Genomic DNA, 70,877 nt, shown 5'->3' on the forward strand with positions numbered 1-70,877 from the left:
GGTGTCAGCTCAGGTCAGGGTGGAGGTGTCAGCTCAGGTCAGGGAGGTGGTGTCATCTCAGGTCAGGGAGGTGGTGTCATCTCAGGTCAGGGAGGAGGTGTCAGCTCAGGTCAGGCTGGAGGTGTCAGCTCAGGTTAGGGTGGAGGTGTCAGCTCAGGTCAGGGTGGAGGTGTCAGCTCAGGTCAGGGTGGAGGTGTCAGCTCAGGTCAGGGAGGTGGTGTCATCTCAGGTCAGGGAGGTGGTGTCATCTCAGGTCAGGGAGGAGGTGTCAGCTCAGGTCAGGGTGGAGGTGTCAGCTCAGGTCAGGGTGGAGGTGTCAGCTCAGGTCAGGGAGGAGGTGTCAGCTCAGGTCGGAGTGGAGTTGTCAGGTCAGGGAGGAGGTGTCACCTCAGGTCAGGATGGAGGTGTCAGGTCAGGGTGGAGGTGTCAGCTCAGGTCAGGCTGGAGGTGTCAGCTCAGGTCAGAGTGGAGTTGTCAGGTCAGGGTGGAGGTGTCAGCTCAGGTCAGGGTGGAGGTGTCAGCTCAGGTCAGGGAGGAGGTGTCAGCTCATGTCAGGGTGGAGGTGTCAGCTCAGGTCAGGGTGGAGGTGTCAGCTCAGGTCAGGGTGGAGGTGTCAGCTCAGGTCAGGGTGGAGGTGTCAGCTCAGGTCAGGGAGGAGGTGTCAGCTCAGGTCAGGGTGGAGGTGTCAGCTCAGGTCAGGGTAGAGGTGTCAGCTCAGATCAGGGTGGAGGTGTCAGCTCAGATCAGGGTGGAGGTGTCAGCTCAGGTCAGGGTGGAGGTGTCAGCTCAGATCAGGGTGGAGGTGTCAGCTCAGGTCAGGGTGGAGGTGTCAGCTCAGATCAGGGTGGAGGTGTCAGCTCAGGTCAGGGAGGTGGTGTCATCTCAGGTCAGGGTGGAGGTGTCAGCTCAGGTCAGGGTGGAGGTGTCAGCTCAGGTCAGGGTGGAGGTGTCAGCTCAGGTCAGGGAGGAGGTGTCAGCTCAGGTCAGGGTGGAGGTGTCAGCTCAGGTCAGGGTAGAGGTGTCAGCTCAGATCAGGGTGGAGGTGTCAGCTCAGATCAGGGTGGAGGTGTCAGCTCAGGTCAGGGTGGAGGTGTCAGCTCAGATCAGGGTGGAGGTGTCAGCTCAGGTCAGGGAGGAGGTGTCAGGTCAGGGTGGAGGTGTCAGCTCAGATCAGGGTGGAGGTGTCAGCTCAGGTCAGGGAGGAGGTGTCAGCTCAGGTCAGGGTGGAGGTGTCAGCTCAGATCAGGGTGGAGGTGTCAGCTCAGGTCAGGGTGGAGGTGTCAGCTCAGATCAGGGTGGAGGTGTCAGCTCAGGTCAGGGAGGTGGTGTCATCTCAGGTCAGGGAGGTGGTGTCATCTCAGGTCAGGGAGGAGGTGTCAGCTCAGGTCAGGCTGGAGGTGTCAGCTCAGGTCAGGCTGGAGGTGTCAGCTCAGGTTAGGGTGGAGGTGTCAGCTCAGGTCAGGGTGGAGGTGTCAGCTCAGGTCAGGGTGGAGGTGTCAGCTCAGGTCAGGGAGGTGGTGTCATCTCAGGTCAGGGAGGAGGTGTCAGCTCAGGTCAGGGAGGAGGTGTCAGCTCAGGTCAGGGTGGAGGTGTCAGCTCAGGTCAGGGTGGAGGTGTCAGCTCAGGTCAGGGAGGAGGTGTCAGCTCAGGTCGGAGTGGAGTTGTCAGGTCAGGGAGGAGGTGTCACCTCAGGTCAGGATGGAGGTGTCAGGTCAGGGTGGAGGTGTCAGCTCAGGTCAGGCTGGAGGTGTCAGCTCAGGTCAGGCTGGAGGTGTCAGCTCAGGTCAGAGTGGAGTTGTCAGAGTGGAGTTGTCAGGTCAGAGTGGAGTTGTCAGCTCAGGTTAGAGTGAAGGTGTCAGCTCAGGTCAGGGTGGAGGTGTCAGCTCAGGTCAGGGTGGAAGTGTCAGCTCAGGTCAGGGTGGAGGTGTCAGCTCAGGTCAGGGTGGAGGTGTCAGCTCAGGTCAGGGAGGAGGTGTCAGCTCAGGTCAGAGTGGAGGTGTCAGCTCAGGTCAGGGTGGAGGTGTCAGCTCAGGTCAGGGTGGAGGTGTCAGATGAACCCTACAGATAGTCTCAGATAGCTCCAGCTCAGACCGTCTCAGGGTAAGGCTTAGTGGGGTGTGAAAGAGATCATACAGAGAGATAAGAAAAGGGTATGTGAGAAGGGGAGTGAGAGAGAGAGAGAGAGCGAGAGAGAGACACGCTGCCTGAAGTTCCTATTGGTCACTTCTCAGACCTGTCCACCCCCTCCTCTTTACAGTCACTCTGGATATAACCCCAGGTTAGACCAGGCTATGTTACAACAGGACTTCACCCCAGGTTAGACCAGGCTATGTTACAACAGGACTTCACCCCAGGTTAGACCAGGCTATGTTACAACAGGACTTCACCCCAGGTTAGACCAGGCTATGTTACAACAGGACTTCACCCCAGGTTAGACCAGGCTATGTTACAACAGGACTTCACCCCAGGTTAGACCAGGCTATGTTACAACAGGACTTCACCCCAGGTTAGACCAGGCTATGTTACAACAGGACTTCACCCCAGGTTAGACCAGGCTATGTTACAACAGGACTTCACCCCAGGTTAGACCAGGCTATGTTACAACAGGACTTCACCCCAGGTTAGACCAGGCTATGTTACAACAGGACTTCACCCCAGGTTAGACCAGGCTATGTTACAACAGGACTTCACCCCAGGTTAGACCAGGCTATGTTACAACAGGACTTCACCCCAGGTTAGACCAGGCTATGTTACAACAGGACTTCACCCCAGGTTAGACCAGGCTATGTTACAACAGGACTTCACCCCAGGTAAGACCAGGCTATGTTACAACAGGACTTCACCCCAGGTTAGACCAGGCTATGTTACAACAGGACTTCACCCCAGGTTAGACCAGGCTATGTTACAACAGGACTTCACCCCAGGTTAGACCAGGCTATGTTACAACAGGACTTCACCCCAGGTTAGACCAGGCTATGTTACAACAGGACTTCACCCCAGGTTAGACCAGGCTATGTTACAACAGGACTTCACCCCAGGTTAGACCAGGCTATGTTACAACAGGACTTCACCCCAGGTAAGACCAGGCTATGTTACAACAGGACTTCACCCCACGTTAGACCAGGCTATGTTACAACAGGACTTCACCCCAGGTTAGACCAGGCTATGTTACAACAGGACTTCACCCCAGGTTAGACCAGGCTATGTTACAACAGGACTTTGATGTTGCTGATGATCTTTTCAGCGTCTGTCTGTCTGTCTGTCTGTCTGTCTGTCTGTCTGTCTGTCTGTCTGTCTGTCTGTCTGTCTGTCTGTCTGTCTGTCTGTCTGTCTGTCTGTCTGTCTGTCTGTCTGTCTGTCTGTCTGTCTGTCTGTCTGTCTGTCTGTCTGTCTGTCTGTCTGTCTGTTTACATGAACACTGAGCTGGTTGTTTCACTGACTCTCCCTGGCTAGAAGAGATGTGTGGTCCATGCTTTGCTTGATATATCAGTGGGTTTTAGTAACTTCATAATGAAACATTACGGGTCCACGGGTCATGTTCCTATCAGGTATCAAAGTAAGACCCAGATGCAGACTGTCGAAGTAACAATGTTTAATGTTCCAACAAGGGCAAGCAGAAGACAGGTCAAGGCAGGCAGAGATCGGTAATCCAGAGGGAACAGAGGTACAGGTCGGCGGACAGGCTCAGGGGCAGGCAGAGTGGTCAGGCAGGCGGGCTCAGAGACAGGACAGGCAAGGCAAGGGTCAAAACTGGGAGGACGAGCAAAAAGAGAATAGAAGCAGGAGTACGGGAAAACACGCTGGTTGACTTGAAAAACATACAAAACGAACTGGCACAGAGAGACAGGAAACACAGGGATAAATACACTGGGGAAAATAAGCGACGCCTGGAGGGGGTGGAGACAATCACAAGGACAGGTGAAACAGATCAGGGCGTGACAGTTCCTCCACTTTGGTGTGTTTGCCTTATGATGGCTTCTCTTCCAAAGACGGTCTGAAAAGTATACTGTTGTCACGAAATAGAGACAGTCCACTTTCTGATAATACGGTACCCAGCGTTAACTGTTAATGTCTATATCTCTTCTCTCTCTTGACTAAACGTGTGAACTCACTGTACTGTAAGTCGCTTTAGCTACAGCGTCTGCTAAGTGGCGTATAACCTATTATATACTATGTGTCTTGTTAGGGAGTTGTGTAGTGTTGTAATGGGTCTAGTTAGTGGCTGGTGCAGAATGTGAACAGGTGTTGTGTCTCTCTCTGTGCTTGTGTCTCAAATTAAACACTACTCCCTATGTAGTGCACTACTTTTGATCAGGGCCCATAAGGCTCTGGTCAAAAGTATTGCACTACATGTGGAATAGTATTTAGGACGCAGCCTGTGTCTGGGGAAAACTCTGATCCACCTTAATACAGCAACAGCTGCTGGGGATCAGGTCTGCTCTATGGGAGAGCACTGCCTTGCCTTGCTTTGACAAACACACTATAGAGGGAGAGAGAGACATAGAGAGATCAAACAGAAAGAGAGAGACGGACAGAAAGAGAGACAGAGGATGAGAGGGAGAGAGAGAGCTGGCAGGCAGTGTTTTTAGGGGTTTAGGGGTACAAATCTCTCCTTCATCTGTGGCTCTGATCACAATTTAACTGAACAAGCTCTGGAAACCCTAACATCTGAGTTCCTGCCTGCCCACCTGTTAGAGTAGGTGTGTGTGGGTGGATGGGTGGGTGTGTGTGTGGGTATGTGTGTGTGTGTGGGTATGTGTGTGTGTGGGTGGGTGTGTGTGGGTATGTGCTTGCATCCATGTGTGTGTGTATGATATAAAGTTTCCTCTATAAAGGACACCATGTGTGTTTGTTTGATCCTAGTGTAGTGAGTGTTGGGGTTAGAAGTGGCGACATGGGGATTTGAACAGGGCCTGTCACACTGTGCAGCCATAAATCATCTGTCCAGTACTAATCTCGTTCCCAGACACTTTCACCCAAAGTCTGGTGGACCAAAGCATCAAACTCGGCCTTCGTTAGCCAATACAGAGAGCCGGGAGAAACTCCCGCCGCATAGACATTGGCTTAATCGGCATAATCTACCAACCAATCATCTTCTACAACGCCTTCCCCCTAACCCTATCCTGTACGCTAGCACACCATAAGCACAGAGCCACTCTTCGCAGTCGTGTGATTCGCTTAAATTAAATTATGACAAATACTTTACTCAGTAGGTCACTCCAGTAGGTCATTCCCACTAAAGCCAATTTTGAGTGGTTGACATCCCAGGCTTATATGTGCTGTGCACAATAGCCTGCAGGTGAGGTTAGTCCAGTGCCAACCTGATCCATAGATTTAGGGCAACATTTGTGTGCGAAGTGCAAAAAATACCATAAACCTCATTATAATTTTGCAGTGTGATTTCATCTGAAAATAATCTTCAACGATGTCCGTTATAAGGAGGATTATGTAAGGGATCATCAACGAGAGGCTGCGTGTTCTATGGAAAATAATAAACGACTTGGAAGGTGTGTTCCACGAACGCATAGAGCCCTGAGTTGATTATCTCTTATATACTGTACCATGGCTATAATTTAACACATTTGCCGCTCAAAATGTTTTCATTTGGCAGTAGAAATGTGTTCAATATCCACTGAAGTAGGAAGCAAGTTTACTAAATAGCCACAGTAGTTGCCTTGGTAACCAAACAGACTTGCTAATTTAGCTAACCAAACCATCAGTCCTAGCTTGCTATGATGAAAATCTAATTCAACAATACCAATGTTTTCAATTCGACTTTTGCTGCCAAAAGCAGCATGGAACATAAAAATGAACTATAGCCATTGAATTCTACCGTGCTGATATACCGTGCGTTATAGGGAAATAATGCACGCTCTAGAATGCCCTTCAATCCAATCAGGAACAACTATTTAACAATGCCATGGTATAAATGAAAAAACGGAGCAATACATAAATAGATTCCTCTTCAAAACGCACACTGTTGAAGAAAAGTTTCATTCAATTCCCATGATAATGAGGTTTATAGTAAGTTTTCCACTTTGCAGTGCACAATGCTTTTGCACCTATAGCCTAATCATGACTCTGGTGTTAACCATACCCACACTATACAATAATCACTCAGTGTGTGTGTGTGTGTGTGTGTGTGTGTGTGTGTGTGTGTGTGTGTGTGTAAGTCAGACCTGCAGATGGAGTTTGAAGAGCTGGTGTCCAGTGCCAGGAGACTAAGTCTCAGCAGCACAGAAAAGCAGAAGAGAGGAAGCATTGCCAATGCTGACTCCAGGATGGACCGCAAGAGAGAGGTAAGACAGCAATATGGTACACTACGTTGATTCAGAGAGAAGTAACACAATTACCCATTTCTACTGAGCTGGGTCTAGTCAAGCTAATCTGCACCAGGCTGGCCTGGTTATGCATCCACTGTAGTTGACAGAACCCTGCTGGAACTCTGGAAAGAAAATATCAGAGCCAGAACAGTACTGTTTGGGTCAGCACCATAGTGTGAAAATGGTAAAGGTGTCAAAGTGTGTGTGTAGTTATCATGTGTAGTTGTAATGTGTTGTGTGTTTAGTATTAGTTGTAATGTGTTGTGTGTTTAGTATTAGTTGTAATGTGTTGTGTGTTTAGTATTAGTTGTAATGTGTTGTGTGTTTAGTATTAGTTGTTGTGTGTTTAATATTAGTTGTAATGTGTTGTGTGTTTAGTATTAGTTGTAATGTGTTGTGTGTTTAGTATTAGTTGTTGTGTGTTTAGTATTAGTTGTAATGTGTTGTGTGTTTAGTATTAGTTGTAATGTGTTGTGTGTTTAGTATTAGTTGTAATGTGTTGTGTGTTTAGTATTAGTTGTAATGTGTTGTGTGTTTAGTATTAGTTGTAATGTGGTGTGTGTTTAGTATTAGTTGTAATGTGTTGTGTGTTTAGTATTAGTTGTAATGTGTTGTGTGTTTAATATTAGTTGTAATGTGTTGTGTGTTTAGTATTAGTTGTAATGTGTTGTGTGTTTAGTATTAGTTGTGTTGTGTGTTTAGTATTAGTTGTAATGTGTTGTGTGTTTAGTATTAGTTGTAATGTGTTGTGTGTTTAGTATTAGTTGTAATGTGTTGTGTGTTTAGTATTAGTTGTAATGTGTTGTGTGTTTAGTATTAGTTGTAATGTGTTGTGGGTTTAGTATTAGTTGTAATGTGTTGTGTGTTTAATATTAGTTGTAATGTGTTGTGTGTTTAGTATTCGTTGTAATGTGTTGTGTGTTTAGTATTAGTTGTAATGTGTTGTGTGTTTAGTATTAGTTGTAATGTGTTGTGTGTTTATTAATATTAGTTGTAATGTGTTGTGTGTTTAGTATTAGTTGTAATGTGTTGTGTGTTTAGTATTAGTTGTAATGTGTTGTGTGTTTAATATTAGTTGTAATGTGTTGTGTGTTTAGTATTAGTTGTAATGTGTTGTGTGTTTAGTATTAGTTGTAATGTGTTGTGTGTTTAGTATTAGTTGTAATGTGTTGTGTGTTTAGTATTGGTTGTAATGTGTTGTGTGTTTAGTATTAGTTGTAATGTGTTGTGTGTTTAGTATTAGTTGTAATGTGTTGTGTGTTTAGTATTAGTTGTAATGTGTTGTGTGTTTAGTATTAGTTGTTGTGTGTTTAGTATTAGTTGTAATGTGTTGTGTGTTTAGTATTAGTTGTAATGTGTTGTGGGTTTAGTATTAGTTGTAATGTGTTGTGTGTTTGGTATTAGTTGTAATGTGTTGTGTGTTTAATATTAGTTGTAATGTGGTGTGTGTTTAGTATTAGTTGTAATGTGTTGTGTGTTTAGTATTAGTTATAATGTGTTGTGTGTTTAGTATTAGTTGTTGTGTGTTTAATATTAGTTGTAATGTGTTGTGTGTTTAGTATTAGTTGTAATGTGTTGTGTGTTTAGTATTAGTTGTTGTGTGTTTAGTATTAGTTGTAATGTGTTGTGTGTTTAGTATTAGTTGTAATGTGTTGTGTGTTTAGTATTAGTTGTAATGTGTTGTGTGTTTAGTATTAGTTGTTGTGTGTTTAATATTAGTTGTAATGTGTTGTGTGTTTAGTATTAGTTGTAATGTGTTGTGTGTTTAGTATTAGTTGTTGTGTGTTTAGTATTAGTTGTAATGTGTTGTGTGTTTAGTATTAGTTGTAATGTGTTGTGTGTTTAGTATTAGTTGTAATGTGTTGTGTGTTTAGTATTAGTTGTAATGTGTTGTGTGTTTAGTATTAGTTGTAATGTGTTGTGTGTTTAGTATTAGTTGTTGTGTGTTTAGTATTAGTTGTAATGTGTTGTGTGTTTAGTATTAGTTGTAATGTGTTGTGTGTTTAGTATTAGTTGTAATGTGTTGTGTGTTTAGTAGTAGTTGTAATGTGTTGTGTGTTTAGTGATAGTTGTAATGTGTTGTGTGTTTAGTATTAGTTGTAATGTGTTGTGTGTTTAGTATTAGTTGTAATGTGTTGTGTGTTTAGTATTAGTTGTAATGTGTTGTGTGTTTAATATTAGTTGTAATGTGTTGTGTGTTTAATATTAGTTGTAATGTGTTGTGTGTTTAGTATTAGTTGTAATGTGTTGTGTGTTTAGTATTAGTTGTAATGTGTTTAGTATTAGTTGTAATGTGTTGTGTGTTTAATATTAGTTGTAATGTGTTGTGTGTTTAGTATTAGTTGTAATGTGTTGTGTGTTTAGTATTAGTTGTTGTGTGTTTAGTATTAGTTGTAATGTGTTGTGTGTTTAATATTAGTTGTAATGTGTTGTGTGTTTAGTATTAGTTGTAATGTGTTGTGTGTTTAGTATTAGTTGTAATGTGGTGTGTGTTTAGTATTAGTTGTAATGTGTTGTGTGTTTAGTATTAGTTGTAATGTGTTGTGTGTTTAGTATTAGTTGTTGTGTGTTTAGTATTAGTTGTTGTGTGTTTAGTATTAGTTGTAATGTGTTGTGTGTTTAGTATTAGTTGTTGTGTGTTTAGTATTAGTTGTAATGTGTTGTGTGTTTAGTATTAGTTGTAATGTGTTGTGGGTTTAGTATTAGTTGTAATGTGTTGTGTGTTTGGTATTAGTTGTAATGTGTTGTGTGTTTAATATTAGTTGTAATGTGGTGTGTGTTTAGTATTAGTTGTAATGTGTTGTGTGTTTAGTATTAGTTATAATGCGTTGTGTGTTTAGTATTAGTTGTTGTGTGTTTAATATTAGTTGTAATGTGTTGTGTGTTTAGTATTAGTTGTAATGTGTTGTGTGTTTAGTATTAGTTGTTGTGTGTTTAGTATTAGTTGTAATGTGTTGTGTGTTTAGTATTAGTTGTAATGTGTTGTGTGTTTAGTATTAGTTGTAATGTGTTGTGTGTTTAGTATTAGTTGTTGTGTGTTTAATATTAGTTGTAATGTGTTGTGTGTTTAGTATTAGTTGTAATGTGTTGTGTGTTTAGTATTAGTTGTTGTGTGTTTAGTATTAGTTGTAATGTGTTGTGTGTTTAGTATTAGTTGTAATGTGTTGTGTGTTTAGTATTAGTTGTAATGTGTTGTGTGTTTAGTATTAGTTGTAATGTGTTGTGTGTTTAGTATTAGTTGTAATGTGGTGTGTGTTTAGTATTAGTTGTAATGTGTTGTGTGTTTAGTATTAGTTGTAATGTGTTGTGTGTTTAGTACTAGTTGTAATGTGTTGTGTGTTTAGTATTAGTTGTAATGTGTTGTGTGTTTAGTATTAGTTGTAATGTGTTGTGTGTTTAGTATTAGTTGTAATGTGTTGTGTGTTTAGTATTAGTTGTAATGTGTTGTGTGTTTAATATTAGTTGTAATGTGTTGTGTGTTTAGTATTAGTTGTAATGTGTTGTGTGTTTAGTATTAGTTGTTGTGTGTTTAGTATTAGTTGTAATGTGTTGTGTGTTTAGTATTAGTTGTAATGTGTTGTGTGTTTAGTATTAGTTGTAATGTGGTGTGTGTTTAGTATTAGTTGTAATGTGTTGTGTGTTTAGTATTAGTTGTAATGTGTTGTGTGTTTAATATTAGTTGTAATGTGTTGTGTGTTTAGTATTAGTTGTAATGTGTTGTGTGTTTAGTATTAGTTGTAATGTGTTGTGTGTTTAGTATTAGTTGTAATGTGTTGTGTGTTTAGTATTAGTTGTAATGTGTTGTGTGTTTAGTATTAGTTGTAATGTGTTGTGTGTTTAGTATTAGTTGTAATGTGTTGTGTGTTTAGTATTAGTTGTAATGTGTTGTGTGTTTAGTATTAGTTGTAATGTGTTGTGTGTTTAGTATTAGTTGTAATGTGTTGTGTGTTTAGTATTAGTTGTAATGTGTTGTGTGTTTAGTATTAGTTGTAATGTGTTGTGTGTTTAGTATTAGTTGTAATGTGTTGTGTGTTTAGTATTAGTTGTAATGTGTTGTGTGTTTAGTATTAGTTGTAATGTGTTGTGTGTTTAGTATTAGTTGTAATGTGTTGTGTGTTTAGTATTAGTTGTAATGTGTTGTGTGTTTAGTATTAGTTGTAATGTGTTGTGTGTTTAGTATTAGTTGTAATGTGTTGTGTGTTTAGTATTAGTTGTAATGTGTTGTGTGTTTAGTATTAGTTGTAATGTGTTGTGTGTTTAGTATTAGTTGTAATGTGTTGTGTGTTTAGTATTAGTTGTAATGTGTTGTGTGTTTAGTATTAGTTGTAATGTGTTGTGTGTTTAGTATTAGTTGTAATGTGTTGTGTGTTTAGTATTAGTTGTAATGTGTTGTGTGTTTAGTATTAGTTGTAATGTGTTGTGTGTTTAGTATTAGTTGTAATGTGTTGTGTGTTTAGTATTAGTTGTAATGTGTTGTGTGTTTAGTATTAGTTGTAATGTGTTGTGTGTTTAGTATTAGTTGTAATGTGTTGTGTGTTTAGTATTAGTTGTAATGTGTTGTGTGTTTAGTATTAGTTGTAATGTGTTGTGTGTTTAGTATTAGTTGTAATGTGTTGTGTGTTTAGTATTAGTTGTAATGTGTTGTGTGTTTAGTATTAGTTGTAATGTGTTGTGTGTTTAGTATTAGTTGTAATGTGTTGTGTGTTTAGTATTAGTTGTAATGTGTTGTGTGTTTAGTATTAGTTGTAATGTGTTGTGTGTTTAGTATTAGTTGTAATGTGTTGTGTGTTTAGTATTAGTTGTAATGTGTTGTGTGTTTAGTATTAGTTGTAATGTGTTGTGTGTTTAGTATTAGTTGTAATGTGTTGTGTGTTTAGTATTAGTTGTAATGTGTTGTGTGTTTAGTATTAGTTGTAATGTGTTGTGTGTTTAGTATTAGTTGTAATGTGTTGTGTGTTTAGTATTAGTTGTAATGTGTTGTGTGTTTAGTATTAGTTGTAATGTGTTGTGTGTTTAGTATTAGTTGTAATGTGTTGTGTGTTTAGTATTAGTTGTAATGTGTTGTGTGTTTAGTATTAGTTGTAATGCGTTGTGTGTTTAGTATTAGTTGTAATGTGTTGTGTGTTTAGTATTAGTTGTAATGTGTTGTGTGTTTAGTATTAGTTGTAATGTGTTGTGTGTTTAGTATTAGTTGTAATGTGTTGTGTGTTTAGTATTAGTTGTAATGTGTTGTGTGTTTAGTATTAGTTGTAATGTGTTGTGTGTTTAGTATTAGTTGTAATGTGTTGTGTGTTTAGTATTAGTTGTAATGTGTTGTGTGTTTAGTATTAGTTGTAATGTGTTGTGTGTTTAGTATTAGTTGTAATGTGTTGTGTGTTTAGTATTAGTTGTAATGTGTTGTGTGTTTAGTATTAGTTGTAATGTGTTGTGTGTTTAATATTAGTTGTAATGTGTTGTGTGTTTAGTATTAGTTGTAATGTGTTGTGTGTTTAGTATTAGTTGTAATGTGTTGTGTGTTTAGTATTAGTTGTAATGTGTTGTGTGTTTAGTATTAGTTGTAATGTGTTGTGTGTTTAGTATTAGTTGTAATGTGTTGTGTGTTTAGTATTAGTTGTAATGTGTTGTGTGTTTAGTATTAGTTGTAATGTGTTGTGTGTTTAGTATTAGTTGTAATGTGTTGTGTGTTTAGTATTATTGTAATGTGTTGTGTGTTTAGTATTAGTTGTAATGTGTTGTGTGTTTAGTATTAGTTGTAATGTGTTGTGTGTTTAGTATTAGTTGTAATGTGTTGTGTGTTTAGTATTAGTTGTAATGTGTTGTGTGTTTAGTATTAGTTGTAATGTGGTGTGTGTTTAGTATTAGTTGTAATGTGTTGTGTGTTTAGTATTAGTTGTAATGTGTTGTGTGTTTAGTATTAGTTGTAATGTGTTGTGTGTTTAGTATTAGTTGTAATGTGTTGTGTGTTTAGTATTAGTTGTAATGTGTTGTGTGTTTAGTATTAGTTGTAATGTGTTGTGTGTTTAATATTAGTTGTAATGTGTTGTGTGTTTAGTATTAGTTGTAATGTGTTGTGTGTTTAGTATTAGTTGTAATGTGTGTGTGTTTAGTATTAGTTGTAATGTGTTGTGTGTTTAGTATTAGTTGTAATGTGTTGTGTGTTTAGTATTAGTTGTAATGTGTTGTGTGTTTAGTATTAGTTGTAATGGTTGTGTGTTTAGTATTAGTTGTAATGTGTTGTGTGTTTAGTATTAGTTGTAATGTGTTGTGTGTTTAGTATTAGTTGTAATGTGTTGTGTGTTTAGTATTAGTTGTAATGTGTTGTGTGTTTAGTATTAGTTGTAATGTGTTGTGTGTTTAGTATTAGTTGTAATGTGTTGTGTGTTTAGTATTAGTTGTAATGTGTTGTGTGTTTAGTATTAGTTGTAATGTGTTGTGTGTTTAGTATTAGTTGTTGTGTGTTTAGTATTAGTTGTAATGTGTTGTGTGTTTAGTATTAGTTGTAATGTGTTGTGTGTTTAGTATTAGTTGTAATGTGTTGTGTGTTAAATATTATTTGTAATGTGTTGTGTGTTTAGTATTAGTTGTAATGCGTTGTGTGTTTAGTATTAGTTGTAATGTGTTGTGTGTTTAGTATTAGTTGTAATGTGGTGTGTGTTTAGTATTAGTTGTAATGTGGTGTGTGTTTAGTATTAGTTGTAATGTGTTGTGTGTTTAGTATTAGTTGTAATGTGTTGTGTGTTTAGTATTAGTTGTAATGTGTTGTGTGTTTAGTATTAGTTGTAATGTGTTGTGTGTTTAGTATTAGTTGTAATGCGTTGTGTGTTTAGTATTAGTTGTAATGTGTTGTGTGTTTAATATTAGTTGTAATGCGTTGTGTGTTTAGTATTAGTTGTAATGCGTTGTGTGTTTAGTATTAGTTGCAATGTGTTGTGTGTTTAGTATTAGTTGTAATGTGTTGTGTGTTTAGTATTAGTTGTAATGTGTTGTGTGTTTAGTATTAGTTGTAATGTGTTGTGTGTTTAATATTAGTTTTAATGTGTTGTGTGTTTAGTATTAGTTGTAATGTGTTGTGTGTTTAGTATTAGTTGTAATGTGTTGTGTGTTTAGTATTATTTGTAATGTGTTGTGTGTTTAGTATTAGTTGTAATGTGTTGTGTGTTTAGTATTAGTTGTTGTGTGTTTAGTATTAGTTGTTGTGTGTTTAGTATTAGTTGTAATGTGTTGTGTGTTTAGTATTAGTTGTAATGTGTTGTGTGTTTAGTATTAGTTGTAATGTGTTGTGTGTTTAATATTAGTTGTAATGTGTTGTGTGTTTAGTATTAGTTGTAATGTGTTGTGTGTTTAGTATTAGTTGTAATGTGTTGTGTGTTTAGTATTAGTTGTAATGTGTTGTGTGTTTAGTATTTGTTGTAATGTGGTGTGTGTTTAGTATTAGTTGTAATGTGGTGTGTGTTTAGTATTAGTTGTAATGTGTTGTGTGTTTAGTATTAGTTGTAATGTGTTGTGTGTTTAGTATTAGTTGTAATGTGTTGTGTGTTTAGTATTAGTTGTAATGCTTTGTGTGTTTAGTATTAGTTGTAATGTGTTGTGTGTTTAATATTAGTTGTAATGCGTTGTGTGTTTAGTATTAGTTGTAATGTGTTGTGTGTTTAGTATTAGTTGTAATGCGTTGTGTGTTTAGTATTAGTTGTAATGTGTTGTGTGTTTAGTATTAGTTGTAATGTGTTGTGTGTTTAGTATTAGTTGTAATGTGTTGTGTGTTTAATATTAGTTGTAATGTGTTGTGTGTTTAGTATTAGTTGTAATGTGTTGTGTGTTTAGTATTAGTTGTAATGTGTTGTGTGTTTAGTATTAGTTGTTGTGTGTTTAGTATTAGTTGTTGTGTGTTTAGTATTAGTTGTAATGTGGTGTGTGTTTAGTATTAGTTGTTGTGTGTTTAGTATTCGTTGTAATGTGTTGTGTGTTTAGTATTAGTTGTAATGTGGTGTGTGTTTAGTATTAGTTGTAATGTGTTGTGTGTTTAGTATTATCTGTAATGTGTTGTGTGTTTAGTATTAGTTGTAATGTGTTGTGTGTTTAGTATTAGTTGTAATGTGTTGTGTGTTTAGTATTAGTTGTAATGTGTTGTGTGTTTAGTATTAGTTGTAATGTGTTGTGTGTTTAGTATTAGTTGTAATGTGTTGTGTGTTTAGTATTAGTTGTAATGCGTTGTGTGTTTAATATTAGTTGTAATGTGTTGTGTGTTTAGTATTAGTTGTAATGTGTTGTGTGTTTAATATTAGTTGTAATGTGTTGTGTGTTTAGTATTAGTTGTAATGTGTTGTGTGTTTAGTATTAGTTGTAATGTGTTTAGTATTAGTTGTAATGTGTTGTGTGTTTAATATTAGTTGTAATGTGTTGTGTGTTTAGTATTAGTTGTAATGTGTTGTGTGTTTAGTATTAGTTGTTGTGTGTTTAGTATTAGTTGTAATGTGTTGTGTGTTTAATATTAGTTGTAATGTGTTGTGTGTTTAGTATTAGTTGTAATGTGTTGTGTGTTTAGTATTAGTTGTAATGTGGTGTGTGTTTAGTATTAGTTGTAATGTGTTGTGTGTTTAGTATTAGTTGTAATGCGTTGTGTGTTTAGTATTAGTTGTAATGTGTTGTGTGTTTAATATTAGTTGTAATGCGTTGTGTGTTTAGTATTAGTTGTAATGCGTTGTGTGTTTAGTATTAGTTGTAATGCGTTGTGTGTTTAGTATTAGTTGTAATGTGTTGTGTGTTTAGTATTAGTTGTAATGTGTTGTGTGTTTAGTATTAGTTGTAATGTGTTGTGTGTTTAATATTAGTTGTAATGTGTTGTGTGTTTAGTATTAGTTGTAATGTGTTGTGTGTTTAGTATTAGTTGTTGTGTGTTTAGTATTAGTTATAATGTGTTGTGTGTTTAATATTAGTTGTAATGTGTTGTGTGTTTAGTATTAGTTGTAATGTGTTGTGTGTTTAGTATTAGTTGTAATGTGTTGTGTGTTTAGTATTAGTTGTTGTGTGTTTAGTATTAGTTGTTGTGTGTTTAGTATTAGTTGTAATGTGGTGTGTGTTTAGTATTAGTTGTTGTGTGTTTAGTATTCGTTGTAATGTGTTGTGTGTTTAGTATTAGTTGTAATGTGGTGTGTGTTTAGTATTAGTTGTAATGTGTTGTGTGTTTAGTATTAGTTGTAATGTGTTGTGTGTTTAGTATTAGTTGTAATGTGTTGTGTGTTTAGTATTAGTTGTAATGTGTTGTGTGTTTAGTATTAGTTGTAATGTGTTGTGTGTTTAGTATTAGTTGTAATGCGTTGTGTGTTTAATATTAGTTGTAATGTGTTGTGTGTTTAGTATTAGTTGTAATGTGTTGTGTGTTTAATATTAGTTGTAATGTGTTGTGTGTTTAGTATTAGTTGTAATGTGTTGTGTGTTTAGTATTAGTTGTAATGTGTTTAGTATTAGTTGTAATGTGTTGTGTGTTTAATATTAGTTGTAATGTGTTGTGTGTTTAGTATTAGTTGTAATGTGTTGTGTGTTTAGTATTAGTTGTTGTGTGTTTAGTATTAGTTGTAATGTGTTGTGTGTTTAATATTAGTTGTAATGTGTTGTGTGTTTAGTATTAGTTGTAATGTGTTGTGTGTTTAGTATTAGTTGTAATGTGGTGTGTGTTTAGTATTAGTTGTAATGTGTTGTGTGTTTAGTATTAGTTGTAATGTGTTGTGTGTTTAGTATTAGTTGTAATGTGTTGTGTGTTTAGTATTAGTTGTAATGTGTTGTGTGTTTAGTATTAGTTGTTGTGTGTTTAGTATTAGTTGTTGTGTGTTTAGTATTAGTTGTAATGTGTTGTGTGTTTAGTATTAGTTGTAATGTGTTGTGTGTTTAGTATTAGTTGTAATGTGTTGTGTGTTTAGTATTAGTTGTAATGTGTTGTGTGTTTAGTATTAGTTGTAATGTGTTGTGTGTTTAGTATTAGTTGTAATGTGTTGTGTGTTTAGTATTAGTTGTAATGTGGTGTGTGTTTAGTATTAGTTGTTGTGTGTTTAGTATTAGTTGTAATGTGGTGTGTGTTTAGTATTAGTTGTTGTGTGTTTAGTATTCGTTGTAATGTGTTGTGTGTTTAGTATTAGTTGTAATGTGGTGTGTGTTTAGTATTAGTTGTAATGTGTTGTGTGTTTAGTATTAGTTGTAATGTGTTGTGTGTTTAGTATTAGTTGTAATGTGTTGTGTGTTTAGTATTAGTTGTAATGTGTTGTGTGTTTAGTATTAGTTGTAATGTGTTGTGTGTTTAGTATTAGTTGTAATGTGTTGTGTGTTTAGTATTAGTTGTAATGTGTTGTGTGTTTAGTATTAGTTGTAATGTGTTGTGTGTTTAGTATTAGTTGTAATGCGTTGTGTGTTTAATATTAGTTGTAATGTGTTGTGTGTTTAGTATTAGTTGTAATGTGTTGTGTGTTTAGTATTAGTTGTAATGTGTTGTGTGTTTAGTATTAGTTGTAATGTGTTGTGTGTTTAGTATTAGTTGTAATGTGTTTAGTATTAGTTGTAATGTGTTGTGTGTTTAATATTAGTTGTAATGTGTTGTGTGTTTAGTATTAGTTGTAATGTGTTGTGTGTTTAGTATTAGTTGTTGTGTGTTTAGTATTAGTTGTAATGTGTTGTGTGTTTAGTATTAGTTGTAATGTGTTGTGTGTTTAGTATTAGTTGTAATGTGTTGTGTGTTTAGTATTAGTTGTAATGTGTTGTGTGTTTAGTATTAGTTGTAATGTGTTGTGTGTTTAGTATTAGTTGTAATGTGTTGTGTGTTTAGTATTAGTTGTAATGTGGTGTGTGTTTAGTATTAGTTGTAATGTGTTGTGTGTTTAGTATTAGTTGTAATGTGTTGTGTGTTTAGTATTAGTTGTAATGTGTTGTGTGTTTAGTATTAGTTGTAATGTGTTGTGTGTTTAGTATTAGTTGTAATGCGTTGTGTGTTTAGTATTAGTTGTAATGTGTTGTGTGTTTAATATTAGTTGTAATGCGTTGTGTGTTTAGTATTAGTTGTAATGCGTTGTGTGTTTAGTATTAGTTGCAATGTGTTGTGTGTTTAGTATTAGTTGTAATGTGTTGTGTGTTTAGTATTAGTTGTAATGTGTTGTGTGTTTAATATTAGTTGTAATGTGTTGTGTGTTTAATATTAGTTGTAATGTGTTGTGTGTTTAGTATTAGTTGTAATGTGTTGTGTGTTTAGTATTATTTGTAATGTGTTGTGTGTTTAGTATTAGTTGTAATGTGTTGTGCGTTTAGTATTAGTTGTTGTGTGTTTAGTATTAGTTGTTGTGTGTTTAGTATTAGTTGTAATGTGTTGTGTGTTTAGTATTAGTTGTAATGTGTTGTGTGTTTAGTATTAGTTGTAATGTGTTGTGTGTTTAATATTAGTTGTAATGTGTTGTGTGTTTAGTATTAGTTGTAATGTGTTGTGTGTTTAGTATTAGTTGTAATGTGTTGTGTGTTTAGTATTAGTTGTAATGTGTTGTGTGTTTAGTATTAGTTGTAATGTGGTGTGTGTTTAGTATTAGTTGTAATGTGGTGTTTGTTTAGTATTAGTTGTAATGTGTTGTGTGTTTAGTATTAGTTGTAATGTGTTGTGTGTTTAGTATTAGTTGTAATGTGTTGTGTGTTTAGTATTAGTTGTAATGCGTTGTGTGTTTAGTATTAGTTGTAATGTGTTGTGTGTTTAATATTAGTTGTAATGCGTTGTGTGTTTAGTATTAGTTGTAATGTGTTGTGTGTTTAGTATTAGTTGTAATGCGTTGTGTGTTTAGTATTAGTTGTAATGTGTTGTGTGTTTAGTATTAGTTGTAATGTGTTGTGTGTTTAGTATTAGTTGTAATGTGTTGTGTGTTTAATATTAGTTGTAATGTGTTGTGTGTTTAGTATTAGTTGTAATGTGTTGTGTGTTTAGTATTAGTTGTAATGTGTTGTGTGTTTAGTATTAGTTGTTGTGTGTTTAGTATTAGTTATAATGTGTTGTGTGTTTAATATTAGTTGTAATGTGTTGTGTGTTTAGTATTAGTTGTAATGTGTTGTGTGTTTAGTATTAGTTGTAATGTGTTGTGTGTTTAGTATTAGTTGTTGTGTGTTTAGTATTAGTTGTTGTGTGTTTAGTATTAGTTGTAATGTGGTGTGTGTTTAGTATTAGTTGTTGTGTGTTTAGTATTCGTTGTAATGTGTTGTGTGTTTAGTATTAGTTGTAATGTGGTGTGTGTTTAGTATTAGTTGTAATGTGTTGTGTGTTTAGTATTATCTGTAATGTGTTGTGTGTTTAGTATTAGTTGTAATGTGTTGTGTGTTTAGTATTAGTTGTAATGTGTTGTGTGTTTAGTATTAGTTGTAATGTGTTGTGTGTTTAGTATTAGTTGTAATGTGTTGTGTGTTTAGTATTAGTTGTAATGTGTTGTGTGTTTAGTATTAGTTGTAATGTGTTGTGTGTTTAGTATTAGTTGTAATGTGTTGTGTGTTTAGTATTAGTTGTAATGTGTTGTGTGTTTAGTATTAGTTGTAATGTGGTGTGTGTTTAGTATTAGTTGTAATGTGGTGTTTGTTTAGTATTAGTTGTAATGTGTTGTGTGTTTAGTATTAGTTGTAATGTGTTGTGTGTTTAGTATTAGTTGTAATGTGTTGTGTGTTTAGTATTAGTTGTAATGCGTTGTGTGTTTAGTATTAGTTGTAATGTGTTGTGTGTTTAATATTAGTTGTAATGTGTTGTGTGTTTAGTATTAGTTGTAATGTGTTGTGTGTTTAAGTATTAGTTGTAATGTGTTGTGTGTTTAGTATTAGTTGTAATGTGTTGTGTGTTTAGTATTAGTTGTAATGTGTTGTGTGTTTAGTATTAGTTAGTAATGTGTTGTGTGTTTAGATATTAGTTGTAATGTGTTGTGTGTTTAGTATTAGTTGTAATGTGTTGTGTGTTTAGTATTAGTTGTAATGTGTTGTGTGTTTAGTATTAGTTGTAATGTGTTGTGTGTTTAGTATTAGTTGTGGAGTATGTTGTTGTGTGTTTAGTATTAGTTGTAATGTGGTGTGTGTTTAGTATTAGTTGTTGTGTGTTTAGTATTCGTTGTAATGTGTTGTGTGTTTAGTATTAGTTGTAATGTGGTGTGTGTTTAGTATTAGTTGTAATGTGTTGTGTGTTTAGTATTATCTGTAATGTGTTGTGTGTTTAGTATTAGTTGTAATGTGTTGTGTGTTTAGTATTAGTTGTAATGTGTTGTGTGTTTAGTATTAGTTGTAATGTGTTGTGTGTTTAGTATTAGTTGTAATGTGTTGTGTGTTTAGTATTAGTTGTAATGTGTTGTGTGTTTAGTATTAGTTGTAATGTGTTGTGTGTTTCGTATTAGTTGTAATGCGTTGTGTGTTTAATATTAGTTGTAATGTGTTGTGTGTTTAGTATTAGTTGTAATGTGTTGTGTGTTTAATATTAGTTGTAATGTGTTGTGTGTTTAGTATTAGTTGTAATGTGTTGTGTGTTTAGTATTAGTTGTAATGTGTTTAGTATTAGTTGTAATGTGTTGTGTGTTTAATATTAGTTGTAATGTGTTGTGTGTTTAGTATTAGTTGTAATGTGTTGTGTGTTTAGTATTAGTTGTTGTGTGTTTAGTATTAGTTGTAATGTGTTGTGTGTTTAATATTAGTTGTAATGTGTTGTGTGTTTAGTATTAGTTGTAATGTGTTGTGTGTTTAGTATTAGTTGTAATGTGGTGTGTGTTTAGTATTAGTTGTAATGTGTTGTGTGTTTAGTATTAGTTGTAATGTGTTGTGTGTTTAGTATTAGTTGTAATGTGTTGTGTGTTTAGTATTAGTTGTTGTGTGTTTAGTATTAGTTGTTGTGTGTTTATTATTAGTTGTAATGTGTTGTGTGTTTAGTATTAGTTGTAATGTGTTGTGTGTTTAGTATTAGTTGTAATGTGTTGTGTGTTTAATATTAGTTGTAATGTGTTGTGTGTTTAGTATTAGTTGTAATGTGTTGTGTGTTTAGTATTAGTTGTAATGTGTTGTGTGTTTAGTATTAGTTGTAATGTGTTGTGTGTTTAGTATTAGTTGTAATGTGGTGTGTGTTTAGTATTAGTTGTAATGTGTTGTGTGTTTAGTATTAGTTGTAATGTATTGTGTGTTTAGTATTAGTTGTAATGTGTTGTGTGTTTAGTATTAGTTGTAATGTGTTGTGTGTTTAGTATTAGTTGTAATGCGTTGTGTGTTTAGTATTAGTTGTAATGTGTTGTGTGTTTAATATTAGTTGTAATGCGTTGTGTGTTTAGTATTAGTTGTAATGCGTTGTGTGTTTAGTATTAGTTGTAATGTGTTGTGTGTTTAGTATTAGTTGTAATGTGTTGTGTGTTTAGTATTAGTTGTAATGTGTTGTGTGTTTAATATTAGTTGTAATGTGTTGTGTGTTTAGTATTAGTTGTAATGTGTTGTGTGTTTAATATTAGTTGTAATGTGTTGTGTGTTTAGTATTAGTTGTAATGTGTTGTGTGTTTAGTATTAGTTGTAATGTGTTGTGTGTTTAGTATTAGTTGTAATGTGTTGTGTGTTTAGTATTAGTTGTGTGTTTAGTATTAGTTATAATGTGTTGTGTGTTTAATATTAGTTGTAATGTGTTGTGTGTTTAGTATTAGTTGTAATGTGGTGTGTGTTTAGTATTAGTTGTAATGTGTTGTGGGTTTAGTATTAGTTGTAATGCGTTGTGTGTTTAATATTAGTTGTAATGTGTTGTGTGTTTAGTATTAGTTGTAATGTGTTGTGTGTTTAGTATTAGTTGTAATGTGGTGTGTGTTTAGTATTAGTTGTAATGTGTTGTGTGTTTAGTATTAGTTGTAATGTGTTGTGTGTTTAGTATTAGTTGTAATGTGTTGTGTGTTTAGTATTAGTTGTAATGTGTTGTGGGTTTAGTATTAGTTGTAATGTGTTGTGTGTTTAGTATTAGTTGTAATGTGTTGTGTGTTTAGTATTATTTGTAATGTGTTGTGTGTTTAGTATTAGTTGTAATGTGTTGTGTGTTTAGTATTAGTTGTGTTTAGTATTAGTTGTAATGTGGTGTGTGTTTAGTATTAGTTGTAATGTGTTGTGTGTTTAGTATTAGTTGTACTGTGGTGTGTGTTTAGTATTAGTTGTAATGTGGTGTGTGTTTAGTATTAGTTGTTGTGTGTTTAGTATTAGTTGTAATGTGGTGTGTGTTTAGTATTAGTTGTAATGTGTTGTGTGTTTAGTATTAGTTGTAATGTGTTGTGTGTTTAGTATTAGTTGTTGTGTGTTTAGTATTAGTTGTAATGTGGTGTGTGTTTAGTATTAGTTGTAATGTGTTGTGTGTTTAGTATTAGTTGTAATGTGTTGTGTGTTTAGTATTAGTTGTAATGTGTTGTGGGTTTAGTATTAGTTGTAATGTGTTGTGTGTTTAATATTAGTTGTAATGTGTTGTGTGTTTAGTATTAGTTGTAATGTGTTGTGTGTTTAATATTAGTTGTAATGTGGTGTGTGTTTAGTATTAGTTGTAATGTGTTGTGTGTTTAGTATTAGTTGTAATGTGTTGTGTGTTTAGTATTAGTTGTTGTGTGTTTAGTATTAGTTGTAATGTGTTGTGTTTTTAGTATTAGTTGTAATGTGTTGTGTGTTTAGTATTAGTTGTAATGCGTTGTGTGTTTAATATTAGTTGTAATGTGTTGTGTGTTTAGTATTAGTTGTAATGTGTTGTGTGTTTAGTATTAGTTGTAATGTGGTGTGTGTTTAGTATTAGTTGTAATGTGTTGTGTGTTTAGTATTAGTTGTAATGTGTTGTGTGTTTAGTATTAGTTGTAATGTGTTGTGTGTTTAGTATTAGTTGTAATGTGTTGTGTGTTTAGTATTAGTTGTAATGTGTTGTGTGTTTAGTATTAGTTGTAATGTGTTGTGTGTTTAGTATTAGTTGTAATGTGTTGTGTGTTTAGTATTAGTTGTAATGTGTTGTGTGTTTAGTATTAGTTGTAATGTGTTGTGTGTTTAGTATTAGTTGTAATGTGTTGTGTGTTTAGTATTAGTTGTAATGTGTTGTGGGTTTAGTATTAGTTGTAATGTGTTGTGTGTTTAGTATTAGTTGTAATGTGTTGTGTGCTCCAGTCCCACTACATCGGAGCAGGTCCAGAGTTCCAGCATGTCCGTTTCAAGCCCTGTGGTCAGAGTCCTCTGGTGTCTCGCTACCTGCACCTCCAAGACATCCCTACACCTGCTGGATCTGACACACGCAGGATCAGACGCACTGAGATCACCAACCTGACATATCCTTGCACACACACACACACAAAACACACACACACACACACACACACACACACACACACACACACACACACACACACACACACACACACACACACACACACACACACACACACACACACACACACACACACACGCACAAACACAGCACAAACACACACACACATACACACACAGCACAAACACACACACACACACACACATACACAGCACAAACACACACAAACGGACGCCGGGAAAAGTTAAGACGATTCTAAGGGCCTGTGACTGACAGGGGCCCAAAAAATTATTAGAACATTAGGTAAAAAAATGTAAATATTAAATTATTAACATATCATCATTAATAGAGTATTTTATTTACAATGTAAATAAAACTAACGGTTTCTTTTTCTTTTCTTGTTTTTGGCTAAAAGTATACAGAGCCTCTGTATTGCCTAACCCCTCCCCTCTATTTACATGAAATGGTTCGGTCCTGCCCCCAAACCAGGTGCAAATGGTACTTGCTAGCAGTGAATTGTGAGTGAGGAGTACCGGTGGAGCATCATGTCTCAGCTTCTTAAAGAAAAATCTGGCTTACAAAAACAAAAAGAAAGACAGAAGAGAGAAAAGAAAGGGCAACAATATGTCACCTAATTTTTCACAAAGGAAGGTGGGTGTAGTCTGTGAGTGGTAGAAATTAACCTGTTAGCTTAGTCCATAGTGAAATAGGCTACTTTTGCACCCCTAACATTAGTTACTTAATATCCCCACAGAAAATTCTGAGTGTTTATATTTCGCTCTTTTAGCCCTTTAATCAATGCAGGCAAACTTTTAGCAAGCTATTCATACTAAATCAGTTGTCCCTGCCCCTGCCTGGTGCCAGGCCCAACAGATGCAGCTTCAGGCTCAGCAGCTCTGTCTCCCCATCCCCATACCCCTGAACCAGCCCTGTCTCCCCATCCCCATACCCCTGAACCAGCCCTGTCTCCCCATCCCCATACCCCTGAACCAGCCCTGTCTCCCCATCCCCATACCCCTGAACCAGCCCTGTCTCCCCATACCCCTGAACCAGCCCTGTCTCCCCATCCCCATACCCCTGAACCAGCCCTGTCTCCCCATCCCCATACCCCTGAACCAGCCCTGTCTCCCCATCCCTATACCCCTGAACCAGCCCTGTCTCCCCATCCCCATCCCCCTGAACCAGCCCTGTCTCCCCATCCCCATAACCCTGAACCAGCCCTGTCTCCCCATCCCCATACCCCTGAACCAGCCCTGTCTCCCCATCCCCATACCCCTGACCTAGCCCTGTCTCCCCATCCCTATACCCCTGAACCAGCCCTGTCTCCCCATACCCCTGAACCAGCCCTGTCTCCCCATCCCCATACCCCTGAACCAGCCCTGTCTCCCCATCCCCATACCCCTGAACCAGCCCTGTCTCCCCATCCCCATACCCCTGAACCAGCCCTGTCTCCCCATCCCCATACCCCTGAACCAGCCCTGTCTCCCCATCCCCATACCCCTGAACCAGCCCTGTCTCCCCATCCCCATCCCCCCAAACCAGCCCTGTCTCCCCATCCCCATACCCCTGAACCAGCCCTGTCTCCCCATACCCCTGAACCAGCCCTGTCTCCCCATCCCCGTACCCCTGAACCAGCCCTGTCTCCCCATCCCCGTACCCCTGACCCAGCCCTGTCTCCCCATCCCCATACCCCTGAACCAGCCCTGTCTCCCCATCCCCATCCCCCTGAACCAGCCCTGTCTCCCCATCCCCATCCCCCTGAACCAGCCCTGTCTCCCCATCCCCATCCCCCTGAACCAGCCCTGTCTCCCCATCCCCATACCCCTGAACCAGCCCTGTCTCCCCATCCCCATACCCCTGAACCAGCCCTGTCTCCCCATCCCCATACCCCTGAACCAGCCCTGTCTCCCCATCCCCATACACCTGAACCAGCCCTGTCTCCCCATCCCCATATCCCTGAACCAGCCCTGTCTCCCCATCCCCATACCCCTGAACCAGCCCTGTCTCCCCATCCCCATATCCCTGAACCAGCCCTGTCTCCCCATCCCCATACCCCTGAACCAGCCCTGTCTCCCCATCCCCATACCCCTGAACCAGCCCTGTCTCCCCATCCCCATACCCCTGAACCAGCCCTGTCTCCCCATCCCCATACCCCCGAACCAGCCCTGTCTCCCCATACCCCTGAACCAGCCCTGTCTCCCCATCCCCATACCCCTGAACCAGCCCTGTCTCCCCATCCCCATACCCCTGAACCAGCCCTGTCTCCCCATCCCCATACCCCTGAACCAGCCCTGTCTCCCCATCCCCATACCCCCGAACCAGCCCTGTCTCCCCATACCCCTGAACCAGCCCTGTCCTCCCATCCCCATACCCCTGAACCAGCCCTGTCTCCCCATCCCCATACACCTGAACCAGCCCTGTCTCCCCATCCCCATACCCCTGAACCAGCCCTGTCTCCCCATCCCCATACCCCTGAACCAGCCCTGTCTCCCCATCCCCATCCCCCTGAACCAGCCCTGTCTCCCCATCCCCATCCCCCTGAACCAGCCCTGTCTCCCCATCCCCATAGCCCTGAACCAGCCCTACTCCCAACTAAAGGAGGTGAGCAGCATTGTGTTGAATGACATGCCAGTTGGCATAATTGCAGGTACTGCAATGCATTGAGGACAGGAATGTGATTCTCCAGTCAGGAAGAATCTCCCTTGACACAGAGGCAGCCAATATCAGAGCCTTAAAGGAAGAGGCTCTTAGAGATGGATGAGAGTCTCTCCTGTCTGAGGCAACACTGATTTCTCCGCAAATGGATGTTGCACCTCAATTTAGCAAGGAACACAGCCGCCAGAGGAAAGGAAGAGATTCCATGATGAGACCTCTCAAGAGGAGACAGCTCTGGACAGTGCAGCAAAGGTGTTTCGGAACAGAGTATTTTTTACTGCTATAGACAACATAAGTGACTTGGACACTAGGTTCCACACCACTGCAAAAATTGTAGAATTATTTTCTAATGTTCTGAAAATTGGGCAGATTAGTGAGGATAAAGTCCCTTCTGTGTGCCAACCACTGATCATGAAGTATTCCAGAGATCTTACACCTGAGTTTCAAAATGAAGTAAGACACCTGAACACTGTATATGCTGCCACTTTCCCCCCTAACTTGTCCCCTCTTGGTCTCCTGAATGCAGTTTGTAAAATGCAGCTGCAAAGCATTTTTGGAGAAGTGTGCATTGCTTTACGTATATTTTGCACACTGCCTGTGACTGTTGCTGGTGGCGAGAGAGCTTTCAGTAAGATAAAACTGATAAAAAACTATTTGAGGTCCACTATGTCCCACGACAGGCTTTGCAGTCTTGCCATGCTGTCCATTGAAAGTCAGTTAGCTAGACTTAATCAGTGACTTTGCTAGCAAGAAGGCTCGGCGCTGGGCTCTTGGTGAGTAAGGCTGAGCAAGGGCCAGTGATAACTATTAAATGGCATGACGATGGATATTGGATCACTACACACATGATGTCCACAGGCTGAGAACAAGACTGAGAACAGACTGAGAACGAGATATATCTCAAGGTAATGGCTGGATTGCCATAAAATTTGTTGTGCACAATCAAGACCCCAAGTGGAAAAAACCTATTGATTTGGTGACCTCTTGACCTTTCCTCTAGCGCCACCATCGGGCCTTTAAATTTCCATTTAGTTTTCCATTTCCACTTTTCCAGCTGCTTATTTTCTAGTTGGTATGTATACTTAGTTCAGAAATCTGCTGCTGATTTGAATATTTTGTTTGTTATATCATTCTATAGATTATAATGTTCATTTATTTTAATTGAAGAGGTTAATGTATATTGAAGTTATATTTATTTTAAGTTATTCATTCATGTTAAGAGAATTTTCCATTCAAGAATTTTACCATTAAAATTAAATTTAGACTGTGAAAGATAACCTTTAGCACATTTCTTATAGAGGGTATCAGTCTTGAATCAAATAGTGAATTCCACTGTATGCAGAATGTTGCATGCATGTCTGCACAGTGTTATATTTTCACAGCTCACTGTCAGTAAATATCATACAGTAAATATTGGACTACAAGAGAGTTGCAAGCCTGCAAAGATAGAGTTGTATAAAGCTTTGACTGGGTCGATTGGGTTCTGGAGGTGTGTGGTTACAGCAATTGGCAGGGTTGGTGTGGCCTGTGGTGGTGGGGCCCAATGTGATATATTTTCATGGGGCCCAAAATCCCTGGCGGCACACACACACACACACACACACACACACACACACACACACACACACACACACACACACACACACACACACACACACACACACACACACACACACACACACACACACACACACACACACACACACACACACATAAAGACACAAACAGACACAGACAGACACACACACGTTGTTTTGCACACAGCTGGCACACTGTATTTATGCTGAGAACAACATGTAAAAACATACTCTTAAACATGCTAATAAAACATGCATGGATTATGTGGGACTGTACTTTACTGGAGTTAATGAACCACTTAATGAACCTGGCACAGGAGAAGAGGGGAGGGCTGAGTACAGGGGGTATAGAGTTCAAAGTTAACTAATCCCATCGGCTTTTTCTCTCCATATTCTGACTGTAAAACTCTGAGATAATGATAGTTTGGGAATGTGTAGGATCTGAAATGTAACATAACAGAAGTTAGATAGAGAAACACTATATATTCAAAATTATGTGGACACCCCTTCAAATTAGTGCATTTAACTATTTCAGCCACACCCGTTGCTGACATGTGTATAAAATCGAGCACACAGCCATGCAATCTCCATAGACAAACATTGGCAGTCAAAAGGCCTTACTGAAGAGCTCAGTGGCTTTCAACGTGGCACTGTCATAGGATGCCACCTTTCCAACAAGTCAGTTTGTCAAATTTCTGCCCTGCTCGAGCTGCCCTGGTCAACTGAACGGGACCATCTAGTGCTAAAAATCGTCTGTCCTGGGTTTCCATGGCCGAGCAGCCGCACACAAGCCAAAGATCACCATGCGCAATGGGTTTGGCAGATGCCAGGAGAACGCTACCTGCCCAATGCATAGTGGCAACTGTAAAGTTTGGTGGAGGAGGAATAGTGGTCTGGGGCTGTTTTTTAGGGTTTGGGCTGGGCCCCTTAGATCCAGTGAAGGAAAATCTTAACGCTACAGCATACAATGACATTCTAGACGATTCTGTGTTTCCAACTTTGTGGCAACAGTTTGAGGAAGGCCCTTTCCTGTTTCAGCATGACAATGCCCCCGTGCACAAGCGAGGTCCATACAGAAATGGTTTGTCGAGATCGGTGCGGAAGAACTTGACTGGCCTGCACAGAGCCCCGACCTCAACCCCATCGAACACCTTTGGGATGAATTGGAACGCCGACTGCGGGCCAGACCTAATCGCCCAACAGTGCCCGATTTCACTAATGCTCTTGTGGCTGAATGAAGCAAGTCCCCGCAGAAATGTTCCAACATCTAGTGGAAAGCCTCCCCAGAAGAGCGGCGGCTGTTATAGCAGCAAAGGGGGGGACCAGCTCCATATTAATGCCCATGATTTTGGAATGAGATGTTTGACGAGCAGGTGTCCACATACTTTTGGTCATGTAGTGTAGTTTGTCATAAGAAGGTGACAGTTGTCGTATTCCTTGACTGTCTGTGGTGTAACTCCTTCCAAACCCACCTATCAAGAGGTGCTGACTGATGTGGAGGAGAGGAGCCACAAAAGGCAACAGGAATACAACACGTAAAATACACACACACACACACACACACACACACACACACACACACACACACACACACACACACACACACACACACACACACACACACACACACACACACACACACACACACACACACACACACACACACACACACACACACAGGCGCAGAAATACAACATAAGCAAGACATAGATAGCTTCCCCAATAATATTACATGACCATTACAGTATAAGATGTCTGACAGCTCTCCTCTACTCCATATCCATCCCTGTAGGTTCTGCCAGCAGACGAAAAAGGAGATAGCTGACATCCACAGAGATCGACTCATCCACAACATGGAACTCAACAGGTAGGAAACTAACACATTGTCCTCACTGATGTTTTAGTCACTTTGACAAATATTGATTTAGAACTGAACTGCCGCTTTAACCTTTCCTGTGTTTCCTTTTCTTGTGTGTCCAGGATGAAGAAAGAGATTTTCAGTGACCGAATGGAGGTGAAGATCGCCAGCGAGGGAATCATGAATAAATGGGTAGCTGAACTCTCCACTGTATAGTTATATAATATCTGTACTCTAACCAACTTTTGTCACATAAATTAAACTTCAAGGGTTTGGAGAACACAAACAGTACAGACTCTACGTGATACAGAACCTTCCGTCTGTCTGTGTGTGTTCAGAACCACCCCCCGTACCGCCAGCGTCTGCAGAAGGGAGAGGGGAAAGAGAGGAAAGAGGAGTCAGAGGAGGTGAAGAATACAAACCAACCTTCTGTTTCTCCAGAAAACCAAAAGACAGCTGGACAATGACACTGCAACTTTCAGCACAGTGTCTCTCTCTCTCTCCCTCTCTCTCTCTCTTTCTCTTTATGCCACTCAGATCTACAGAACATGATGTCAGTGTTTTGTGCTACATTAATATATATTTTACATTTGTTTTCATTGAAATTCACCCAGATTATTTAAATGCCAATCTTCACACTTCACTATCTAAATCACACTGTGATTTTTTCCCTTCAGTCTGATCTCCCTTTCTCAGACGCTTACTTGAAACAGTGTGTGTGTGTGTGTCGGGCCAGAGCAGGGCCAGTGTGTTTTATGACAGGCTCATGTCCTGCCTGAGTGAAGTCATGAAGGCTCATCACAGAAACATATTACCTCTCAGAGACTCACAGCACACCAGAGAAGAGAGTGTGTGTGTGTGTGTGTGTGTGTGTGTGTGTGTGTGTGTGTGTGTGTGTGTGTGTGTGTGTGTGTGTGTGTGTGTGTGTGTGTGTGTGTGTCAGAAGAAGAAAACAAATCTACAGTAAAATGAATGATACATACAGCAAACAAAAAAAGTTATAAAAAAATACAATGCTAGAGCTTGGGACTGTAAGGTTCTATCTGCAAAAAGATGATTCTGAGATAACTGGCTTTAAAGTTCCGAATCCTCATTGGTTTGAATGGTGTCAGCAATTTTGATATTGTATTATTTTGAACTTAACATGAAATGGGGGTATTTAATGTTCTATACAGGTAGAGAACATTGAACAGAACAAGGCTATGTCAATAACTACATTCTGACTAAAATGCAGATAGAACCTTCTAGTCCCAACAATGACTTGTGAAAAGTATTTTTTTTAGAATTTGAGTTCTTTCCACGTTCATCTCTTTCCTGTTTCTGAGAAGCTATGCCATTCTCCTCTGGTTCTGAGAAGCTGTGACATTCTCCTCTGGTTCTGAGAAGCTGTGACGTTATCCTCTGATTCTGAGAAGCTGTGACATTCTCCTCTGATTCTGAGAAGCTGTGACATTCACCTCTGGTTCTGAGAAGCTGTGACATTCTCCTCTGGTTCTGAGAAGCTGTGACATTCTCCTCTGGTTCTGAGAAGCTGTGACATTCTCCTCTGGTTCTGAGAAGCTGTGACATTCTCCTCTGGTTCTGAGAAGCTGTGATATTCTCCTCTGGTTCTGAGAAGCTATGCCATTCTCCTCTGGTTCTGAGAAGCTGTGACATTCTCATCTGGTTCTGAGAAGCTATGACATTCTCCTGTGGTTCTGAGAAGCTGTGACATTCTCCTGTGGTTCTGAGAAGCTGTGACATTCTCCTCTGGTTCTGAGAAGCTGTGACATTCTCCTGTGGTTCTGAGAAGCTGTGACATTCTCCTGTGGTTCTGAGAAGCTGTGACATTCTCCTCTGGTTCTGAGAAGCTGTGAGATTCTCCGTGGTTCTGAGAAGCTGTGACATTCTCCTCTGGTTCTGGGAAGCTGTGACATTCTCCTCTGGTTCTGAGAAGCTGTGACGTTATCCTCTGGTTCTGAGAAGCTGTGACATTCTCCTCTGGTTCTGAGAAGCTGTGACGTTATCCTCTGGTTCTGAGAAGCTGTGACATTCTCCTCTGGTTCTGAGAAGCTGTGACATTCTCCTCTGGTTCTGAGAAGCTGTGACATTCTCCTGTGGTTCTGAGAAGCTGTGACATTCTCCTCTGGTTCTGAGAAGCTGTGACATTCTCCTCTGGTTCTGAGAAGCTGTGACATTCTCCTCTGGTTCTGAGAAGCTGTGACATTCTCCTGTGGTTCTGAGAAGCTGTGACATTCTCCTGTGGTTCTGAGAAGTTGTGACATTCTCCTGTGGTTCTGAGAAGCTGTGACATTCTCCTGTGGTTCTGAGAAGCTGTGACATTCTCCTGTGGTTCTGAGAAGCTGTGACATTCTCCTGTGGTTCTGAGAAGCTGTGACATTCTCCTCTGGTTCTGAGAAGCTGTGACATTCTCCTGTGGTTCTGAGAAGCTGTGACATTCTCCTGTGGTTCTGAGAAGCTGTGACATTCTCCTCTGGTTCTGAGAAGCTGTGACATTCTCCTCTGGTTCTCACCATGTGATGTGTTGACTGCCCCGTGAGATATCAATAACTGTGCTTTGTCAGAAGTTTATACTCCCCAGTGTTTCTGTTTCAGGATCCCTAGAACACACACACACACACACCTCAGAAGTCCTATGACCGACAACCAATTATCAAAACTATGGAGCAAAACAAGTAGTTTACATCATCTGCTTTCAACTTCGCAGCCCAAACCACCCTCACACGCACATGCACACACACACAGCCCAAACCACCCACACACGCACACGCACATGCACACACACACACAGCCCAAAACACCCACACACGCACACGCACATGCACACACACACACAGCCCAAACCACGCTGGTATTTAAATGTTGATTTGAGTAATCTCTAACATCCTCCTGTTGATAAATATAGTTATGATTGATGAGCTCTATTCTGGCTGCCTGATGGACTGGTTTGGCTATGTGTGTGTGTGTGTGTGTGTGTGTGTGTGTGTGTGTGTGTGTGTGTGTGTGTGTGTGTGTGTGTGTGTGTGTGTGTGTGTGTGTGTGTGTGTGTGTGTGTGTGTGTGTGTGTGTGTGTGTGTGTGTGTGTGTGTGTGTGTGCATGCCCTCCTTCCTCCCTCCCCTGGCCTCAGAGTGTGAGTGTCTGTTAGGATCAGAGGTTAGACCCTCTAAGTGTTTCATTAAAACAGTTCTCAGAACTGAAACGTCCAGCCTACCTGAGAGAGGGGAAGCTCTGTGAGAGAGAAGAGGTGTGTGTGTGTGTGTGCGTGTGAGAGAGAGAGAGAGAGAGAGAGAGGACAGATCTGAGGTTAGAAAGGATTCTGTGGAGGTAGAGGCACGCGGGGAGGCTGTCTGCAGGCCAGAGGAAATAACTTTAGTAATCGATTGTGTCTCTCACCTCCTGTTTCATAAGGCAAGGTGTGTGTGATTTGTGTTTTATACAAGACTAGGTGTGTCACTGTCATCAGAATAACTACAAAAGCACCGAACCACATGGATAAACAACATGAAACGTGTTGTATAGAATTAGTTACATGAGCACAACAACAACAACTCAACAACAACAGTCGTGGCAGTAACAACATCTACACTCACACAACAACTCAACAACAACAGTCGTGGCAGTAACAACATCTACACTCACACAACAACTCAACAACAGTCATGGCAGTAACAACATCTATACTCACACAACAACTCAACAACAGTCATGGCAGTAACAACATCTAAACTCACACAACAACTCAACAACAGTCATGGCAGTAACAACATCTACACTCACACAACAACTCAACAACAGTCATGGCAGTAACAACATCTATACTCACACAACAACTCAACAACAGTCATGGCAGTAACAACATCTATACTCACACAACAACTCAACAACAGTCATGGCAGTAACAACATCTATACTCACACAACAACTCAACAACAGTCATGGCAGTAACAACATCTATACTCACACAACAACTCAACAACAGTCATGGCAGTAACAACATCTATACTCACACAACAACTCAACAACAGTCATGGCAGTAACAACATCTATACTCACACAACAACTCAACAACAGTCATGGCAGTAACAACATCTATACTCACACAACAACTCAACAACAGTCATGGCAGTAACAACATCTATACTCACACAACAACTCAACAACAGTCATGGCAGTAACAACATCTATACTCACACAACAACTCAACAACAGTCATGGCAGTAACAACATCTATACTCACACAACAACTCAACAACAGTCATGGCAGTAACAACATCTATACTCACACAACAACTCAACAACAGTCATGGCAGTAACAACATCTATACTCACACAACAACTCAACAACAGTCATGGCAGTAACAACATCTATACTCACACAACAACTCAACAACAGTCATGGCAGTAACAACATCTATAGTCACACAACAACTCAACAACAGTCATGGCAGTAACAACATCTATACTCACACAACAACTCAACAACAGTCATGGCAGTAACAACATCTATAGTCACACAACAACTCAACAACAGTCATGGCAGTAACAACATCTATACTCACACAACAACTCAACAACAGTCATGGCAGTAACAACATCTATACTCACACAACAACTCAACAACAGTCATGGCAGTAACAACATCTATACTCACACAACAACTCAACAACAGTCATGGCAGTAACAACATCTACACTCACACAACAACTCAACAACAGTCATGGCAGTAACAACATCTATACTCACACAACAACTCAACAACAGTCATGGCAGTAACAACATCTATACTCACACAACAACTCAACAACAGTCATGGCAGTAACAACATCTATACTCACACAACAACTCAACAACAGTCATGGCAGTAACAACATCTACACTCACACAACAACTCAACAACAGTCATGGCAGTAACAACATCTATACTCACACAACAACTCAACAACAGTCATGGCAGTAACAACATCTACACTCACACAACAACTCAACAACAGTCATGGCAGTAACAACATCTACACTCACACAACAACTCAACAACAGTCATGGCAGTAACAACATCTACACTCACACAACAACTCAACAACAGTCATGGCAGTAACAACATCTACACTCACACAACAACTCAACAACAGTCATGGCAGTAACAACATCTATACTCACACAACAACTCAACAACTGTCATGGCAGTAACAACATCTATACTCACACAACAACTCAACAACAGTCATGGCAGTAACAACATCTATACTCACACAACAACTCAACAACAGTCATGGCAGTAACAACATCTATACTCACACAACAACTCAACAACAGTCATGGCAGTAACAACATCTATACTCACACAACAACTCAACAACAGTCATGGCAGTAACAACATCTACACTCACACAACAACTCAACAACAGTCATGGCAGTAACAACATCTACACTCACACAACAACTCAACAACTCAACAACAGTCATGGCAGTAACAACATCAATAGTCACACAACATCTCAACAACAGTCATGGCAGTAACAACATCTATACTCACACAACAACTCAACAACAGTCATGGCAGTAACAACATCTATACTCACACAACAACTCAACAACAGTCATGGCAGTAACAACATCTATACTCACACAACAACTCAACAACAGTCATGGCAGTAACAACATCTATACTCACACAACAACTCAACAACAGTCATGGCAGTAACAACATCAATACTCACACAACAACTCAACAACAGTCATGGCAGTAACAACATCTATAGTCACACAACAACTCAACAACAGTCATGGCAGTAACAACATCTATACTCACACAACAACTCAACAACAGTCATGGCAGTAACAACATCTATACTCACACAACAACTCAACAACAGTCATGGCAGTAACAACATCTATACTCACACAACAACTCAACAACAGTCATGGCAGTAACAACATCTATACTCACACAACAACTCAACAACAGTCATGGCAGTAACAACATCTATACTCACACAAAAACTCAACAACAGTCATGGCAGTAACAACATCTATACTCACACAACAACTCAACAACAGTCATGGCAGTAACAACATCTACACTCACACAACAACTCAACAACAGTCATGGCAGTAACAACATCTATACTCACACAACAGCTCAACAACAGTCATGGCAGTAACAACATCTATACTCACACAACAACTCAACAACAGTCATGGCAGTAACAACATCTATACTCACACAACAACTCAACAACAGTCATGGCAGTAACAACATCTATAGTCACACAACAACTCAACAACAGTCATGGCAGTAACAACATCTATAGTCACACAACAACTCAACAACAGTCATGGCAGTAACAACATCTATACTCACACAACAACTCAACAACAGTCATGGCAGTAACAACATCTATACTCACACAACAACTCAACAACAGTCATGGCAGTAACAACATCTATACTCACACAACAACTCAACAACAGTCATGGCAGTAACAACATCTATAGTCACAGAACAACTCAACAACAGTCATGGCAGTAACAACATCTATACTCACACAACAACTCAACAACAGTCATGGCAGTAACAACATCTATACTCACACAACAACTCAACAACATTGAGATTCAGCAAATAAAGATTACGTTTCAGTTTCCGTGAAATTACAAATAAATAGTAAAAAAAATATGTTTATTGCAAAAAAAGCTCTCAAATATGAAAGTGATTTTAATTTCAGAGTGGGTTGCAGGCAGTTGGCCCTCTATAATTATCAGTATGGACCCCAATGGGCCCTGGTCTAAAGTAGTGCACTATGTAGGGGAATAGGGGGCCATTTGGAACACAGGTTTCTCAGCATGCTTTTCCCATTACGGCCCCAGCAGACATTCTCACCACCAGAAGATGCCAGCTGGAGAGATGAAAACACTGTAAACAGATATGAGCAAATGGAGGAATAGCATGCTTCTCCCAACTCCTCCCCACAGTGTTTGTTTGTGTGTGTGTGTGTGTGTGTGTGTGTGTGTGTGTGTGTGTGTGTGTGTGTGTGTGTGTGTGTTCGCATGCATGCATGTGCATGACGTGTGTGTTTTGGTTTGTGTGTTTGTAAGGGGCCATTGCTCAATGTGTTTCCTCTCAGTCCATATCTGGAGTTGCGTGAGAGGTTTCCATATCTCACACAGTCTTGTAAATCACAGGCGAACAGTAGTAACTCAGGGAACCAACCCCAAACATGCCTGGATACAATTACCACTGACTGGCTGAGCCAAGGCTGGGCTGAGACTGAGACCACCCCTCACACACACACGCCACGCACACACACACACACACACACACACACACACACACACACACACACACACACACACACACACACACACACACACACACACACACACACACACACACACACACACACACACACACACACAAACCCAAAAGGGAGGATCGGACACATCCCTGCACAGAACTGCAGGACATTATACACACAAAACATACCCACACAGGAACACAGGCATATAGACCTGGGTTTATTTATACCTCTCATAGTCTATACATACACTTTCTATGTTTTTGTTGGCCAATATAAAGGTTTAGCGCAGAAATTAGTTATTTTGTTTACAATTGAAAGAATGTTTTATATCTTTTTATATTGTTTCAATATTCAAATTCAATCTCCAATGTTGTTCTTCCCCTGAACAAGGCAGTTAACCTACTGTTCCTAGGGCGTCATTGTAAATAAAAATGTGTTTTTAACTGACTTGCCTAGTTAAATAAAAAATAAATGTGAGGGATGGGAGTCAGGATGAGAGAGGCAGGCAGCTTTTCTCAGTCAGTTGAAACAGCTGGCATAATTTGTATGGATATATACAAAGAAAGGTCTAGGTCACCAGGCTGCTCATGATGGCACACACCTGTCACCATTGTTATGCGCACCTGCGCGTCATCACTCACCTTGACTCCATCACTCCCCTGATTACCTTCCCTATATATGTCCCTCCCTTTGTTAACTTCCCCAGATGTTATTGTTTCTGTTCCTGTGTCATGTCTGTGCGTTGTCCATGTTTCTTAGTTTGTATTATGTTGTGGTTATTAAAACACTCACTCCCTGAACTTGCTTCCCGACTCTAAGCGCACATCGTTACAAGTTTGAAGTGATTGTGTTAGCTGTGTTGTTGGCTAGCTCCTCTGAACAACAGTGTCCTAACGAGGGAGCACATTTTCAATGCCACGTGAAATCGTGCCTCAGTAGCTCATTGTTATGGATGTATCAAAATAAATGTCACTAGAAAACAGCTTAAGAAAAGCAGCTACTGTTGTTATTTTGTCTGCACTATTTGACGTGTGTCACGGCTGTTAGAAGGAGTGGACCAAGATGCAGCGTTTTCGTAGTTCCACATATTTATTTAACCAGTGAAACCGAATGCAACAATTAAACACTTCAAAATATACACAAAACAACAACCTGTCACGCAGGAGGAACAAATACACTCACAACGAATAATCACCCACAAACACATGTGCGACAAACATCAACTTAAATAGGACCTCCAATTAGAGTCAACGACAACCTGCTACCTCTAATTGGAGGTCATGCCAAACAACACCAACATAGAAATGCAAAACTAGAAACTGAACATAGACATACAAAAACAGACAAACACCCCCTGTCACGCCCTGACCACTCTACCATAGAAAATAACCACTCACTATGGTCAGGACGTGACAGTACCCCCCCCCCCCCCCCCCCCCCCAAAGGTGCAGACTCTGACCGCGCCTAAAAAAACAACACAACACAAAGGGAGGGTAGGGTGGGTGACAATTGTCTATGGCGGCGGCTTTGGTTCCGGGCGTGGTACCCGCTCTGCCCGCTGATCCCCCCCGCTTCTGTATGTTCGGAGGAACCAGACCATGGATCCTCGCCGGATGCGTCGGACCGGGCTCCGGACTGGGAGGCGTCGCTGGAGGCTCCAGACTGGGAGGCGTCGCTGGAGGCTCCTGACTGGGAGGCATTCCTGGAGGCTCCGGACTGAAGAGCGTCGCTGGAGGCACCGGACTGAAGAGCGTCTCTGTAGGTTCCGGACTGGGGACCTTCACTGCAGGCTCCGTGCCATGGATCATCACTACTGGTTCCGCGTCATGGATAATCACTGGAGGCTTTGTGCCATGGATCATCACTGGAGGCTCCGGGCCATGGATTATCACTGGAGGCTTCGTGCCATGGATTAACACTACAGGCTCCGGGCCATGGATCATCACTGGAGGCTTCGTGCCATGGATTATCGCTGGAGACGTCGGACCATTGACCATCACTAGAGGCTTCCTACGGGGCGCTGGAACTGGTCTCACCAGACTGGGGAGATGCACTGCGGACCGCGTGCTCAAAGCAGGCACCGGCCTTACCGGGCTATGAAGGCGTACTGGAGGAAGAGTGAGCGGAGCAGGCACAGGGAACACTGGGCCTTGGAGGCGCACTGAAGGTCTGCTACGTGGGACTGGCATAGGAGGCGCCAGGCTAGTAACACGCACCTTCGGGCTGGTGCGGGGAGCAGGAACAGGACGTACTGGGCTATGGTGGCGCACTGGAGGAAGAGTGCGCGGAGCAGGCACAGGGTACACTGGGTCTTGGAGGCACACTGGAGGTCTGGAGCGCACGGCTTGCATAACCCGCCCTGGCTGGATGCTCAACTCCGCTCGATAACTGCGGGGTGCCGACACAGTGCGCTTCACCGCAAAATACAGTGTCTGCTCCATCACTTGCTCCCCGCAGTAAGCACGGGAAGTTGTCTCAGGACTCTATCCTGACTCTGCCCAACTCCCCTTGTGCCCCCCCCTAAAGAATTGTTGGTGCTGCCTCTCAGCCTTGCCTTTTGGTGCATATAGAGCCTCGTAGTATCGTCGCTCCTCTTTCGCTGCTTCGATTTCCTCCCTCGGACGACAATACTCCCCAGCCTGCCTCCAGGGTCCTTTACCATCCAAAATCTCCTCCCAAGTCCATTCCTCCAGATACTTCTGCTGCTCCTTACCACGCTGCTTGGTCCTTCTTTGGTGGGTGATTCTGTCACGGCTGTTAGAAGGAGTGGACCAAGATGCAGCGTTTTCGTAGTTCCACATATTTATTTAACCAGTGAAACCGAATGCAACAATTAAACACTTCAAAATATACACAAAACAACAACCCGTGACGCAGGAGGAACAAATACACTCACAACGAATAATCACCCACAAACACATGTTGTAAAGTGGTTGTTCCACTGGATATCATAAGGTGAATCCACCAATTTGTAAGTCGCTCTGGATAAGAGCGTCTGCTAAATGACTTAAATGTAAATGTAATGTAAATGGACAGACATCAACTTAAATAGGACCGCCAATTAGAGACAATGACAACCTGCTGCCTCTAATTGGCGGTCATGCCAAACAACACCAACATAGAAATGCAAAACTAAAACTGAACATAGACATACAAAAACAGACAAACACCCCCTGTCACGCCCTGACCACTCTACCATAGAAAATAACCACTCACTGTGGTCAGGACGTGACAACGTGACTCTACGTTAGCCGTAGTTGGCTAGCTAGAAGCAAGGGATAAGAACTTTGCCAGCCAGTTTGAAAATGGAACATTTAGAACAAACGACTGAGTCGACTCCATAGATACAGAACAAAAACACTGAACGACTGGGTCAACTCCATAGATACAGAACAAAAACACTGAACGACTGGGTCCACTCCATAGATACAGAACAAAAACACTGAACGACTGGGTCCACTCCATAGATACAGAACAAAAACACTGAACGACTGGGTCCACTCCATAGATACAGAACAAAAACACTGAACGACTGGGTCCACTCCATAGATACAGAACAAAAACACTGAACGACTGGGTCCACTCCATAGATACAGAACAAAAACACTGAACGACTGGGTCGACTCCATAGATACAGAACAAAAACACTGAACGACTGGGTCCACTCCATAGATACAGAACAAAAACACTGAACGACTGGGTCCACTCCATAGATACAGAACAAAAACACTGAACGACTGGGTCCACTCCATAGATACAGAACAAAAACACTGAACGACTGGGTCCACTCCATAGATACAGAACAAAAACACTGAACGACTGGGTCGACTCCATAGATACAGAACAAAAACACTGAACGACTGGGTCGACTCCATAGATACAGAACAAAAACACTGAACGACTGGGTCCACTCCATAGATACAGAACAAAAACACTGAACGACTGGGTCGACTCCATAGATACAGAACAAAAACACTGAACGACTGGGTCCACTCCATAGATACAGAACAAAAACACTGAACGACTGGGTCCACTCCATAGATACAGAACAAAAACACTGAACGACTGGGTCGACTCCATAGATACAGAACAAAAACACTGAACGACTGGGTCGACTCCATAGATACAGAACAAAAACACTGAACGACTGGGTCGACTCCATAGATACAGAACAAAAACACTGAACGACTGGGTCGACTCCATAGATACAGAACAAAAACACTGAACGACTGGGTCGACTCCATAGATACAGAACAAAAACACTGAACGACTGGGTCGACTCCATAGATACAGAACAAAAACACTGAACGACTGGGTCGACTCCATAGATACAGAACAAAAACACTGAACGACTGGGTCCACTCCATAGATACAGAACAAAAACACTGAACGACTGGGTCCACTCCATAGATACAGAACAAAAACACTGAACGACTGGGTCCACTCCATAGATACAGAACAAAAACACTGAACGACTGGGTCGACTCCATAGATACAGAACAAAAACACTGAACGACTGGGTCCACTCCATAGATACAGAACAAAAACACTGAACGACTGGGTCGACTCCATAGATACAGAACAAAAACACTGAACGACTGGGTCCACTCCATAGATACAGAACAAAAACACTGAACGACTGGGTCGACTCCATAGATACAGAACAAAAACACTGAACGACTGGGTCGACTCCATAGATACAGAACAAAAACACTGAACGACTGGGTCGACTCCATAGATACAGAACAAAAACACTGAACGACTGGGTCGACTCCATAGATACAGAACAAAAACACTGAACGACTGGGTCCACTCCATAGATACAGAACAAAAACACTGAACGACTGGGTCCACTCCATAGATACAGAACAAAAACACTGAACGACTGGGTCCACTCCATAGATACAGAACAAAAACACTGAACGACTGGGTCGACTCCATAGATACAGAACAAAAACACTGAACGACTGGGTCCACTCCATAGATACAGAACAAAAACACTGAACGACTGGGTCGACTCCATAGATACAGAACAAAAACACTGAACGACTGGGTCCACTCCATAGATACAGAACAAAAACACTGAACGACTGGGTCGACTCCATAGATACAGAACAAAAACACTGAACGACTGGGTCGACTCCATAGATACAGAACAAAAACACTGAACGACTGGGTCGACTCCATAGATACAGAACAAAAACACTGAACGACTGGGTCGACTCCATAGATACAGAACAAAAACACTGAACGACTGGGTCGACTCCATAGATACAGAACAAAAACACTGAACGACTGGGTCGACTCCATAGATACAGAACAAAAACACTGAACGACTGGGTCCACTCCATAGATACAGAACAAAAACACTGAACGACTGGGTCGACTCCATAGATACAGAACAAAAACACTGAACGACTGGGTCGACTCCATAGATACAGAACAAAAACACTGAACGACTGGGTCCACTCCATAGATACAGAACAAAAACACTGAACGACTGGGTCCACTCCATAGATACAGAACAAAAACACTGAACGACTGGGTCGACTCCATAGATACAGAACAAAAACACTGAACGACTGGGTCCACTCCATAGATACAGAACAAAAACACTGAACGACTGGGTCGACTCCATAGATACAGAACAAAAACACTGAACGACTGGGTCGACTCCATAGATACAGAACAAAAACACTGAACGACTGGGTCGACTCCATAGATACAGAACAAAAACACTGAACGACTGGGTCGACTCCATAGATACAGAACAAAAACACTGAACGACTGGGTCGACTCCATAGATACAGAACAAAAACACTGAACGACTGGGTCCACTCCATAGATACAGAACAAAAACACTGAACGACTGGGTCGACTCCATAGATACAGAACAAAAACACTGAACGACTGGGTCGACTCCATAGATACAGAACAAAAACACTGAACGACTGGGTCGACTCCATAGATACAGAACAAAAACACTGAACGACTGGGTCGACTCCATAGATACAGAACAAAAACACTGAACGACTGGGTCGACTCCATAGATACAGAACAAAAACACTGAACGACTGGGTCGACTCCATAGATACAGAACAAAAACACTGAACGACTGGGTCCACTCCATAGATACAGAACAAAAACACTGAACGACTGGGTCCACTCCATAGATACAGAACAAAAACACTGAACGACTGGGTCCACTCCATAGATACAGAACAAAAACACTGAACGACTGGGTCGACTCCATAGATACAGAACAAAAACACTGAACGACTGGGTCGACTCCATAGATACAGAACAAAAACACTGAACGACTGGGTCCACTCCATAGATACAGAACAAAAACACTGAACGACTGGGTCGACTCCATAGATACAGAACAAAAACACTGAACGACTGGGTCGACTCCATAGATACAGAACAAAAACACTGAACGACTGGGTCCACTCCATAGATACAGAACAAAAACACTGAACGACTGGGTCGACTCCATAGATACAGAACAAAAACACTGAACGACTGGGTCCACTCCATAGATACAGAACAAAAACACTGAACGACTGGGTCGACTCCATAGATACAGAACAAAAACACTGAACGACTGGGTCCACTCCATAGATACAGAACAAAAACACTGAACGACTGGGTCGACTCCATAGATACAGAACAAAAACACTGAACGACTGGGTCGCATCTCTGTCAACCGAACCAGTAGAATGAATAACCAGCCAGCTCGGGTAGCAACCCTAGATTTGTTTCGGGACTATATCTTGCCGCAGGTAGCCTAGTGGTTAGAGCGTTGGGTCAGTAACAGAAAGGTTGCTGGGACAGTAACCGAAAGGCTGCTGGGTCAGTAACCGAAAGGTTGCTGGATCGAATCCCCGAGCTGACAAGGTAATCTGTCACTCTGCCCCTGAACAAGGCAGTTAACATGCTGTTCCCCGGTAGGCTGTCATTCTAAATAAGAATTTGTTCTTAACTGACTTGCCTAGTTAAATAAAGGTTAAATTAAAAAAAAGGATGAAATAGTATGAATAAATTCATCTAAATAACATTTTTTTATGAAAATATGTCAATCAATATTTGAATATGTTGGTAACTGACTATGTCTCGGGCCTAACAACACCCTTGCCAATATATCCTCCAAACACCGGCTTCTCGGGCATTATCACTTAATTATGTTGTTGTATTGTGTTTTTGTATTGTTCAATTGTGTTGTTGTGTTGTGTTGTTGTATTGTTGTATTGTGTTGTTGTACTGTGTTGTTGTCACAGTATCCACAGAAGATGGCGCCCCTCCTCGGTCGGGCGGCGCTCGGCGGTCGTCGTCGCCGGTCTACTAGCTGCCACCGATCTATGTTTCTGTGTTCTTTGGTTTTTGTCTGTCTAGGTCCGCACCTGTTTCTTGTCTGTCATTAGTGGGGGGGGGGGGGGGGGGGTATTTAGTTTGGTCCTTTGGGTTCGTTTTTTGTGCGGGATTAATTGTATGTCAGCGGGCAGTGTTTGTGTACGCTGTTGTTGTGTGTTCTCAGTGCGGAGCACGTTGAATTATTATTATTGCCGGGCTGCGCCGTGCGTATTTTTCATTCGTGGATTACCTGTTTTCCCTTTTGGGTATTGTGCGCACTCTGTGCCTTTTTGACCACAGAGTGTTCGGTGTAATTAAACTTCGGCACTACTGGACATAAGTCTCCTGTGTTTGACTCTGCCCCTTCCTCCTGCCCTTAAGGATCCGTGACAGTTGTGTTGTTGTATTGTGTTGTATTGTTGTATTGTGTTGTTGTGTGTTGTTATATTGTGTTGTTGTTATATGGTATTGTGTTGTTGTATTGTATTGTAATGTGTTGTTGCATTGTGTTTTTATATTGTGTTGTTGTATTGTGTCATTGTGGTGTTGCGTTGTATTGTTCTGAGTTGTGCAGTTGTGTTGTGTTGAGTTTTGTTGCGCTGTTCATGCCACAAGGCCCAAGGCTGTCAGCATGTTATTAAACATTCTTTAGTTGTGTGGTGGGATATGTTCAGGAGAACACAGAGAGAAAGACAGAGAGATATTCAATATCACTTCGTCATTTCTGTTGTGTCCTACAAATGAGTTTTGCTGTTAAAGATAGAGGAGTCTAAACCACGCTCCATCTGGCACTGTGCCTCATAATGAAGTGACAGAAAATATTATGAAGCTGTAATCACCTTACGCTGCAGCTAAGCAGGGACAAGGGGAGGTGAAAAGGCGGCTAGATGAAGGATGGATGGATGGATGGATGGACGGACAGACACAAGGCTAGCTAGGTCTAGGTGTTCTGTTGTCTAGCTCCAAGGTTTCAGGCCACCCTGGAAGGGAGGGAGGGAGGTAGAGGAGGAGGCAGAGACCTGATAACACATGGCTGGGGGAAGCTAGGGAGGGAGGGAGGTAGAGGAGGAGGCAGAGACCTGATAACACAAGGCTGGGGGAAGCTAGGGAGGGAGGGAGGTAGAGGAGGAGGCAGAGACCTGATAACACATGGCTGGGGGAAGCTAGGGAGGGAGGGAGGTAGAGGAGGAGGCAGAGACCTGATAACACAAGGCTGGGGGAAGCTAGGGAGGGAGGGAGGTAGAGGAGGAGGCAGAGACCTGATAACACAAGGCTGGGGGAAGCTAGGGAGGGAGGGAGGTAGAGGAGGAGGCAGAGACCTGATAACACAAGGCTGGGGGAAGCTAGGGAGGGAGGGAGGTAGAGGAGGAGGCAGAGACCTGATAACACAAGGCTGGGGGAAGCTAGGGAGGGAGGGAGGTAGAGGGGGAGGCAGAGACCTGATAACACAAGGCTGGGGGAAGCTAGGGAGGGAGGGAGGTAGAGGAGGAGGCAGAGACCTGATAACACAAGGCTGGGGGAAGCTAGGGAGGGAGGGAGGTAGAGAGGGAGGCAGAGACCTGATAACACAAGGCTGGGGGAAGCTAGGGAGGGAGGGAGGTAGAGGGGGAGGCAGAGACCTGATAACACAAGGCTGGGGGAAGCTAGGGAGGGAGGGAGGTAGAGAGAGAGGCAGAGACCTGATAACACAAGGCTGGGGGAAGCTAGGGAGGGAGGGAGGTAGAGAGGGAGGCAGAGACCTGATAACACAAGGCTGGGGGAAGCTAGGGAGGGAGGGAGGTAGAGGAGGAGGCAGAGACCTGTTAACACAAGGCTGGGGGAAGCTAGAGAGGGAGGGAGGTAGAGGAGGAGGTAGAGACCTGATAACACAAGGCTGGGGGAAGCTAGGGAGGGAGGGAGGTAGAGAGAGAGGCAGAGACCTGATAACACAAGGCTGGGGGAAGCTAGGGAGGGAGGGAGGTAGAGAGAGAGGCAGAGACCTGATAACACAAGGCTGGGGGAAGCTAGGGAGGGAGGGAGGTAGAGGAGGAGGCAGAGACCTGATAACACAAGGCTGGGGGAAGCTAGGGAGGGAGGGAGGTAGAGGAGGAGGCAGAGACCTGATAACACAAGGCTGGGGGAAGCTAGAGGGAGGGAGGTAGAGGGGAGGCAGAGACCTGATAACACAAGGCTGGGGGAAGCTAGGGAGGGAGGTAGAGGGGGAGGCAGAGATCTGATAACACAAGGCTGGGGGAAGCTAGGGAGGGAGGGAGGTAGAGGGGGAGGCAGAGACCTGATAACACAAGGCTGGGGGAAGCTAGGGAGGGAAGGAGGTAGAGGAGGAGGCAGAGACCTGATAACACAAGGCTGGGGGAAGCTAGGGAGGGAGGGAGGTAGAGGAGGAGGCAGAGACCTGATAACACAAGGCTGGGGGAAGCTAGGGAGGGAGGGAGGTAGAGGAGGAGGCAGAGACCTGATAACATAAGGCTGGGGGAAGTTAGGGAGGGAGGGAGGTAGAGGAGGAGGCAGAGACCTGATAACACAAGGCTGGGGGAAGCTAGGGAGGGAGGGAGGTAGAGGAGGAGGCAGAGACCTGATAACACAAGGCTGGGGGAAGCTAGGGAGGGAGGGAGGTAGAGGAGGAGGCAGAGACCTGATAACACAAGGCTGGGGGAAGCTAGGGGGAGGGAGGTAGAGAGGGAGGAGAGGAGAGGAAGGTAAAGACAGGATATCGTGTGAGAGAAGGAGAGTTGAGACTAACAGACGTTCAGCAGTACTGTCTTCCTCTTAGACATCTCAATCAGAACCAGGCTCCCTGTTACACACACACCTCCCACTGGGCACACACTGGTTGAATCAACATTCATTCACCTCATTTCAATTAAATGATGAACAAACGTGGAATAGACGTTTGAATTGACGTCTGTTCCCATTGGGCTCCCTCACTCTCACAGAAGGGCATCCTCGCTCAATGATGTAATGCTGTGTGTGTGTGTGTGTGTGTGTGTGTGTGTGTGTGTGTGTGTGTGTGTGTGTGTGTGTGTGTGTGTGTGTGTGTGTGTGTGTGTGTGTGTGTGTGTGTGTGTGTGTGTGTGTGTGTGTGTGTGTGTGTGTGTGTGTGTGTGTGTGTGTGTGTGTGGTGCTTAGGGATAGAGTGGAGGGTCTAGACCTGAAGGACTGGAAGATCTGTAATTCTCCATGTCTTCTCAGAGGAAGGAGCAGCTTCAGGGTGGATGTTTCCCTGTAACTGGTCTGGAGGAGAATGAACTATTATTATCTGGAACAGAATGAACACATATTAACAGGAGAAACAGGACTGTATATCTTCAGAACCATTAGATCATAAAATGAGATCATGTTGAAATAATCATCCCATGACACTAATCATGACAGATCATCTGTAATTGACGTGCTAACCGTCTGACGTAACACACACACACACACACACACACACACACACACACACACAAACACACACACACACACACACACACACACACACACACACACACACACACACACACACACACACACACACACACACACACACACACACACACACACACACACACACACAGCTCCTCTATGGGCCTCCCTTTCTTCTGTAACTAACACACACGCTCACAATGAAGGATCTTTATTTTGTAACGCACCATTTGAGATATCACCAAAAACTAAACGGAGTGAAGAAATGCTCTCAATCAGGTCCTCCATCTGCTGATTCACACACCGTGTCATACTGCAGACTTCACATTGGATCTGACACGTGTGTGTGTGTGTGTGTGTGTGTGTGTGTGTGTGTGTGTGTGTGACACCAATCGAATGAAGTTGAGAGCAATCCAACCTCATCCCCAATATGAAAAACACCTTGAAACCATAAAGCCATCATGTTTTTCTCTCCGTCCTGCGACCACCTGCATGTTACACATCACGGGCTGGTACCAGTTAATACATAACACTCATGAAGACCAGATCGTATGGTGGGGTCTAGCAGAGGGCTGAGAGGGAGGGAGGGAGGGAGGGAGGGAGGGAGGAGAGCTCCACTGTACACAACAGTAATTAACCAGCCCATCTGCTTGCCGCTCGCATGCTAAGCTCTAATTTACCGACTCTGGAGTGTGTGTGTGTGTGTCAGCGCAGTGGTGCTGGACTAGGCTGCTAAAGGTACGTGTGTGTGTGTGTGTGTATATATGTGTGTGTGTGTGTGTGTATATGTGTGTGTGTGTATGTGTGTGTGTGTGTATGTGTGCTATTATCTGGATGTCATCATAACCACAGAAATCAGGGCCTGATGGTATCTCCCCGCCCCCCTTCTCTCCCCGCTCTCATCCCCAGTCACGAAAGCCCTGGGTTTCCTCCGACCTCACACACACACACACACACGTGTACAGTTTTATATTGCTATCCTTGTGGGGACCAAAGAATTGATTCCCATCCAAAATCCGATTATCCGATTATCCCTAACCATAAATCTAACTCTAACCTTATCCCTTAACCTAACCATAACCTAACCTTAACTCCAAAGCTCTAATCCTAACCCTAAAACTATACCTAGCCCTAAAACTATACCTAACCCTAAAACTATACCTAACCCTAAAACTATACCTAACCCTAAAACTATACCTAACCCTAAAACTATACCTAACCCTAAAACTATACCTAACCCTAATTGAAACCTTAACCTTAAACCTAACCCCTAAACCTAAAATAGCATTTTTCCTTGTGGGGACCGGCAAAATGAATGAATTTTCCTTGTTTTATTATCCTTTTGAGGACTTCTGGTACCACAAGTATAGTTAAACAAACACACACACAACACACACACACACACACACACACACACACACACACACACACACACACACACACACACACACACACACACACACACACACACACACTCCCAGTTCTCATTGGTAGGTAAACATGTCCAGATTGGTGGTCTGGGGTGGAATTCCCGTTATGGTGGGATCCCTGCCCAGAACCATTTGTAAGCCCTCTCCTCTGCCGCCGCCTCACTCACTCACTCACTCACTCGCACGCACGCACACACGCACGCACGCACGCACACACACACACACACACACACACAAACACACACACACACACACACCGTGTCATACTGCAGACTTCACATTGGATCTGACACGTGTGTGTGTGTGTGTGTGTGTGTGTGTGTGTGTGTGTGTGTGTGTGTGTGTGCGTGCGTGCGTGCGTGTGTTTTGTTTAACTATACACAGACGCACAGACACAGACACACACACACACCCTCTCCTTATCTGCCTCCTCACTCTTTACAGATTGTAAAGTCAGTGTTACTACATTAAGTTACTCTGCTGGAGTTCTCTCTAAGTCGACCCTGCTCTCCCCAGATCAGCACTGGAAAAAACAGCATCACACCTAGAAATAAGTTCTAGACAGCATCACACCTAGAAATAAGTTCTAGACAGCATCACACCTAGAAATAAGTTCTAATTCAGAATGAAGAACTCTCACAGACCTGGTCCTCACCCTCATCACACACAGCCCCAAGGACCAGTCACCCTATATGACAGACCATGTCCTCCATGTCCTTTTAGAGACACAGACACACACACATTGAACTATCCCAACCTATTGACCTCTCTTTCAGCCTGGTGCTTTATAGAATCAAACAATGGCTCAGAAGTTGACTACTGAGGACAAGATGAGAAACTGATACTGTTTGCATGTTATCTACTTACCGTCCATGAATTTACTTTTATCTCATGGTGGAAACAGACATGAAAGACTGTAAGTTTCTCTGGATAAGAGTGTCTGCTAAATTACTAAAATGTAATTGTAAATGTACTTGATTGCATGATCCTCCATAAAAACTGATGAAGAAGATGACAGTGCTGGCCCCCAGCCAGAGATCAGTTTACCGCGGTCACGGCTAAATCTGAGCCACATGCCTCAACAGCATCTCTAATGGACTGTAAGTTATGTAATAATATTTGGTGTATTATATTTAGCACGAACCTTACCATCATCAGCTCTTAACTACTGAGTGGTGTGGAAAAATGTCTACAAGCAAATCATCATTCAAGCATCAGACTTATACCCCAGTCCTATACCCCAGACTTATACCCCAGACTTATACCCCAGGCTTATACCCCAGTCCTATACCTCAGACCTATACCCGAGACTTATACCCCAGTCCTATACCCCAGGCTTATACCCCAGGCTTATACCCCAGGCTTATACCACAGGCTTATACACCAGTCCTATACCCCAGGCTTATACCCCAGACTTATACCCCAGACTTATACCCCAGACTTATACCCCAGGCTAATACCCCAGACTTATACCCCAGACTTATACCCCAGTCCTATACCTCAGATCTATACCGAGACTTATACCCCAGTCCTATACCCCAGACTTATACCCCAGACTTATACCCCAGTCCTATACCCCAGACTTATACCCCAGACTTATACCCCAGTCCTATACCCCAGGCTTATACCCCAGACTTATACCCCAGGCTTATACCCCAGACTTATACCCCAGACTTATACCCCAGTCCTATACCCCAGACTTATACCCCAGACTTATACCCCAGGCTTATACCCCAGACGTATACCCCAGACGTATACCCCAGGCTTATACCCCAGACTTATACCCCAGTCCTATACCCCAGACTTATACCCCAGACTTATACCCCAGTCTTATACCCCAGTCCTATACCTCAGACCTATACCCCAGACTTATACCCCAGACTTATACCCCAGGCTTATACCCCAGTCCTATACCTCAGACCTATACCCGAGACTTCTACCCCAGTCCTATACCCCAGGCTTATACCCCAGGCTTATACCCCAGGCTTATACCACAGGCCTATACACCAGTCCTATACCCCAGTCCTATACCTCAGACCTATACCCGAGACTTATACACCAGTCCTATACCCCAGACTTATACCCCAGTCCTATACCCCAGACTTATACCTCAGACTTATACCCCAGTCCTATACCCCAGTCCTATACCCCAGACTTATACCCCAGGCTTATACCCCAGGCTTATACCCCAGTCCTATACCTCAGACCTATACCCCAGACCTATACCCCAGACTTATACCCCAGGCTTTTACCCCAGACGTATACCCCAGACGTATACCCCAGACTTATACCCCAGTCCTATACCTCAGACCTATACCTCAGACCTATACCCGAGACCTATACCCGAGACTTATACCCCAGGCTTATACCCCAGTCCTATACCTCAGACCTATACCCCAGACTTATACCCCAGACTTATACCCCAGACTTATACCCCAGGCTTATACCCCAGTCCTATACCTCAGACCTATACCGAAACTTATACCCCAGTCCTAAACCCCAGACTTATACCCCAGACTTATACCCCAGGCTTATACCCCAGACTTATACCCCAGACTTATACCCCAGACTTATACCCCAGGCTTATACCCCAGACTTATACCCCAGTCCTATACCCCAGACTTATACCCCAGACTTATACCCCAGTCCTATACTCCAGGCTTATACCCCAGACTTATACCCCAGACTTATACCCCAGGCTTATACCCCAGACATATACCCCAGTCCTATACCTCAGACCTATACCCGAGACTTATACCCCAGTCCTATACCCCAGACTTATACCCCAGTCATATACCCCAGACTTATACCCCAGACTTATACCCCAGACTTATACCCCAGTCCTATACCCCAGGCTTATACCCCAGACTTATACCCCAGTCCTATACCCCAGACTTATACCCCAGACTTATACCCCAGGCTTATACCCCAGTCCTATACCCCAGACTTATACCCCAGACTTATACCCCAGTCCTATACCCCAGGCTTATACCCCAGACTTATACCCCAGGCTTATACCCCAGACTTATACCCCAGACTTATACCCCAGTCCTATACCCCAGACTTATACCCCAGGCTTATACCCCAGGCTTATACCCCAGACGTATACCCCAGACGTATACCCCAGACGTATACCCCAGGCTTATACCCCAGACTTATACCCCAGTCCTATACCCCAGACTTATACCCCAGACTTATACCCCAGTCTTATACCCCAGTCCTATACCTCAGACCTATACCCCAGACTTATACCCCAGACTTATACCCCAGGCTTATACCCCAGTCCTATACCTCAGACCTATACCCGAGACTTATACCCCAGTCCTATACCCCAGGCTTATACCCCAGTCCTATACCCCAGACTTATACCTCAGACTTATACCCCAGTCCTATACCCCAGGCTTATACCCCAGTCATATACCCCAGACTTATACCCCAGACTTATACCCCAGACTTATACCCCAGTCCTATACCCCAAATTTATACCCCAGACTTATACCCCAGACTTATACCCCAGTCCTATACCTCAGACCTATTCCCCAGACATACCCCAGTCCTATACCACAGACTTATACCCCAGACTTATACCCCAGTCCTATACCTCAGACCTATACCCCAGACTTATACCCCAGTCCTACACCCCAGACTTATACCCCAGGCTTATACCCAAGCTTTGTACATGAGCCCCAGCCCTATACCCCAGTCCTATACCCCAGGCTTATACCCCAGGCTTATACCTCGGGCGGCAGGTAGCCTAGTGGTTAGAGCGTTGGACTAGTAACCGAAAGTTGCAAGATCGAATCCCCGACATGACAAGGTAAAAATCTGTCGTTCTGCCCCTGAACTAGGCAGTTAACCTACTGTTCCTAGGCCGTCATTGAAAATAAGAATTTGTTCTTAACTGACTTGCCTAGTAAAATGAATAAATACAAATAATTACCCCAGGCTTATACTCAAGCTTTATACATGAGCCTCAGCCTCAACCCTATTTTATTTATTTATTTTTTATTTCACCTTTATTTAACCAGGTAGGCAAGTTGAGAACAAGTTCTCATTTAAAATTGCAACCTGGCCAAGATAAAGCAAAGCAGTTCGACAACATACAACAACACAGAGTTACACATGGAGTAAAACAAATATACAGTCAATAATACAGTAGAAAAATAAGTCTATGTACGATGTGAGCAAATGAGGTGAGATAAGGGAGGTAAAGGCAAGAAAGTCCATGGTGGCAAAGTAAATACAATATAGCAAGTAAAACACTGGAATGGTCGATTTGTAGTCGAAGAAAGTGCAAAGTAGAAATAGAGATAATGGGGTGCAAAGGAGCAAAATAAAATAAATACAATAAATAAATACAGTAGGGGAAGGGGTAGTTGTTTGGGCTAAATTATAGATGGGCTATGTACAGGTGCAGTGATCTGGTGGTGCTTAAAGCTAGTGAGGGAGATAAGTGTTTCCAGTTTCGGAGATTTTTGTAGTTCGTTCCAGTCATTGGCAGCAGAGAACTGGAAAGAGAGACGGCCAAAGGAGGAATTGGCTTTGGGGGTGACCAGTGAGATATACCTGCTGGAGCTCGTGCTACAGGTGGGTGCTGCTATGGTGACCAGTGAGCGGAGATAAGGGGGGACTTTACCTAGCAGGGTCTTGTAGATGACCTGGAGCCAGTGGGTTTGGCGACGATTATGAAGCGAAGGCCAGCCAACGAGAGCGTACAGGTCGCAGTGGTGGGTAGTATATGGGGCATTGGTGACAAAACGGATGGCACTGTGATAGACTGCATCCAGTTTGTTGAGTAGGGTATTGGGGGCTATTTTGTAAATGACATCGCCGAAGTCGAGGATCGGTAGGATGGTCAGTTTTACGAGGGTATATTTGTCAGCATGAGTGAAGGATGCTTTGTTGCGAAATAGGAAGCCAATTCTTGATTTAACTTTGGATTGGAGATGTTTGATGTGAGTCTGGAAGGAGAGTTTACAGTCTAACCAGACACCTAGGTATTTGTAGTTGTCCACATATTCTAAGTCAGAACCGTCCAGAGTAGTGATGCAGGACAGGTGGGCAGGTGCAGGCAGTGATCGGTTGAAGAGCATGCATTTAGTTTTACTTGTATTTAGGAGCAGTTAGAGGCCATGGAAGGAGAGTTGTATTGCATTGAAGCTCGTCTGGAGGGTTGTTAACACAGTGTCCAAAGAAGGGCCAGAAGTATACAGAATGGTGTCATCTGCGTAGAGGTGGATCAGAGACTCACCAGCAGCAAGAGTGACATCATTGATGTATACAGAGAAAAGAGTTGGCCCAAGAATTGAACCCTGTGGCACCCCCATAGAAACTGCCAGAGGTCCGGACAACAGGCCCTCCGGTTTGACACACTGAACTCTATCAGAGAAGTAGTTGGTGAACTAGGCGATGCAATCATTAGAGAAACCAAGGCTATTGAGTCTGCTGATGAGGATGTGGTGATTGACAGAGTCGAAAGCTTTGGCCAGGTCAATGATAACGGCAGCACAGTATTGTTTCTTATCGATGGCGGTTACGATATTGTTTAGGACCTTGAGCGTGGCTGAGGTGCACCCATGACCAGCTCTGAAACCAGATTGCATAGCGGAGAAGGTGCGGTGGGTTTCGAAACGGTCGGTAATCTGTTTGTTGACTTGGCTTTCGAAGACCTTAGAAAGGCAGGGTAGGATGGATATAGGTCTATAGCAATTTGGGTCAAGAGTGTCCCCTCCTTTGAAGAGGGGGATGACAGCAGCTGCTTTCCAATCTATGGGAATCTCAGACGACACGAAAGAGAGGTTGAACAGGCTAGTAATAGGGGTTGCAATAATTTCGGCAGATAATTTTAGAAAGAAAGGGTCCAGATTGTCTAGCCTGGCTGATTTGTAGGGGTCCAGATTTTGCAGCTCTTTCAGAACATCAGCTGAATGGATTTGGGAGAAGGAGAAATGGGGAAGGCTTGGGTGAGTAGCTGTGGGGGGGTGCAGTGCTGTTGACTGCAGTAGGGGTAGCCAGGTGGAAAGCATGGCCAGCCGTAGAAAAATGCTTATTGAAATTCTCAGTTATAGTGGGTATATCAGTGGTGACAGAGTTTCCTATCCTCAGTGCAGTGGGCAGTTGGGAGGAGGTGTTCTTATTATCCATGGACTTTACAATGTAACTTCCCTGAAAAGTTGCATATCACGGGGGCTGTTTGATGCTAATGCAGAACGCCATAGGATGTTTTTGTGTTGGTTAAGGGCAGTCAGGTCTGGGGAGAACCAAGGAGAACCAAGGAGAACCATCTGTTCCTGGTTCTAAATTTCTTGAATGGGGCATGATTATTTATGATGGTGAGGAAGGCATTTTTTTTAAATAACCAGGCATCCTCTGCTGACGGGATGAGGTCAATATCCTTCCAGGATACCAGGGCCAGGTCGATTAGAAAGGCTTGCTCGCTGAAATGTTTCAGGGGGCGTTTGACAGTGATGAGTGGAGGTCGTTTGACCGCTGACACATTACGGATGCAGGCAATGAGGCAGTGATCGCTGAGATCTTGGTTGAAAACAGCAGAGGTGTATTTAGAGGGCAAATTGGTTAGGATGATATCTATGAGGGTGCCAGTGTTTACGGCTTTGGGGTGGTACCTGGTGGGTTCATTAATAATTTGTGTGAGATTGAGGGCGTCAAGCTTGGATTGTAGGATGGCTGGGGTGTTAAGCATGTCCCAGTTTAGGTCACCTAGTAGCACGAGCTCTGAAGATAGATGGGGGGCAATCAGTTCACATATGGTGTCCAGAGCACAGCTGGGGGCCGAGGCTGGTCTATAGCAGGCGGCAACGGTGAGAGACTTGTTTTTAGAGAGATGGATTTTTAAAAGTAGAAGTTCAAATTGTTTGGGTACACACCTGGATAGTAGGACAGAACTCTGCAGGCTATCTCTGCAGTAGATTGCAACACCGCCCCCTTTGGCCGTTCTATCTTGTCTGAAAACGTTGTAGTTTGGGATGAAGATTTCAGAGTTTTTGGTGGACTTCCTAAGCCAGGATTCAGACACGGCTAGGACATCCGGGTTGGCAGAGTGTGCTAAAGCAGTGAATAAAACAAACTTAAGGAGGAGGCTTCTAATGTTAACGTGCATGAAACCAAGGCTATTACGGTTACAGAAGTCATCAAAAGAGAGCACCTGGGGAGTAGGAGTGGAGCTAGGCACTGCAGGGCCTGGATTCACCTCTACATCACCAGAGGAACAGAGAAGTATGAGGATAAGGGTACGGCTAAAAGCTATAAGAATTGGTCGTCTGTGAGGTCCGGAATAGAGAGAAAAAGGAGCAGGTTGCTGGGGGCGATAAAATGGCTTCATGGTATAATGTACAGACAAAGGTATGGTAGGATATGAGTACAGTGGAGGTAAACCTAGGCATTTAGTGATGATAGAAACATCATTGAAACATCATTGAAACCAGAAGATGTCATAGCATGTGTGGGTGGAAGAGGTTGGATAAGGTATAATGAGCAGGGCTAGAGGCTCTACAGTGAAATAAGCCAATAAACACTAACCAGAACAGCAATGGACAAGGCATATTGACATTAAGGAGAGGCATGCTTAGCCGAGTGATCAAAGGGTCCAGTGAGAGTTAGATAGCTAGCCGAGCCATAGGTAGCAAGCTGGTAGAAGATGGAGGGAGATCTGTTTTTAGCCACCTCGTGCGATTCCGTCTGTAGATTAGTGGGGTTCCGTGTGGTAGGGGGGACCAGTCCAATTGGCAAAATAGTTAGTTATAGTGGCCCAAGAAAATTGTCCGATAGACCTATTCAGATAGCAGCCGATGAGATAGCTAACGATTAGCGGGCCGCAGATGGGCATTCAGGTTACATCGCGATGGAGGGGCCAGTTGGATAACTCCCTCGGGCAGATAACGTCGGTGGTCTAGTCGTGAAGGCCCGATGGGGCTCCGCATCGGCAGTAAAACGGGTCCGGATAGGTGATTGTAGCCCAGGAGAGGCTGATGGAACTCTTCAGCTGGCTAGCTCCGGAATAGCCCAGGAGTGGCTGATGAAACTCTTCAGCTGGCTAGCTCTGGAATAGCCCAGGAGTGGCTGATGAAACTCTTCAGCTGGCTAGCTCTGGAATAGCCCAGGAGTGGCTGATGAAACTCTTCAGCTGGCTAGCTCCGGAATAATTGATGTTAACTCCGGGACCTACGTTGCCAATAGTCACTCAGGTAGCAGCTAGCTAGCTGCAAGATCCAGGTGTAAATGTCCAGAGCCTGCGGTAGAAATCTGGGGATATGGAGAGAGAATAGGTTCGGTAAGCTCTGGTCTGAGTCGCGCTGTACAAAAACTGGCGATAGCTTTACGAGCTAATGGATAGCTGAGGACCGCTAACCGTGGCTAGCTTAACTCCAACGTTAGCCAGGCTAACCTCTGGCTAGCTTCTGTTGTGGATTTCAGATTTGAGGTAAATAATACTTTTATTTTTTAAATTGGTGAGGTGGGTTGCAGGAGAGTGTTTTGAGGTTGAGTTTTTAGAATAAAAAAAATATGTAAAAAGATATGCGAAGAAAATATGTAAATATATATATATACACGGGACACGACAAGAGGAAGACAAAGGACGTCTGAACTGCTACGCCATCTTGGGAATAAGAGGGAACAACCTCTCTTTCGTCCATATACCTTAGCCCCAGTCCTATACCCCAGACATATTATATATACCCCATGCTCAGTCTATGGGACCAGAGTAGCAAGGGGTTGATCCTGGTTAACACTGTGTCACTAGCGTTTCAGACCTTCCTCCTGACACTGCCTTGTTGTTAGAATGTTGTCAACCACACAGTCATCTCCTGAGGCTCATGCACGCACACACGCCCCGGCCAGCCAGCCAAGCCAGCCAGTCAGGCCAGAGGAATGTTGCACGGCAATATGTTTCTGATCAGCTTTCTGTTGTTGTTTAGTGTCTTGCTTTGTTGATAGTATTCTGCAAACAGTGAAATTATTTGGGTTTGATAATATTAGTTTAACTTCCAGCGCAGGCCAGACTGTTGCCTGGTTGGGACGTCTTCATTATCATGTCAGAGTCCATTTTCCTCCAGCTGACTGGGATTTATGGGCTCTATCAGACTGTATTACTGCTAATACACTGCAGTCTCACAGGATGTTGACAGATCTGCTCAGAGTGGTCTGGTATTCTGTGGGTTTTCCATGATGGGGAGACTGTCCTTGTGGCTGACATATGCACACACACCACATAAAGTTGGAGACTCTTAGAGCCCAGACAGGACCCCAGTCTTAATGCAGCCTGTGACAGGAGGACCCAGTCCAGTCTTAATGCAACCTGTGACAGGAGGACCCAGTCCAGTCTTAATGCAACCTGTGACAGGAGGACCCAGTCCAGTCTTAATGCAGCCTGTGACAGGAGGACCCAGTCCAGTCTTAATGCAGCCTGTGACAGGAGGACCCAGTCCAGTCTTAATGCAGCCTGTGACAGGAGGACCCAGTCCAGTCTTAATGCAGCCTGTGACAGGAGGACCCAGCCCAGTCTTAATGCAGCCTGTGACAGGAGGACCCAGCCCAGTCTTAATGCAGCCTGTGACAGGAGGACCCAGTCCAGTCTTAATGCAGCCTGTGACAGGAGGACCCAGCCCAGTCTTAATGCAGCCTGTGACAGGAGGACCCAGTCCAGTCTTAATGCAGCCTGTGACAGGAGGACCCAGTCCAGTCTTAATGCAGCCTGTGACAGGAGGACCCAGTCCAGTCTTAATGCAGCCTGTGACAGGAGGACCCAGTCCAGTCTTAATGCAGCCTGTGACAGGAGGACCCAGTCCAGTCTTAATGCAGCCTGTGACAGGAGGACCCAGTCCAGTCTTAATGCAGCCTGTGACAGGAGGACCCAGTCCAGTCTTAATGCAGCCTGTGAGAGGAGGACCCAGTCCAGTCTTAATGCAGCCTGTGGTTTCCATGTGTTTGATGCATTCCATTTGCTCCGTTCCAGACATTATTATGAGCCGTCCTCTCCTCAGCAGCCTCCACTGAAGTAGATCACCATACTCACAGAGAAAAAGAGAGAGAGCGAGAGAGAAAGAAAGGAGAGAGAGAAAGAGACAGAGAATGAGAGAGATGGATAGAGAAAGAAACAGAGAGAGAGACCCCTGTGTCCATGCAGAGAAAGACAGTACTCCATATGATAACATTTCAGGGATCTGTCCAGGAGGGTCATGTGATCTGTATTGACCATGTGAGGAAGCTGCAGATACACGCAAGGCCCTTTCATCATCTGATGTTTAAAATCCTCCACTCCTGACAGTGTTCTCAGGGTCTAGAACTCTTTATGACAGAGCTCATACACACACACACACACACACACACACACACACACACACACACACACACACACACACACACACACACACACACACACACACACACACACACACACACACACACACACACACACACACACACACACACTGTAGCTCAAAGCAGACTGCTGTGAGGAGATTACCCTGCAACACTCATTAATCACTAGATCTACTCTTCTCTGGCAGCTCAGAACAGAACAGAACAGAACAGAACAGAACAGACAGACAGACAGACAGACAGACAGACAGACAGACAGACAGACAGACAGACAGACAGACAGACAGACAGACAGACAGACAGACAGACAGACAGACAGACAGACAGACAGACAGACAGACAGACAGACAGACAGGCAGGCAGGCAGGCAGGCAGGCAGGCAGGCAGGCAGGCAGGCAGGCAGGATGGCAGGCAGGCAGGCAGGCAGGCAGTTGGACAGACAGGCAGGCAGGCTGGAAGATAGCTCACCTACTAGACAGGTGGAGGAGAGGAGGGAGGAGGGGAGGAGAGGATCACATGAGAGGAGAGCCCCATCCCCAGCCATATACTGCACCCCTCCCCAGCTATATACCCCTCCCCAGTCATATACCCCTCCCCAGTCATATACCCCTCCCCAGCTATATACCCCTCCCCAGTCATATACCCCTCCCCAGCTATATACCCCTCCCCAGTCATATACCCCTCCCCAGTCATACACCCCTCCGCAGCTATATACCCCTCCCCAGTCATATACCCCTCCCCAGCTATATACCCCTCCCCAGTCATATACCCCTCCCCAGCTATATACCCCTCCCCAGTCATATACCCCTCCCCAGTCATATACCCCTCCCCAGCCATATACCCCTCCCCAGCCATATACCCCTCCCCAGTCATATACCCCTCCCCAGTCATATACCCCTCCCCAGTCATATACCCCTCCCCAGCTATATACCCCTCCCCAGTCATATACCCCTCCCCAGTCATATACCCCTCCCCAGCTATATACCCCTCCCCAGTCATATACCCCTCCCCAGTCATATACCCCTCCCCAGCTATATACCCCTCCCCAGTCATATACCCCTCCCCAGTCATATACCCCTCCCCAGGTATATACCCCTCCCCAGTCATATACCCCTCCCCAGTCATATACCCCTCCCCAGCCATATACCACTCCCCAGCCATATACCCGTCCTCAGCCATATACTGTACCCCTCCCCAGCTATATACCCCTCCCCAGTCATATACCCCTCCCCAGTCATATACCCCTCCCCAGTCATATACCCCTCCCCAGCCATATACCCCTCCCCAGCCATATAGCCCTCCCCAGCCATATACCCCTCTCAGCCATATACTGTACCCCTCCCCAGCTATATACCCCTCCCCAGTCATATACCCCTTCCCAGCCATATACTGTACCCCTCCCCAGCCATATACCCCTCCCCAGTCATATACTGTACCCCTCCCCAGCCATATACTGTACCCCTCCCCAGCCATATACCCAGCCCCAGCCATATACCCAGCCCCAGCCATACACCTCTCCCCAGCCATATACCCAGCCCCAGCCATATACCCAGGCATATACCCAGTCCCAGCCATATACCAAGCCCCAGCCATACACCTCTCCCCAGCCATATACCCAGCCCCAGCCATATACCCAGCCCCAGGCATATACCCAGCCCCAGCCATACACCTCTCCCCAGCCATATACCCAGTCCCAGCCATACACCTCTCCCCAGCCATATACCCAGCCCAAGCCATATACCCAGCCCCAGCCATATACCCAGTCCCAGCCATATACCCAGCCCCAGCCATATACCCAGTCCCAGCCATATACCCAGCCCCAGCCATATACCCAGCCCCAGCCATATACCCAGTCCCAGCCATATACCCAGCCCCAGCCATATACCCAACCCCAGCCATATACCCAGTCCCAGCCATATACCCAGCCCCAGCCATATACCCAGTCCCAGCCATATACCCAGTCCCAGCCATATACCCAGCCCCAGCCATATACCCAGTCCCAGCCATATAACCAGTCCCAGCCATATTCCCAGCCCCAGCCATATACCCAGTCCCAGCCATATACCCAGCCCCAGCCATATACCCAGTCCCAGCCATATACCCAGCCCCAGCCATATACCCAGCCCCAGCCATATACCCAGCCCCAGCCATATACCCAGTCCCAGCCATATACCCAGCCCCAGCCATATACCCAGTCCCAGCCATATACCCAGTCCCAGCCATATACCCAGTCCCAGCCATATACCCAGCCCCAGCCATACACCTCTCCCCAGCCATATACCCAGTCCCAGCCATATACCCAGTCCCAGCCATATACCCAGCCCCAGCCATATACCCAGTCCCAGCCATATACCCAGCCCCAGCCATATACCCAACCCCAGCCAAATACCCAGTCCCAGCCATATACCCAGCCCCAGCCATATACCCAGTCCCAGCCATATACCCAGCCCCAGCCATATACCCAACCCCAGCCATATACCCAGTCCCAGCCATATACCCAGCCCCAGCCATATACCCAGTCCCAGCCATATACCCAGTCCCAGCCATATACCCAGCCCCAGCCATATACCCAGTCCCAGCCATATAACCAGTCCCAGCCATATTCCCAGCCCCAGCCATATACCCAGTCCCAGCCATATACCCAGCCCCAGCCATATACCCAGTCCCAGCCATATACCCAGCCCCAGCCATATACCCAGCCCCAGCCATATACCCAGTCCCAGCCATATACCCAGCCCCAGCCATATACCCAGTCCCAGCCATATACCCAGTCCCAGCCATATACCCAGTCCCAGCAATATACCCAGCCCCAGCCATACACCTCTCCCCAGCCATATACCCAGTCCCAGCCATATACCCAGTCCCAGCCATATACCCAGCCCCAGCCATATACCCAGTCCCAGCCATATACCCAGCCCCAGCCATATACCCAACCCCAGCCATATACCCAGTCCCAGCCATATACCCAGTCCCAGCCATATACCCAGTCCCAGCCATATACCCAGCCCCAGCCATACACCTCTCCCCAGCCATATACCCAGTCCCAGCGATATACCCAGTCCCAGCCATATACCCAGCCCCAGCCAAATGGAGGAAGGGTAGCTGAACCCTGCACTCTGGGCTGATCGGTTCAGGGTCTGGGTGTCAGGTCCGGTGGTCCAGGGGGCTGGGGTTTAGTCTGGGTGTCTGGTGGTCCAGGGGGCTGGGGTTTAGTCTGGGTGTCCGGTGGTCCAGGGGGCTGGGGTTTAGTCTGGGTGTCTGTCCTGGTGGTCCAGGGGGCTGGGGTTTAGTCTGGGTTTAGTCTGAGTGTCTGGTCTGGTGGTCCAGGGGGCTGGGGTTTCGTCTGGATGTGTGGTCTGGTGGTCCAGGGGGCTGGGTTTTAGTCTGAGTGTCTGGTCTGGTGGTCCAGGGGTTGGGGTTTAGTCTGAGTGTCTGGTCTGGTCGTCCAGGGGGCTGGGGTTTAGTCTGAGTGTCTGGTCTGGTGGTCCAGGGGGCTGGGGTTTAGTCTTGGTGTCTGGTCTGATGGTCCAGGGGGCTGGGGCTTAGTCTGAGTGTCTGGTCTGGTGGTCCAGGGGGCTGGGGTTTAGTCTGAGTGTCTGGTCTGGTGGTCCAGGGGGCTGGGGTTTCATCTGGATGTGTGGTCTGGTGGTCCAGGGGGCTGGGGTTTAGTCTGAGTGTCTGGTCTGGTGGTCCAGGGGGTTGGGGTTTAGTCTGAGTGTCTGGTCTGGTGGTCCAGGGGGCAGGGGTTTAGTCTGGATGTCTGGTCTGGTGGTCCAGGGGGCTGGGGTTTAGTCTGGATGTCTGGTCTGGTGGTCCACGGGGCTGGGATTTAGTCTGGGTGTCTGGTCTGGTGGGCCAGGGGGCTGGGGTTTAGTCTGAGTGTCTGGGCTGGTGGTCCAGGGGGCTGGGGTTTAGTCTGGATGTCTGGTCTGGTGATCCAGGGGGCTGGGGTTTAGTCTGAGTGTCTGGTCTGGTGGTCCAGGGGGCTGGGGTTTAGTCTGAGTGTCTGGTCTGGTGGTCCAGGGGGCTGGGGTTTAGTCTGAGTGTCTGGTCTGGTGGTCCACGGGGCTGGGGTTTAGTCTGGATGTCTGGTCTGGTGGTCCAGGGGGCTGGTGTTTAGTCTGAGTGTCTGGTCTGGTGGTCCAGGGGGCTGGGGTTTAGTCTGGATGTCTGGTCTGGTGGTCCAGGGGGCTGGGGTTTAGTGTGGGTGTCTGGTCTGGTGGTCCAGGGGGCTGGGGTTTAGTCTGGATGTCTGGTCTGGTGGTCCAGGGGGCTGGGGTTTAGTCTGAGTGTCTGGTCTGGTGGTCCAGGGGGTTGGGGTTTAGTCTGAGTGTCTGGTCTGGTGGTCCAGGGGGCTGGGGTTTAGTCTGAGTGTCTGGGCTGGTGGTCCAGGGGGCTGGGGTTTAGTCTGGATGTCTGGTCTGGTGATCCAGGGGGCTGGGGTTTAGTCTGGGTGTCTGTTCTGGTGGTCCAGGGGGCTGGGGTTTAGTCTTGGTGTCTGGTCTGATGGTCCAGGGGGCTGGGGCTTAGTCTGAGTGTCTGGTCTGGTGGTCCAGGGGGCTGGGGTTTAGTCTGAGTGTCTGGTCTGGTGGTCCAGGGGGCTGGGGTTTCGTCTGGATGTGTGGTCTGGTGGTCCAGGGGGTTGGGGTTTAGTCTGAGTGTCTGGTCTGGTCGTCCAGGGGGCTGGGGTTTAGTCTGAGTGTCTGGTCTGGTGGTCCAGGGGGCTGGGGTTTAGTCTGAGTGTCTGGTCTGGTGGTCCACAGGGCTGGGGTTTAGTCTGGGTGTCTGGTCTGGTGGTCCAGGGGGCTGGGGTTTAGTCTGGATGTCCGGTCTGGTGGTCCAGGGGGCTGGGGTTTAGTCTGGGTGTCTGGTCTGGTGGTCCAGGGGGCTGGGGTTTAGTCTGGGTGTCTGGTCTGGTGGTCCAGGGGGCTGGGGTTTAGTCTGAGTGTCTGGTCTGGTGGTCCAGGGGGTTGGGGTTTAGTCTGAGTGTCTGGTCTGGTGGTCCAGGGGGCTGGGGTTTAGTCTGGGTGTCTGGTCTGGTGGTCCAGGGGGCTGGGGTTTAGTCTGGATGTCTGGTCTGGTGGTCCAGGGGGCTGGGGTTTAGTCTGGGTGTCTGGTCTGGTGGTCCAGGGGGCTGGGGTTTAGTCTGGGTGTCTGGTCTGGTGGTCCAGGGGGCTGGGGTTTAGTCTGAGTGTCTGGTCTGGTGGTCCAGGGGGCTGGGGTTTAGTCTGAGTGTCTGGTCTGGTGGTCCAGGGGGTTGGGGTTTAGTCTGAGTGTCTGGTCTGGTGGTCCAGGGGGCTGGGGTTTAGTCTGAGTGTCTGGTCTGGTGGTCCAGGGGGCTGGGGTTTAGTCTGAGTGTCTGGTCTGGTGGTCCAGGGGGCTGGGGTTTAGTCTGGATGTCTGGTCTGGTGGTCCAGGGGGCTGGGGTTTAGTCTGAGTGTCTGGTCTGGTGGTCCAGGGGGGCTGGGGTTTAGTCTGGATGTCTGGTCTGGTGGTCCAGGGGGCTGGGGTTTAGTCTGGGTGTCTGGTCTGGTGGTCCAGGGGGTTGGGGTTTAGTCTGGATGTCTGGTCTGGTGGTCCAGGGGGCTGGGGTTTAGTCTGGATGTCTGGTCTGGTGGTCCACGGGGCTGGGGTTTAGTCTGGGTTTCTGGTCTGGTGGTCCAGGGGCTGGGGTTTAGTCTGAGTGTCTGGTCTGGTGGTCCAGGGGGCTGGGGTTTAGTCTGAGTGTCTGGTCTGGTGGTCCACGGGGCTGGGGTTTAGTCTGGATGTCTGGTCTGGTGGTCCAGGGGGCTGGTGTTTAGTCTGAGTGTCTGGTCTGGTGGTCCAGGGGGCTGGGGTTTAGTCTGAGTGTCTGGTCTGGTGGTCCAGGGGGCTGGGGTTTAGTCTGAGTGTCTGGTCTGGTGGTCCAGGGGGTTGGGGTTTAGTCTGAGTGTCTGGTCTGGTGGTCCAGGGGGCTGGGGTTTAGTCTGAGTGTCTGGTCTGGTGGTCCAGGGGGCTGGGGTTTAGTCTGAGTGTCTGGTCTGGTGGTCCAGGGGGCTGGGGTTTAGTCTGGATGTCTGGTCTGGTGGTCCAGGGGGGCTGGGGTTTAGTCTGGATGTCTGGTCTGGTGGTCCAGGGGGCTGGGGTTTAGTCTGGGTGTCTGGTCTGGTGGTCCAGGGGGTTGGGGTTTAGTCTGGATGTCTGGTCTGGTGGTCCAGGGGGCTGGGGTTTAGTCTGGATGTCTGGTCTGGTGGTCCAGGGGGCTGGGGTTTAGTCTGGGTGTCTGGTCTGGTGGTCCAGGGGCTGGGGTTTAGTCTGAGTGTCTGGTCTGGTGGTCCAGGGGGCTGGGGTTTAGTCTGAGTGTCTGGTCTGGTGGTCCAGGGGGTTGGGGTTTAGTCTGAGTGTCTGGTCTGGTGGTCCAGGGGGCTGGGGTTTAGTCTGAGTGTCTGGTCTGGTGGTCCAGGGGGCTGGGGTTTAGTCTGGATGTCTGGTCTGGTGATCCAGGGGGCTGGGGTTTAGACTGGGTGTCTGTTCTGGTGGTCCAGGGGGCTGGGGTTTAGTCTTGGTGTCTGGTCTGATGGTCCAGGGGGCTGGGGCTTAGTCTGAGTGTCTGGTCTGGTGGTCCAGGGGGCTGGGGTTTAGTCTGAGTGTCTGGTCTGGTGGTCCAGGGGGCTGGGGTTTCATCTGGATGTGTGGTCTGGTGGTCCAGGGGCTGGGGTTTAGTCTGAGTGTCTGGTCTGGTGGTCCAGGGGGTTGGGGTTTAGTCTGAGTGTCTGGTCTGGTGGTCCAGGGGGCAGGGGTTTAGTCTGGATGTCTGGTCTGGTGGTCCAGGGGGCTGGGGTTTAGTCTGGATGTCTGGTCTGGTGGTCCACGGGGCTGGGGTTTAGTCTGGGTGTCTGGTCTGGTGGGCCAGGGGGCTGGGGTTTAGTCTGAGTGTCTGGTCTGGTGGTCCAGGGGGCTGGGGTTTAGTCTGAGTGTCTGGTTTGGTGGTCCAGGGGGTTGGGGTTTAGTCTGAGTGTCTGGTCTGGTGGTCCAGGGGGCTGGGGTTTAGTCTGAGTGTCTGGTCTGGTGGTCCAGGGGGCTGGGGTTTAGTCTGAGTGTCTGGTCTGGTGGTCCAGGGGGCTGGGGTTTAGTCTGGATGTCTGGTCTGGTGGTCCAGGGGGCTGGTGTTTAGTCTGAGTGTCTGGTCTGGTGGTCCAGGGGGCTGGGGTTTAGTCTGGATGTCTGGTCTGGTGGTCCAGGGGGCTGGGGTTTAGTCTGGGTGTCTGGTCTGGTGGTCCAGGGGGCTGGGGTTTAGTCTGGATGTCTGGTCTGGTGGTCCAGGGGGCTGGGGTTTAGTCTGGATGTCTGGTCTGGTGGTCCACGGGGCTGGGGTTTAGTCTGGGTGTCTGGTCTGGTGGTCCAGGGGGCTGGGGTTTAGTCTGAGTGTCTGGTCTGGTGGTCCAGGCGGCTGGGGTTTAGTCTGAGTGTCTGGTCTGGTGGTCCAGGGGGTTGGGGTTTAGTCTGAGTGTCTGGTCTGGTGGTCCAAGGGGCTGGGGTTTAGTCTGAGTGTCTGGTCTGGTGGTCCAGGGGGCTGGGGTTTAGTCTGGATGTCTGGTCTGGTGATCCAGGGGGCTGGGGTTTAGTCTGGGTGTCTGTTCTGGTGATCCAGGGGGCTGGGGTTTAGTCTTGGTGTCTTGTCTGATGGTCCAGGGGGCTGGGGTTTAGTCTGAGTGTCTGGTCTGGTGGTCCAGGGGGCTGGGGTTTCATCTGGATGTGTGGTCTGGTGGTCCAGGGGGCTGGGGTTTAGTCTGAGTGTCTGGTCTGGTGGTCCAGGGGGTTGGGGTTTAGTCTGAGTGTCTGGTCTGGTGGTCCAGGGGGTTGGGGTTTAGTCTGAGTGTCTGGTCTGGTCGTCCAGGGGGCTGGGGTTTAGTCTGAGTGTCTGGTCTGGTGGTCCAGGGGGCTGGGGTTTAGTCTGAGTGTCTGGTCTGGTGGTCCACAGGGCTGGGGTTTAGTCTGGATGTCTGGTCTGGTGATCCAGGGGGCTGGGGTTTAGTCTGGGTGTCTGTTCTGGTGATCCAGGGGGCTGGGGTTTAGTCTTGGTGTCTTGTCTGATGGTCCAGGGGGCTGGGGTTTAGTCTGAGTGTCTGGTCTGGTGGTCCAGGGGGCTGGGGTTTCATCTGGATGTGTGGTCTGGTGGTCCAGGGGGCTGGGGTTTAGTCTGAGTGTCTGGTCTGGTGGTCCAGGGGGTTGGGGTTTAGTCTGAGTGTCTGGTCTGGTGGTCCAGGGGGTTGGGGTTTAGTCTGAGTGTCTGGTCTGGTCGTCCAGGGGGCTGGGGTTTAGTCTGAGTGTCTGGTCTGGTGGTCCAGGGGGCTGGGGTTTAGTCTGAGTGTCTGGTCTGGTGGTCCACAGGGCTGGGGTTTAGTCTGGGTGTCTGGTCTGGTGGTCCAGGGGGCTGGGGTTTAGTCTGGATGTCTGGTCTGGTGGTCCAGGGGGCTGGGGTTTAGTGTGGATGTCTGGTCTGGTGGTCCACGGGGCTGGGGTTTAGTCTGGGTGTCTGGTCTGGTGGTCCAGGGGGCTGGGGTTTAGTCTGAGTGTCTGGTCTGGTGGTCCAGGGGGTTGGGGTTTAGTCTGAGTGTCTGGTCTGGTGGTCCAGTGGGCTGGGGTTTAGTCTGAGTGTCTGGTCTGGTGTTCCAGGGGGCTGGGGTTTAGTCTGGATGTCTGGTCTGGTGATCCAGGGGGCTGGGGTTTAGTCTGGGTGTCTGTTCTGGTGGTCCAGGGGGCTGGGGTTTAGTCTGGGTGTCTGGTCTGATGGTCCAGGGGACTGAGGCTTAGTCTGAGTGTCTGGTCTGGTGGTCCAGGGGGCTGGGGTTTAGTCTGAGTGTCTGGTCTGGTGGTCCAGGGGGCTGGGGTTTCATCTGGATGTGTGGTCTGGTGGTCCAGGGGGCTGGGGTTTAGTCTGAGTGTCTGGTCTGGTGGTCCAGGGGGTTGGGGTTTAGTCTGAGTGTCTGGTCTGGTGGTCCAGGGGGTTGGGGTTTAGTCTGAGTGTCTGGTCTGGTCGTCCAGGGGGCTGGGGTTTAGTCTGAGTGTCTGGTCTGGTGGTCCAGGGCGTTGGGGTTTAGTCTGAGTGTCTGGTCTGGTGGTCCAGGGGGCTGGGGTTTAGTCTGGATGTCTGGTCTGGTGGTCCAGGGGGCTGGGGTTTAGTCTGAGTGTCTGGTCTGGTGGTCCAGGGGGCTGGGGTTTAGTCTGGGTGTCTGGTGGTCCAGGGGGCTGGGGTTTAGTCTGGATGTCTGGTCTGGTGGTCCAGGGGGCTGGGGTTTAGTCTGAGTATCTGGTCTGGTGGTCCAGGGGGCTGGGGTTTAGTCCAGATGTCTGGTCTGGTGGTCCAGGGGGCTGGGGTTTAGTCTGAGTGTCTGGGTCAGGGTGATAGAAGCCTCAGACTGGGGCGTGGTATAGGAGTGGAGGGCCTCTGTGAGTCTAAACCCCCAAACACACTCCACCTGAGAAACACACACCCCTTTACACTACAAACACACTCCACCTGACCAACACACACCCTTTTACACTACAAACACACTCCACCTGACCAACACACACCCCTTTACACTACAAACACACTCCACCTGACCAACACACACCCTTTTACACTACAAACACACTCCACCTGACCAACACACACCCCTTTACACTACAAACACACTCCACCTGACCAACACACACCCTTTTACACTACAAACACACTCCACTTGACCAACACACACCCCTTTACACTACAAACACACTTCATCTGACCAACACACACCCCTTTACACTCCAGACATACACTTCACAAGCACATGCATGCACACCCCCCTCTACCCAGCACACACATACACACTAAACCCCCACATACACACCCTCACTAACACATACAGTACCCCCACACCCTCACCCCACCCCCAAACCACCTACACACCCCTTACCAGGCACATACCACAGCCAGCTCGCGTGCGATGTGGAGAGGGTGTGTGTGGACTTGGCAGCAGTGTGTTTTCTGCTCTCCAAGCCGGGTTTGAAGTGCAATAACATCACTGCCGAACACAAATTGCTGTATAAAAGTAAGACACGCTTCTACCTTGTAAAAAAACACAGCAACAAAAAAACAAAATGTCTAGTCACGCATCTTGGGCAGGTTAGGGAGGGAACACAGCTCTGATGACCCTGGGGTTCTGGCATGGAGAAGAGAGAGGGAGAGAGAAAGAGAGAGGGAGAGGGTGCGAGGTAGGGAGAGAGGTGTGTGTGTGTGTGTGTGTGTGTGTGTGTGTGTGTGTGTGTGTGTGTATCACACACAGATACGCACACACACACGCTCTCCCTCTCTCTGCTCCATGCCAGAACCCCAGGGTCATCAGAGCTGTGTTCCCTCCCTAACCTGCCCAAGATGCGTGACTAGACATTCTGTTTTCTTCTTGCTGTGTGTGTGTGTGTGTGTGTGTGTGTGTGTGTGTGTGTGTGTGTGTGTGTGTGTGTGTGTGTGTATCTGTGTGTGTGTGTGTAAGACAGTTAGGGCCCCTTCCGTGAGCTCTTTCCTAGATAAACACATTTAGAGAGAAGTATAAAATCAGACTGCATGCTGGGTAGAGGACAGACGTGTCACGGTTGTCGTAAGAACGGGACCAAGGCGCAGCAGATGTTGACTTCCACATATTTATTACAAAGTGAAAGTTTAAGCAAAAACAATAAACGGACAATGAAACATGACTACGTGGTGCACAAACACAAACCAATATCCCACAAACAGAGGTGGGAAAAATAGCTACTTAAATATGATCCCCAATTAGGGGCAATGATTACCAGCTGCCTCTAATTGGGAACCAAACCAAAACACCAACATAGACATTTTAAACTAGAACACCCCCTCGTCACGCCCTGACCTACTACACCATAGAGAAACAAGGGCTCTCTATGGTCAGGGCGTGACAACAGGGCCATGGTGGTTGCCATGGTTGCCAGCTGCCCTGTTGGAGACACATTAAAGGGGCTGCTAATGTTTAAGGAACTGTCAGAAACAAGATTATATTTACTGGATCAGCATTATTAACTGCAGCCTGAAGCAGTTTTTGACAACCCCAAATTAAACGGCAGATAAACCCTGTTGTTTACATTAGAGGTTGGGGAATAATATCCATGTTTTAAAGTTATTACATGAATCACCAGAGAGAGAGAGAGAGAAAAAGGTGAGAGGAGAGGGCATCACTGTGATGTTTATAATAACACACAAATATACACAGGCAGCGTGCACACACACACACTCGCAATCAACTCACACATGCGCGCACACACACACAAACACCAAATTGATGGTGTTTATTTATTCTCTCCATTGGCAGGTATTGGAGATGGAGGAAGAGAAGCTTGAAGCACGTATCCATAGAGACTGTCAATTAATCATTATTGGTTGATGTTACCCAGGTTGGTGAAATGCAGGTTGGTGAAATGGTCCTATTCATCACAGACAGACAATGTGAGTCAGTGTGATAATGAGAAGTCTGGCTGAATTGACTCACAGGCCCAGAGAGAGAGGCCAGAGCTGGGCTGATTACTGATCACAGACCCAGAGAGAGAGACCAGAGCTGGGCTGATTACTGATCACAGGCCCAGAGAGAGAGAGACCAGAGCTGGGCTGATTACTGATCACAGACCCAGAGAGAGAGAGACCAGAGCTGGGCTGATTACTGATCACAGGCCCTGAGAGAGAGAGACCAGAGCTGGGCTGATTACTGATCACAGACCCAGAGAGAGAGAGACCAGAGCTGGGCTGATTACTGATCACAGGCCCAGAGAGAGACACCAGAGCTGGGCTGATTACTGATCACAGGCCCTGAGAGAGAGAAACCAGAGCTGGGCTGATTACTGATCACAGACCCAGAGAGAGAGAGACCAGAGCTGGGCTGATTACTGATCACAGGCCCAGAGAGAGAGACCAGAGCTGGGCTGATTACTGATCACAGGCCCTGAGAGAGAGACCAGAGCTGGGCTGATTACTGATCACAGGCCCAGAGAGAGAGACCAGAGCTGGGCTGATTACTGATCACAGGCCCAGAGAGAGAGACCAGAGCTGGGCTGATTACTGATCACAGGCCCAGAGAGAGAGACCAGAGCTGGGCTGATTACTGATCACAGGCCCAGAGAGAGAGACCAGAGGCAGTATTGATGTTACATGTATTTAAAATTGATATTTAAATTACTTTGAGTATTTTGTAATTTGTATTTCACTGGCCTGAACTATAGTCCAGTGTATTTTGTAACAAGATAATTTAGAGAGCTGTATTTTGAATTTTCAGAATACAAAATACTTTTCAACAGTCCTGATAGAAAATGATGGACTATTTCTTCTAAAATAAGTTGAAATTG

The 70,877-nt window shown here is 44.8% G+C and overlaps 1 long non-coding RNA gene across 1 annotated transcript; it reads left to right on the plus strand.

Moving 5' to 3' along the window:
- The first annotated feature begins 26,945 nt into the window (after positions 1-26,945).
- On the plus strand, positions 26,946-36,925 carry LOC106593933 (uncharacterized). The gene is made up of 4 exons (XR_006757557.2): positions 26,946-28,378; positions 28,636-28,710; positions 28,824-28,893; positions 29,040-36,925. It is a non-coding gene; the product is annotated as an uncharacterized LOC106593933 (long non-coding RNA).
- The last annotated feature ends 33,952 nt before the right edge of the window (positions 36,926-70,877 follow it).

Source organism: Salmo salar, chromosome 11, assembly GCF_965601325.2.
Source record: "Salmo salar chromosome 11, fSalSal1, whole genome shotgun sequence".
NCBI lineage: Eukaryota > Metazoa > Chordata > Actinopteri > Salmoniformes > Salmonidae > Salmo > Salmo salar.